The following is a 69642-nucleotide window of genomic DNA, read 5'->3' on the forward strand; positions in this document are numbered from 1 at the left end:
TTTTATTTGCACACGGGCCCAAATTGGTGTAGTTGCGGCACTGACTACCTATGTAATATTTAATCAATGATATTAGCATAGGTTAAATATATATATATATATATATATATGATATATAAATACGAATATTAATTAATCTATGATACTAGGAACTAATTTTATTGAACGTGTTGCGGACATACATAAATGTAGGTCCTTACGACTCATACGGCATGGATGGGACCACATAGATCATAATTAGTAGAGTTCGGGGAAATGTAGAAATATACATGTAGATACAATAAAATGCAAATGTGTGTGCTATGTGTGATTTATGACATGAAGAAATACCATGGGAAAAGTTGCGACAAACATGGAACATGTGCGAATGAGGTCTACTAGATGATAAAAAACGGGCTAGTAGCAAATTATTTAATATAGTTGAAAACAATTATCGCCAGCGCGGCACGTTTAATCTTCACCAAACCTAAGTATATAAGGGGGTTGGAAACAGACCCATATTCAGATGTGGTTTACATGTACAGTCGCAAGCACCTTCACGCCACATTATTTCTCAAATTAATGTTTTGTACTTAGAAAATTTATTGAATAAACAGTTTAAATTACAATTAAGTATTTTTATTGAAGTATTATCCTTAAAAACTTAACCATCAATACGATTGAGCGACGGCACGCAACAAACGAATTACTTAATTATAACAACATCTTTATTGTTCCCATCACACTACCAACTACTTAGGGTTTAAACTAACAGCAATTTTTTCATGTAAATATCTCAATTAATACAAGTTCTAGATAACTTACCTCTCGATTATCTAAATCAGTTGATTTTTCCCATAGCTAGTACATGCGTCACTGTATCATCCTGGGACATTTAATGAGAGAATACTGCCCTATCAAAGTAATAATAGTTTAAACATAAATATTTAATTATATTCAACTATTAACCTTCAAATAGATATTTAGAAGTACTTACGTATCATGCCTGTTGTTTTCTATTAGCTTCTATGATACACACCTTATTGAATAGGAGAATTGAAAGCGTACCAAGTTGAACCATGATTAGTTTCATTACCACAAAATACCATACATGAATTAACTCGATCATAGACAGACGATTACAGAATGATCCAAAACCCGATGTCGGTGAAATAACACCACGATATAGATTAACAGGTATAATAAAACATAATTATGAAGTAAATATCAGATAGAAATAGTCTGAAATGGTCAAAATTAAAGTTTATTTAGATAAATTTTACTTCCGCGGAGTAGCGAATGATGAATAAAGTCAATTGCCGAAGAGCATTCGTAAGGTCTGAGTAGATGATGTCGATTCGTTCGTTAAATTTACCATACATTTTTTAGGTTATGTAGACACAACAACGTGCATCAAATAACAAGGAGTATAGTAAAGTACAGCAAACGAAATGTAAGGTGTGTCTGTTCGCATGATTAGTGTCTACGTCATACTGGTTATGAAAACTTATCAGTAATAATTACTGGATCCAAAAATTTTATACTGATTAGGTGTACAATACAAATATGTTTTTTTTAAATACTCGTAAGTAAATTTCGATGTTAAATACTTTTATTACTTAATATCATGGCTGGAAATGATTGGTTGTCAATAAGTTCTATATCTAAGTTTTTTAAAGACAATACAAAGCAACTAAAAATAGGTGAAATTGAATATAAAGATAATCATGTTCTGAAGTTTATAAGCAATCATAAATTTATAGGCATGGTATCTGGCGAAATATGTTACAGAAAAGTCCTCTAAAGTGACTTTTGTAATTTCGTTTTGGTCAGATGGCAACGTTGATGAACTCTGTAAAAAATTACCCTCAAAATATTCAATACCTAGTGTAAGAAACTTGGTACATAGGATTATAAAAAATGTCTATTTCTTTAGAATAGTGGTTTCAAACTCAAATTACCAACAAGCTATATATATATTTACGTTAAAGGTTCGCAGGCAAACATTTTTTTTTTTTACTCATTTTAATATTAAATCTAAAATAAACAAAATAAATTAAAACAAAATTTTGTAATTTGTAATTTCTACAATCCTACATAATTAATAATAATATTGTTATCTAATAAATGTGACGGATGACGGTGGAATATTGGGGTGGTGTTTGGTCATAATTTATGTAAAACATATTACATAGAAGTAGGTACATGATTTTTAATAATATAGTATGGTAATAATATTTTATGATTGTTTTTATTTCAATTAATAATTATTGTTCTGTATGCGGCAATGGAGGGTATGGGGGCGAAGCCCCTCATAGCTCACATTGACTATATTTATTTGTAGGGCTTCAGCTCCCCCCCCCCCAATATTTTAGACCTAGTTGCGCTAATGATATTTATACAAAAAAACTCAAAAACTATTATGTTTTTCTATACATAATGAGTAATGAGTATTTAAATGTAAATTAACATAAACACATTTGGGGATGCTAAGCACACCCAAGCCCCCCCAAATTGCGCCTATGGTTTTTAATAAGACATTTAGAAAGTGTTCATGGTATTAAATCACCACAAGAATTCATAGAAAAGAGATAATTAATAAAATATATTTTTAATTATCTATTCAAATAAATGTTAATTTTCTTAAATACTTGATGTCCTAAATATTGATCTCGATGTATGCAAATATAAAATAATTAAATTCTGCTCAGATATTATATATGCAATATAGTAATATTATTTAGGCTTGATAAAATCACATCAAATCGCGCTATAGCCGTATGATAATTTATTAATAAACCATTTTCACGGTCAACGACAACTGTACACACACATTCATAACACATAATATTTTTTTACATTATCTATTTGCTTAAATTTGTTTCATGAAGTTTTATGTATATTAATTAACATTAAATTATTTACGTCATAATTTAAAACATTAGTTATTAGCAGGGTGAGACTAGCTTTATAGCTCGGCCCGGGCAAAATAATTTTGAACGGCCTCAATGGAACTTTATAAGTAGGTAGGTACCTGATCAAATTATTGTTTAGCTGAAAATGTATCTTCGTAACTCAAAAAACAATATTCACACAAGTACATTTGAATATTTTCAGATTTAATGTTATACCTTAAATAAATCTAGTTTACGCATAATGTATCTTATCTATAATATTTATTTAATGACCTACCTATTAAGATAAATAATTACATCATAAAAAATGATTTGATTTAAATATGTTCATACATTTAATTTTAACTGAGTTAGAACAGTGGGGTCGGCAACTAATGTCTCTTTTATACGGCCCACAGTTAATTTCAAAACTAGCAAATGTCATTGAATATCATATACATTTTTTATATTTTCTGGCTCTAGAACCATTTTTAATTAGTGAATGTGGCCCAAAGGTCCATTAAGATTGGAAACTAGTAACAGACTTGTTATTGACTGAACGTCAAAACTATTAAAATGTTTTTGAATAAAAGTCTAATAAATCTTATAAAAATTATTACTATCGAAAAACAATTTCGTTAACGCATATCTTGCTTGACAATGTCTACCCATACCATGGTCTTAGAAAATTAATCTTCTAAGACCATAACCCATACCAACATTTTATTTTAATAATTGTTTGAACAAACGCGAACGGTACTTCGTATCATTAACATATTGTACACATCTTTTGTATTCAAGTTTCCTACAATTTTTCTATTTATAAATATTCTGATGATATCATTGTTATCAATTGCTCTTCGCGACATTAAAAATGTTAAATTTTCAAACTCCGAGTTACCTAATCCTGTGTCATCGCATCCATAAGTAATGTCATGTTACAAGACGATATTTTTTATTTTATTTTACGAATAGAAGATAGACGCATTAAATTAAAAACAAAAAAATCTAAGTAATTTTATTTAACCAAAATTACAGCAGCCCACCGGGGCATGCCCCAGTGCCCCGGTGGCCTAGTCCAACCTTGGTTATTAATATTATTTACTAAACGTACCTAAACAGTTGTACTTAATATTAGGCCTAGTTTATCCATAGTCATTACATACGAGAACCGATAGCGCGGACGTGATTATGTAAATTCACGTATTCACGTTATTATATAAATTTACGGATTCACGTGAATAAAATTATAAATACACATGAAATTTTAAGCAACGGATTTTATGAATTAAACCTTAATTTCACGTGAACACGTGAAATAGGGAGCTCTAGTATAGATAAATGCTATTTGTTGACCGTAGTAGTTATCATGTTCATTGATAACAAGGCATATGTTTTGTTATCATGCGTATAAATTTTTGGATGAATTGGAGACGACTCTATTGTAAACGACGACCGAAACTTGGGTAAAATTCTTAGCCCGTACAAATGTTTCAATAGTTCAAGCCCCGTTTATTTTTATATGTTTTACTTACAAAAAAATGTGACTTCGAGTTAAAATTTATTTTACTCAATATCAAATAATCCCCGTTTACCTGGATATAAGAGATAAAAATTGCATGAAAAAAAAATTAAAAATCACGCTTATAACCAAATATACGGGTTTGTAAACAAATTCAAAACTTCAACACGATATAAAACCTTAAGATTTCTTTTAGATCTCACTAACGAAAAATTGTAATGGCTGCAGATGCTTTACGTGTATTAAGGTAATATATTAATGTTATACAATACAACAACCAAAACAACATAGGTACAGTACTTAATCATTTTTTTTGTGATGTTTAGAAAAAGATCTTTGGAAGAATATGATGATGATTATAAGCCATTATCAAAGCGAATGCACAGCATGTATTTAAAGGATGGTCCACTAAATGGTGAAAATCTTTTGGCTGATACTAATGTCTATGGCGTATGTATTTTTATATTAATTGTGACACTGTATTGAAATATCTTTATGGTTCATTTAATGTGTTTGTGAAAATAATGTTAGTTTAAAGAAAAAAAATGTTGGTTAAGTATTGATAATCATTTTCTTCTTAATATTGGTTAAAGCTACTGTTGTAGTTTAAGTTTTAACAAAGAATATTTCAAGGTTAATTCAAAACAATTTTAAACTATAACATTATGTTGCTTAGTTATTTATTTTTTCAAGGAATTTTTCTGTCAAATGTACAAGTTATTTGATCATAATTGATTTACCATTTTCAAATTATAAGTTAGTATTATACAAAATGTATAGCAAGGTGTATATATTCAAAATAAATAATTTTATAAATTGTACTTATATCTTTATTTAAAATTTGAAATTATAGACAACTGATAATATTTTTGTCTTTTAACTTCATAATTATGTAATTAATTCTTATATTAAAAATTATACATTAATTTTGATTTAAATTGAATATAAACTTTCAATTTTTTGTTTTTCAAAAGGTGTAAAAAAATACTTTTAATAATTTTACAGTAATTATAAACAATTTTGTTATTTTGTAATGTGGTTATATTAAGTAGGTATTGATAATATGTTATTACTGGTAAATAATTAACAATTTACTGAGATTAATTTTCAATATATAATAAAAGCAGGCCAGGTGCATTTATTTAAAAATACTAATCATATACTTAAAGATGGATCTAATCTTATTTTGGGGGAGGCCCTTTCAAAAGAACAACCAACTAAAATATACGAAATGTAAATTTTAAATGTATCGAATAAAAATTACTACTTTTAAAAGTGATGATTTAAATTGTAGCACACCATCATGCATTTAAATTACCGTGCTTGGCATAATCATTTTAATTTGTGATTCAAAATATTCTTTAAAACAAATTACCGTTTTGCAGAACCATTAAAAAACATAATAACTTCCTTCAATATTTTGATAGTATTTCTGACAGAAGCTACTTTAAATAAATAAGAATAAGAAATATTTAACACATTATTGAAACATGGAAATTGTACAGTTATTGGACATTCTTTTAAAATAATAATTACGACACATGAAGTCATAAAACAGCATCTATCAGTTCCTATGTCTATACAAAATTTCAAATTTATTTCAATGTCTTTTAAAATATCTAATACAATATGACCAATAGCAAGTTCTGTTAGTTTTGACTCTCCAGGTATAACATTATTCACATTAATGCAGTGGTGTAGCCAAGGGAGGGGTCTCAGGGGTCTATAGTCCTCCCCTCATGGGATGTGTTTATATGCATGTACTATACTAATACACTGTAATTTAAATATTTTATAATTTTAGAACTTTTTTTATAAATTTAGAAATGAAATGTTTACAAATAACGGGTTTTGTCTTTGATACTTAGGCGTATAACTTCTATGTGAATATCATTATCTTTTTAGTAGTTATCATGAAGATTGTTGGCAACTCCTCATCTAACACTATCATTTTACGAGTATAATGACTATAGTTTTTATATTGTTTATATATATAATATTAACAATATTTTATATCAAATATTCAAATTATATATTAAACTTTTCTTTCATACAACATTATCTATCTACCCAATTTTAGTCATGAAGCAGTTGCTTCAATAAAACCAGCATTTTGCCGCTAATAGTTAAAACCAACCACTAACAAGACTTCTTACCAATAATAAATTGTTCTACAATGATATAGACTAATACACCCTAATAACTAAGTTCCAAATAGCACAAAAACATGGATGACATGATAGCTACATGATGACCTTAAAAATAAAATATATAAACTCATTACTGTTTATTTATTCATTGTGAAATATTATCTATGTTTTGATAAAAACCACTATTTTTTTAATAGTTTTAATCTGGTTTTAAATGTTATTATATTTTGCAGAATGCGTCTACATCAGCTCAACATAACCAACAATCAACAACTAGTTATAACTATCCAAATGTAAATAATCAACAAAGTATTAGTGAAGAAGATTCACAACATTTACATTACGATCCAGATCTAACTTCTGATCAAAATCCATACTACTATGAAAGTAACAGATTGTTATTTGATCTCTATGTAGAAAGAGTACACCGTCATGGACAATAATAATTTAGTTCACACTTCAAATTTAAGTTCTTAATCTAAATATTTTAATTTACTGCCAGTTGTCTATTTAGGCATCACCATATACTTTGTGAATAAGTCAGTTGCTTTGGCTATATTTTAAACTGAAATTAATGTTAATTATTTATGATAATTGTTTTATAAGATTTAAATTATTTAGAAATGAACATTTAGTTTTAAGAAATTGTTGACCCAATGTTTCCTATTTAGCCATTTTTAGGTTGAACAATTAATATCTCAACTTTAAGAAACATAATAGTGTTTTATACATCAGCAAGTAAATGCTGATTGCTAATACGTAAAATGTTATTACTCTATATAAATCAATTTAGGAATTAAAATAGTTTACTTAGTCCACTAAGTTAATTGCAATTTGATTTTGTATTCTTCATTATTTGTATTCATTCTCAGGGGCCAATTATTTAATTCAAAATTGTATTGTTGTGTGATTCATTAATATTAAGTTAATGTTTGATTTTTTTTTTCGTTGCTCATTTTTTCTTTATTTAAAAAACATATACATTTTTTTTTTGCACATTTCTCATAATTATGAATTATTTAAATATATTTAAATCCATTATAATCAACCATGTTTATTAAAGTACATTACACAATAATTTATAACCGTATGTTGATTTACATATTTTGTTTCATCAAATAATTAAGAAAAATATCAATTTTTAAATATCTAATACATATTAAATAATATTACAGTAATGAAAATTCCAGATTTAAATATTAAATATATATATATATATATATATATTATTTTTATTTTCATATAAGTTTATAAATAGTGTTGCTAAATTTTAAAATTTTAAAAATGTGTACAATCACAGATATTAATTACAAGTAATACATTTCAAACAAGATTACAAGAAAAATAAATAACATTTATATCATAAGCATTTGAGTGAAATTTATTATTAACTTACACTGAATATACATTAATATTTTATGAAATTAATAAAGAATATGTTAAAGTCTATAGCTAAAGTACTTTGTTAAAAGATTGTTAATATTATTGATCTGATAAAAAATATGCTTGAAAATCATGTATGACAAATTGAAGAGATTAAATATACATACATATATTCTAATTAGTGTTTCCATTATTTTGACTCTGAATAAAAGTTGTGATATGACTAGTATAATTTCACAATGTATTATTGATGCAAACTATATAGAGACATAAATGGATTAATGTAGTGTAGTTATTAAACATATAATTAATACATTTAAAATACCACTAATACCATTGATTATAGAATATAATATTAGTTTAATAGGTTATAACCAATGATAGTATCTATGATGATTATTTTAATTCTACAGGTTATAATCTAAACCTCAAAAAATTATTTTTATTCCTGGAAAAAATAATTTAATCTTACTTGGATTGTAAGAAAATATTTGTGGTCTTGTACTTCCTTAAAAACCTTAAATTTTGTTATAATTTATGTAAACGCAAACAATTTATTGTTAAAGACAATTTGTAATTTTAATGTAATTAAAATTAATTGTAATTTTAGAAGAAGAAAAAACATGTAATGGTGTATTAAATTAAAAAAATTTTCTATTTTTAAAATTATGAATGTTTTTATATTTTCACTTACACATTGATTTATTCCACTAAGTAAAACATAGAGGCTATTATAAACTATTTTATAAATTATTATTTTTAACAGAAAATAATTAAAATTGAAAATTACCTACATATGTAATGACTTGCAAAATACGTATGCATGTGAAAAGACTTATGAATAAGTATATACTGCATAGTATTAAGTTAGGTATTATAAGTTATAAATAATAATTCATAATAAAGTTCAAACATTGAAAAATAAATAGAAAAGGCCATAGAGTAGGAGCGCAATTTCAATTAAAAAACAGGGGCTGCTGGAACCCTTCTATTTTTTTCATGTTTCTTAATTGTCATAAATGTTCGCAACCTGTACAATTCAATATTTTTTAAATATTTTATAAATATTTGAATATTTCTAAATTTAAATTGTTCACTTTGATTTTATATTTTTATTACACGTATAAATTGTTATAAATGTTTCACTACATATTTAGTTTTGGATTTTAAATGAAGCAAAGGATCTGAAGATTTTACAATGATGCTTATTTTTTTTTTTATGTTAACACTTTTTCGGATAGAAATACTGGTCCAAAATTCTCATTAGATTTTCCTGACACGAGAAAAGACTGCCAAAAAATGGTAAAAGTGCGCTGTAAATGATACTTTCACTTTTCAGATTTTAATAATTAAGTCAAAAGTAAACTGGCTAGAAACTTGAAACTATTACTATATATCAAAGACATATTTTATCATATTTGACAACATTTTTAAAAATTTAAGTATAGAAATTTAATAATTCCTACCTTTTTAAAAGTTTTTATGTAATAAAATTTTTAATTTTGAATACTAGAACTTGAAAATGTAATATAACCTTACTCATATACTTACCTTACAATACTGAACAATTTTAAAAAAACTTTTATTAGGATTTTATTTTAAAAGTGTTTAAGTAAATTATTACCTTTATGATTTTTACGGAATTTACCTACGTATTTACATTAATTGTAATCATTAAATGTTTATTAAAAGAAAAATTGTTCATTCTAATCATAATGAAATTTTGAATATAGATAAAACAACATATTTTAAATATTTGGTTAAAAACAATTTCTTCTTCGTCAAACAAGAAAACTTAAAACAGATTGATATAGCCTGTATAACAGTATATAATGAAAGAAACAATAGATTGTAAAATATACAAATTTTAAAGTAGTATAACTTAAAAACTAATGATTTCCTAACTTTTTTTTTTCACTATAATTTTTAAAATGTTGATTTACCTAGGGTCCGGGAAAAAAAATTGCAAAAAAAAAGGATGTCTAGTAAAATAGAAAAGTTCCAAAACGTTTAAGTACACTAATACTATCATTAATACTAAAATAGGTTAAGCATTTTTGGAAGGGGTTAAACTCTCAATCCTCTAAAGTACGTTATTGAGTGAGGTGGGTTGAAAGTTGTAAATTCGGTGGCTATAATCCAGATCATACATTTTGTTCGATGCCACTGGGCTAAACCGACCCCGTTTAAGACCTAAGTTTTTTAATTATACCTAGTTATATAATGTATATAATATTTATTAAATAAAACAATTATATTATATACCTAATAAATAAATAAATGGGATGGTAAAAATAAATTTTTTTTTACTATTCCATTTATTTTGTTTAAATATTATTAATTTTTTTTTCTATTTAAGTATTTTGTATTATTGGACATTGTATTCGTAGGGGTAAAAAAAATAAATTATGTTCTTTGCATTAGCCGTCGAGGGATCCGTTCACTTACCAGTTATATCGTTGATAATTTAACGGATGTTTTTCCTTATCAACGCACTGTGCAGTACGTTATCATTTTTTTGTAATCAGCACCCAGAAGATTTAATAGTGGGTATACGAATTATTCTCATTTGTTGTGTTATGTTCTTTTTTTGATTATAAATACATTTTCAATCTATTTTCCTCGAAGATTGTCCTTTTCACCTCGCATCCCTCCACAAGCCCAGTGGGTTCTTTAGCCGTGTCAAAAAACAGGTGAGCTAATGTGCACGACATTTTTTAGTCATATGTACGTATGCTATTTGTTATTTATTTTGTCTTCATTCGTTGATATCCATTGTTAAGGAATTTAGAACACTTCACGACGCTGAGGATGGATGATCACGTATATGACACGAATTTTACTGAAGAAATCAGCAACAAAATGCAAGTGCCTAAAAGCATTAGGGTGAATGGTGATGTTTCCGATTACCGGCCAACGAGTTTTTATGCCGATGATAACAGTCGCTTTGGTGACAATTTCGATATGAGAGTTCCAGAAAAAATTGTACTCATGGGTAAAAATAACGATATTGCCTTCATTACATTCTTCTCTAATTATTTTTTTACAAAATTTGTTATGTTGTAAAAACAACTGCAATGTATAATACTCAGTTTTTTGTTACAATTTATTTAATTTGTTTCTTCATAACTATTAGTAGGTACGTAATAAAAAATGTTTCTTTGTGTTTGTAGTTTTATAGAAATTCTTTTGTAGTTGTTCTTTTTTTATTTTATTTTATAGCATTACTAATATATTTTTAGGAGCATATTATAAAAAAATTAAAAACAAGTTGTATTGAGGAGTTTATACTTTACATCGATACAAAAACACATTTTAAAGTATACTAATATGTGAATTTGTATATACATCTATACTAAATAATAAATATATTTTTTAGTTAAATCTTTATTGATTCTTCTAAAATTAATTCAATTTTATGTCATTTAAAAAAATTAGTTATTTTTTTACTTTTTTTTATTAAGGTTACTTTAGATTACTTTTAGTACATTTAAAACTATTTTGTAATTTTAAAATTTTTATAATTTAATGTTTACTATTCCTCAGTAGTATGAATACATTTGATATATATATATATATATATATATATATATATATATAGATTGATTCAGAATATGTATGAAGGGCCGAGAACTAGTGTAAAAAGTTTATGTGGAACAACAGTAGATTTTAATGTTGGAATCGGTGTGTATCAATGGTCGACTTAAAGCCCTTATTACTTCTCTGTGGTAATGGAAGAAGTTATGAAAGACATACAAGGTGAGATACCATAGTATATGTTATTTGCTGATGATATAGTTTTGGTAGGAAAATATCTGGAAGAACTTAATTATAGGTTGGATGAGTGGAGATTAGCCCTTGAAGGAAAGGGATTGAGAATTAGTAGAAATAAAATATTATATAGAGTATAATAGAGTGTGTAGAGTATGATATTGCCTTTAAATATTATGGATTATTTGTAAAAAAAGACGTGGGCTTTGGCATGGATGTAAAACAGGATTAAGTGTGGTTGGATGAAATTGAGAGAAGTATCAGCCGTCTCATGTGAAGAGAAAATTCCAATGAGTCTGAAAGGTAAATTTTACAGGAAGGTAATGAGACCAACTATGCTATATGGTTCAGGGTGTTGGGTGGTTGACAGGAGAATAGAACAGAGTATGAGTGTTGCAAAAATCAGAATGCTTTGATAGATGAGTGAAGTGACACGAGAAGATAGAATAAGTAACGAATATGTGAATGGTATAGATGGTAAGTATTAATGTTTCGTCAATAGTGGACAAAATGAGAAAAAATAGACTGAGATGGTTTGGGAATGTTCTGAGACGAAAGGAAACGAAAACAGTAAGATTGGTATGAAAATGAACAAAGTGAAGGAAAAAGAAGAAGAGGAAAACCAAAAAAGAGATGAATATATATGATTGAGAATTATATGAAATCTGTTAGTGTGGAAGTAGGGGATGTAGAAAATCGAGACAAGTGGTGGTTTAGAACAAAGGTGGCCGACTTTAAATAGTTGAGAGAAAGGCGAAGAAGAAGATTTAATGTTTACTAGTTGTTTACTAATGTTAAACTACATATAGTCAATTTTGTAATTATAAAAATGAAAATAAATTTATTTTTATTAAGTATGAAGAATATTTTGAAAACTTGTTTTGTATAATCTAATAAATAATTGTAGTATTCATTTTATATTTTAGGATTTGAGATAAAAATATAGTTATTAAATTGATGTTTTAATTTTGATGATTATTTTTTAAAATAAATATCAATGTTGTACAATAAAAATAAAAATAATATTACTAATAATAATTGATTTATAGGTAATAATCAGCACAAAGGATCATCATCAAAGCCCAGAGAGTTTGCGATTGACGATTTAATTATTCCTCAGCCACCTCCAGAAGAACTTATACGTGTTCAAGTAACAATATATTTATAATACTTAGAAAAATAATAGCTTTAATTTATCAAATACATATGTTGTAGACTCCACCACAAAAAATTACAATGTCAAGACACTACTTTCCATCTGTCCTAGATGACTTTGAAAAACAATCTGTAGTGTCTGAGGAAAACTTGTCAGCTGATTTAAATAATGTTGAAGCCGTGACAAAAACGGTGAAGCCTACAACAAATCACAAGTATTACCTATATATAATGTTATAGTTGAGATAAAATGATATAGAGAAAGCTATACCACCATTTATTGTCTCAATCTCTAACAGACAATATTGAAAACTTTTTTTTCCAATACTACGGGCTTAAGGATATATTAAGATTAAAATACTGGTTACCTATTTAAGTAAAGATAATTTATTTTTAATTTTATATATTTCAGCTTTTTATTTCAAAACTAAATTTTTATTGAAATATATAAACATAAAATAATCAAAGTATTCTATTCTAAATTGTATTTTAGAATACAAATATTAATATACTAGGAACAATAAAAAAATAAATTTTCTTTTGTATTAATATACAGTATTACTATTGATTTTATAATATATTATAAAATCAATGGTACTACTAAAAATTGTTGGATGCACCAAACTTCTGATGTTAAAGAGACCTGATGCACAATGTTTTTTAAAATATTTTGAATTAATAGTTTAGAAATATACTTGAATTAAATTTTAATTTCATGTATCTGTTATTTACAGTTTATTTTATTGTATGTGTGAGGTATATGAATATTATGTTACACTTATGAATTATTTATGAGTATGATAAACAATGACTTCTAACAAATTAATTTTTTTATTAAATCAAGTAATAACTAAGTATGAGATTCTGATACAAATAATTTTTTTTCTAAGTGATGTAAAACATTCTTTTTTAAGCACAATATTTGCTTTATATATTAATACATTTTAAGCACTTTTATTTTGTAGTTTTTATTTTAAAGAATTATTTGTTATAATTATGAATTCTTTTAACTTTTAACAATATTCTACTAGCAGTGATGTACAAATGGGGGAGGTATAGGACTAAAAAGGATTGAAAATCTAGCTTTTGATCCAAAATTGGAATTTATGTCTTTTGTTATAAGAAAATGTAGTCTAAGACTGTGGCATATAAAATTTATTTTCTATATTGTCTGTTAATATTTTTTTGTGTTAGGAATTATATAATAGTTTATAAGTTTTAGTGACATCCAAAATGTTAACCTTAACAATAAACATATTTGAAAAACTGTTTTTTTGTATATTAATATTCCATTTTTGGTTTTGTTTTTCTAGTGCGAGCTTTTTCAATACTAGTGTTGGTGAACCAATGACAATGTCTGAAGAAGTAGCTCACTTGCGTCAGCAGATGGGTCGTGTATCGCGAAGAGTTATTGAACTTGAACATACAGTTTCTCTTCCTTTCTATATTAGGGAGAAAAGATTAATTTTCACATTAGTATGTGGCTATTTGGTTTTAAAATTTACTTCGTGGTTGACCAAGCGTTAGTAGCATTTATTTCACAACACATATACTTATAATTGCCATACTGATTTTATGTGTTATTTTTATTATTTATACATTATTATTAATGCATACTCAAATATTTTTAAATATTTGTGTTTTTTAAATCTATTGGATCTTTTTAAGTATATTACTGTTTATGCCCAATGTACGAAATGCTATAGAAGTTTTTTAACAATTCAGTACTATGCATGTTACATTTTCTAACATGTTGAAGAGAATGAAAAAAAAATTGATTTAATGATGTTGGTCATATTAATCAAAGATACATTTTCCTGCTTTTAATTATTTGTAGCCATTCTCATAATTATTGATGCATATGTAATTATAATATACACTTATAAATGAGTAAATATATTAATATCAAATACATATAAATATATTTTATTACATATATGTAATTATAAGTATTTGATATAAAAAAAAAAAAAAATAATGACAACAATGTCAAATGAAGATATTTTAGTGTATAAATACAAATCATAATTAGTCTGTATATTTTTGATTTGTATATATTAAATAAAAAAATTATTGCATTGTTATTGAGTGGTTTTTTGATATGTGCGAATATGAGTTGCCTTATTTTTGTTGCTATATGATTTAATATTTTATAACTTATCTTGACGAACACAATTTTTCCATATTATAATTTATTGAAAATAAAACTATTCAAATATGAATATTTAATTATTATAGTTTCAGTGGTCGTTGATGAAGATGCTAATGTGTCATATGGTAGTAAAAAGATATAATCTTACATTTTCTATGTACCAATTTATGTGTATGGTATGTATACCAACCTCTTCAATTGAAAATTATTCTAAATATTTTGTACTTCAAATTTTCAATGAAAAGATAGTTAGATGAGCAACTGTTACAATTTGAATGTAAAATACAATATATGTATGATCTTGACAATTTGATAGTCATTAATGCAGTGGATGGAGCAATATAACTTCCATTAATCCTATTGTTATGTATTTGGAATACATATAGGTCCCTTGTGGTCCATTATAAATAATGTATGAAAATTGTATAAGCTTGAGATGCATTAATATTACTTGTGATGTATATTTTGTATTTTTTCATGTACATTTTCTGCTGTATGATATAACTATTAATGTTGACACTTTAGATATAGATCTAGTATATGTATAATTTTTCTAATTTATAACATGTCAATGGCTTAATAAAAGCATTATTTTGATTATCTTCCGGCATTGAAATAGCTAAACTCTAGTCTACCAATTGCATAAGTTGTCCTCCCACACAAATGACGCCATTTCTCAAGCACCCCATACAATTATAATTATAATTATATAAATTATAATTAATTAAAAAATTATTTATTATCACAATATATTTTTAAGATCTTGATTTCACCCATTGCAAATTAATATATTAACATATGTTGCATTTGTGCAACTAGTTATAAAATATTAGGGTGCCTGAAGCCCCACTTATAAATTTAGCCAATATGAGCCATAATATTATTACCATACTATACTTGTACGCGAAACCTCAATGGTCGAACAGAGGTATTCCGACGGCCTCGCCAACCCGAAATAAGCTCGACTATAACGTCAGTCAAAAAAAGGGGGGTGAGGGATAGAGGTAACCCAGATTTAGTATATACCATAAATAATCGTACCTTTAACTTATATTAAAATAAATAACTTATGATAATAATATACAATTAACGGGCGCCCGGATTTTAAAATACTCATGAGAATATAAATTAATAATAATAATAATAATAACAAAAGGTATAATAATGATATTGATAAAAAAAAATGACAATGATTATAATAATAAATTCTGAACAATAAAATAATCCAGACCACGCTACGCGTCACCGGTTGCAATCGTGAATACCTCGAACGGTCTTGGGGTCTGTGTGGTTGCGTCCACGCGACCGTGCACATAGCACGTGCGACACCCACCATGACCGGCAGATGTCGAAGACTCCGGAACCGCACACTGGACGCGATCAATCCCGACGACAGTGACACTACCGATCATCCTGAATGGCGAATGTGGATAGTACAAGTCACGCGCACGAAATGGTTGAACACGGCCCAATCGAACACTTGTGACAAAAACGTGGGAGACGGTACGGTGTTTGCACAGTTACGCGGTGATAGTCTTTAACAGGAAGAAAACAAACACGCACAAAATAAAGGTCGGCCCAGACGATCTACACAACCCGCTTGCTTGGTTGCAGGTGCCGTCTCCGAGAGTGATTCCAGCGCGATGAAGTGCGCCGACGGAAAATTCGAGAAAATTCCGTTATCGGGGGGAACCGGTTGTCGTGGCCAGATACAAATATAATAACTCGTTCGAACAAAACTAATAATGAATGATGTACTTGTACATAAAATATAACATGGATTATAATTTACAGATTAAGAAAATGTATTATATTCTTCTATTCTTATTGTTAGAAAATATTAAAACAGTATCACCGTCTATGACATTGATTAAATCTCTATGCGTAATAATGTTAAATTTGAAAAATGGTCTTGTGATATTGTTGAACATAGTCAATTTCTTACCCACCGCGTAGCAGAGAATTTCATAGTATAATTATTTCACATTTTAAGCTATGCATGGATGTTTATAATAAAATGTAGGAGAAAAAACAATTTTTATTGTCCATCGAGTAGCCACTTGCATTATAAGGGGACCAACGATTCACTTAGCCAACTTACCCGTTAGTTGTGTTACTGGATCCACTTATCCTCATCCTTCACAGCTACTTCACTGTAATAGATTCTATCGCATTGGCGGGAAACGAAACCAGCATGACGGTAATTTTTTTACGGTTAACAACAGTTATACTATCGATAAAGATTTTTATGGTGCAAATCCAAAAATAAAACATGAAAAATAAGTATAGGTATTTCAATATATTTTTGGAAACAAAAGTCTGTAAAATGTACGAGGTGTTTGAATACGTATATATGTAACAATATGTTTATAACTCAAAGGCGGTCGTCCCACAACATAATTAATAATAATAATGTAAAACGTATGGGTACTGTGTATAAAATAAAAAACTGTTTTTTTTCTTCTTATTCTTAAATCGCTTGCAAATAATTCTGTGCTCTGAAAATGTCGTATACGTTCGTTTTAACAGTATAGGTAGGGTCCACAAGTGAAGAGGATGGCGGCGTAAACAGCGCGTCGAAGCTGCAGGAGTCGTTGGAATCGTGGAGCCCTGCAGTACGTTGCACGTATATACGACACATGTAGCCAAGAGATTAATTGCAGTGTACTCAACTAAATAATACGGTTCGTTACGGTTACCGAGTAATATCGGTTGAAGTCGATCCTCATCGCTAGTGTTCCCAGACCTATCGTGGTCCCACTGTTCGCCAGTCTCGACAGTAAAGCACCGAGTTCCGCCTAAAAGAATAGACCGAAGAAATAAAGAAAAATCATGTCAAATTATTTTATCGCAACGAGAACCTATTTACCTAAACTTGGGTGTAAGCATATTTAGTAGTCATAAATATACTGCGCTGGAGGATTTTATTTTTTATACGCGCACAAAGATCTACATTATGCCACCGTATACGAGAGTACCCGCCACTGCAGAATAGAACATTATACATCAACACGAGTACAGAATACTATACCAACGGGGTGGCAAACCATTTTTGGGTCAAGTGCCAAATTTTTTCAACCAAATTTTTGAAAATCGTTCACGTGCCCAAAGGGAATGATATTTTATATTAATTAATTAATTAATTATATTAAATCAATCATTATTTTATTATATAAAAATTAAATTACAGATTTATTACATTAGTTTTTTTTAGATAGGTACATATTTTTTTGAAATTAGGTACATATTTTTTAATAAAAGATGTTTTATTAAAAATCCTTAAATTTGGTGTTATAAATTTAATTATTTTATGCTGTTTCTTATATAGATAAAGTAGATAAAGTTTTGATGTTAGGAATGTACTTTGTCATTTTTAGTGTAACGCAAGCACCAATTATTTCTTCGATCAAAGCATTTCTTTTCTTAGATTTAATTAAATTCGTTATGGAGATAAAACTTTCACAAGCATAAGAGAACGAAAAAATTGAAAATATAAGGAATACTATCATTTTTAAATTGTATATAATTTGTTTCTTCGAATTTTCCATAATTAAGATTTTATAAATAACATAGATGTTTTTATGTAAAATTTTTAATAATTTGAATTTTTTGGCGAATATTGAAATTTGGTCAACACCAGTGACGTATTTATGGGGGGGGAGGTTTCTTATTTCTCTGATGGTGTAAAGGCAGTCAAGAAGTCATCTAGTGTTCAAGTAATTATTGTCGTAATAGTGTGCTTCCTCCATCCCTTCCCCTCAAAAATCAAATACATGATTGGCTCCTTCCGAAATGAAAAATCTATGTACGCCACTGGTCAATACGAGTGCCATAAGTTAGCCACCTTTGCTATATAATATATTTGCATACACACTTTGTACTATACAGTATATTATTTGTAGGGATGACTTATACATTCATGGTACGGCGATTTTATACATGAACGAAAATAAAACGTGCCTAAGAATGGCCAGTCTTTGATACACGCTACACACAATGACCCGGACTTAAAGCGGGGAAGAAGAGGATTCAGTTCCTTAACAGTTATACCTTTCAGAGCATTTAAAAACATCCCCTTAAAATTTTTCAAAAAAGTTCATCACGAATATATTTTCAAAAAGCATAGGAAATTAGATTGTTTCTTCATAATTACACATACAAATTATTGGGGTTTAATAAAACTAAATCTAACTTCTAAGTTTTTTGGTAATATTTTATATTTATGATATTTATATTTAAGAAAAAACCTAGTAGTATATAGTTATATATTATGGTTATTATATAATAAATATTATAGTGTAGTTTCTAGTTATATTATGATTGGATTACCTACTACTAAATTATACGAATATCTATACAATTTATAATAGTTATAACTACACTTTTGCAGTAATCCAAATATATTATAAATAATTATGTTCTTTAAAGAGTTTAAGGTTTTTTGGAAGTGATATTGACCTTACAGATTTTATTAAAAAATGTACTTCCTCTCTGAAGCAAATTCCTAATCATGCCACAAATACATTTACGCAGGGATGGCTAACTCAAAGTAACTAGAGCGTCAATTTTTAGTACTGTAAAATCTGGTGGGCTATAGAAAAGAAATCAAAAAATTAAAAAAAAGTTATTAAAATTGATCATTAGCATTTATTTAAATAATTTAATTTTACGACTGAACCAATACTATAGTAATAACACCTACAGCTATGTTATGCCGATATTGATATATATATATTATTATTAGACATTAAACTTAAACGATTTAGCTGGAGTTCAATGCTAGAGAAATAAAATATCTACATTTTACAATTAACGTGATAAAATGAAATAGTGATAAACGTTAAAATGTTATGAAGTGATTTGAAAATGTAACACAGTCCAGATAAAAAAAAGTACGCTTTTATAGTAGTATATAGTAGTATTAATAGTACGCTAAACCATGGACCGTCCATCTTTGCCTTTGTATATAAATGAAACTAATTAATAAATATATCAAGAATACAATTTTTTAGTGATATAGGACTATACTTCTAGTTAATTTGTCCTATTTTTCGCTTACACATACATTAAATTTGATTTATTTATTTATTTTTCTTAAATGTTTTAATACATAAATATTATTATTTAATAAATTAAAATTTTTTAAATTGTTAACAGAAAAAAAATGAAAACATTTTTTAAAGAGCTTATTTTTTTCTTTTTTTATACTTTTATATTTATAGCGCTTTCCTATTTTATGATTTTTCCAATCATAAAATAACACCTATTCTAAAATATGTTTTAGTACTATAAAATCAAAGCCCTGTTAAAAATATTATAAGTGTGTGTGTGTGTGTGTGTGTGTATGCTTAAGCACGAGATTTAAAAATAACTTTTACCAATCTGTCCCAGTTTTAACAATACAGATATTCCGCATTAATTATGATGCTCTATTTTTTCCGCTAATTTAATCAATTTGGGGTTTATTGTATACGTATATAGGTATTGTAAAGTCCAATGTATTAGCGCGTAAATCAATTTCTAATGGTCAGTATTTCATTGTAATTATTTAAAGTTTCGCTTAGCTTTACAACTATCTAACAATTAATTATATTTCATTATTTTATGACGCCTACTATTCTCACCAAAAATATTGAGTGCCGTTTGCATCATACCTGCCAACAAATTCGACATAATTGGAAACTATTCTACCCCAAAATAAATGGTGACAATTATTTCTTTAATTATTTTAACCATCTGGGGTTATTAACCATTACCAATATACCAATATAATTGAATTAAATATAATTTATAGGTACTTTAGTATGGTCCATAGGTTTCGATTGTTTCAAAACTGTAAGCTTAAAGATGTCATTCAGATATTTTTTTATCCAAGAAAAATTATCATGAGTATATTTCCGTAGGATAAACTAGTTTGTTAACGTTTTAAAAATAATATTTTTAAAATATTAAAATTCAGGATTCTAATTATTATATCTGTTAAATAATTTTTAATGCTAACAAATCGTAGTCTCGTAAAACCTGTATTTAAATTAATTTTTTTACCTAAAGTCAAAAAACATAATTTTCCCATAAATTTAACAATTTTTTTTCCAGATTCTTATTCACGAAAATTTTTTTTGTAGCCGTTACGATGAAGTATACATTTTATAATACAAAAAAATTATATAGGTGATTTAGTTTACATAGTCGTGCACTGTTGCCACAGTCTGAACATGTAAATACGAGTAGACATATTAAAACTATCAATTCGACATTTGTAAAACCATCTGTCGCATGTATTTTAAACGGATTATGAATATTGAACTATTATAATTGGTGTGAATCGTACGTAATAGTTGTTTGAAAATAGCTGAGTACATTTTAAACACGTACCTGTAGTAATCAATAGCACAATCGCTTTTGGATTATCCATATGATGATTTGTACTAACGGCCCCCGTGAGTGATTCAATTCGGAATAATAAATAGAAGTCAACGAAACGTAAATATTTGACAACAAATAATAATGCAACAGCGTAAATTGTTGAACATTCGTCGCGATTCTTATAACCGTACCACGCATATATTATTTATAAAAAATATGAGTACCTATTAAACTGGGGGAGGTGTCAAATGATTTACTACAATTGTTTTGAATTATTTCGAACAGATTGCATAGTAAAGTATATGGTTTGTGTTGTACATTGATATGTTGTAGTCAGTGGTCGAAATTGCTCAAGATAAGTAGAGGGATGCCTTACAATTCAAATGTCCTGATATCATCATAACATTCTTCACACCTTGTGTAGGTACCTATGATATATATTTTTTTTTTTTATAGTTCACATAAGGTATATTATCTTAGTCCGTGGCTCTGAATACGGGTATAATACGGGTTGCGAAACGGATTATACCAAACAACATGATGAGCCGGGCGCCTGGACTTGAATGTTAAAAACAATTATTTTCACCGAAAAAAAAAAATTTTTTCATGTATAAATATAAAAATGATAATAAGTATATCATTTTAAAATACAAGTCTTAGGAGGAATGCATTATTCTAGACAAAACAAGTAGAGGGATGAAAACTGTAAATACAAAAAAGTAGAGGGATTCCATCCCTCCGTATCCCCCTCGCTTCGAGCACTGGTTGTAGTTCTTTATCAAGCGTACTGAACGAAAACAATACGGGGTTAGCAAACTGAAGTGAAAAAAAATATACATATACAACACTGTGTTTCTTTTTTCGATAAACCAACTACCAGGTTTCAAAATAGTGTTGTTAAAATGAGTAATGGGATAAAAAAAAAATAATTTTTGGTAAATTGATTCTAAAATATTACAAAAACCTAGAGATTAGTCCACATGATTAGCTAATTAGATGTATCCGCAGACATGTAGTTGCAATATATTTAACGGTTGCCCTACTATTATAAATTTTTCAAAATTAAAAAGATCAATGAAGAACTTTTATAATTAATTTTTTTGGATTTATGTTGTTAGATAAATATTTTTAATTTAGCGGATTCAGTATTAGTTGGTTTGGAACTTGGCTCGCTATACACATGGGCGCAACCAGTGACACATTTAGACATTTTGCGCCCAGGTGCAAAAAAAAAAAAATGGTGTCCTTCTAAGGGGCCTACCCACGGAAAATATAGAAGATAGATCCTCGTGAACTTTTTAGATATTCTAAAATCAATGCTATTTTTGTGTAGTAGGCACGCCACCGTACGCCGAACGCGATGAACTTATACGCCGTATTATTATAAAAAACTTATGTTTATTGACATTATCCAAGAAAATTGGGAACTAATATTAAGTATATTAATAATAATCTGGATCACTGATAGCTATATTGCTATAAATATATTAGTTCATAGTTGTTTGATTCCAAATAGGATAATACATTAACATTAATTTATGATACTGTTATTAAAAACAAAAAAAAAATAATAATTTCAAAATAATTTTAAAAGTTCAATAATTCACAAGTGAGCAAAATCCCGACCACAACATTTTGGTGCCCCAAAAAACTGTCGTCCGGGGTAGTTGTAGAGAGTGCCCCCCCTAAATGCGGCCCTGGGCGTAACTAGAGCTCAAATATTGGGGGTGCTGAACTTTCTGAAAATAAAATTATGTTTAACTGTAATTACTATAGATTATATAGATCTGAAAAAAAACAGAAATGCTACACTTGAACTAAGGGATGCTAAAAACTCTATTGCGTCCCTCTACTAGTTGCTATAGAATAGTTTAAATCACTTAAACTCAATTTAGTGATTAATGATACGCATCATGCACATACAGTGCACGACAAAAAGATAAAGGCACAATATTTAACCAAATAGAATTGTATACATGACGTGAAACTAGTTATTATTATACAAAGATAATTAATATATTCTATGTACTGATAAATTTCGGGAAAAACCAAAATGATAGTAATTTAATCTTATTTTTTTAATTACAAGCTAATAAAAAAAGATTTATTGATGAATTTATTAGATTTTGTCGCGACAAAATTATAAAGGCAGTCAGTTTCGTTACGTATTTAGCAATTATATGATCAAATTATCCTTATTTTATACTTCTGCTATACTTAATACAATCTAACATTATATACTGTATTAGCATAATTTGTATAATATTGTAATTAATTATTAAATAATTTACTATGGGAAGAGCAAAACCATTATCAAATGAAAAACGAGGAAAAATTACAGCATTTAAGGAATGTGGTCTTTCAAATCGTGAAATATCGCGTAGACTAAATAGGAGTTCCACGGTTATAGATAATTTTATAAAAATTGGTCAAAATTACAATTTCAAGAAGTCTACAGGTCGACCGAAAGTATTAACTGATCGTGAAAAAAGAGCAATTTTAAGAGTTGCATCAAATTCTGCTTTATCTGCACGTTGTATTCTTGATCAATGTGGTGTGAAAACTGGTATTCGTAACGTACAAAGACTAATAAAACGCACGCTTACACTCATTCGAAAAAAATTATTACGAAAACCACCATTAAACAAACTTAATAAAAATGTAAGATTGAACTTTTCAAGAAACAAAATGAATTGGTCAAAAAAATGGAGACAAATAATTTTTTCAGATGAAAAAAAATTTAATTTGGATGAACCTGATGGATTTTCGTATTACTATCACGATTTAAGAAAAGATGAACGTATAATGTTAAGACGTCAAATGGAAGGAGGATCTGTAATGATTTGGTATGCAATTGGTTATAAAGGACGAAGTAGAGTTGTTTTTTTAGATGGTAGAATAAATGCTATGAAGTATAAAGATCTCCTTAATACCCAAAAGTCATGTTTTAGGAAAATAGCAGGAAGAAATTTTATATTTCAACAGGATATTGCGCCAATCCATTTGGCTCGAATCATAAAATTATGCTTTGAAACAAATTCTATACCAATATTAGATTGGCCTGTACGATTTCCGGGTCTAAATATCATTGAAAATGTTTGGGGATTACTTACCAAAGAAGTTTATAAAGATGCCAAACAATATACTTCAGTCTGTGAGTTGAAAAAATCAATTTTAGAAGCTTGGACACTAATTTCCCATGATGTTATAAAAAAGTTGTATGATACAATTCCAAATAGAATTTTTGACACTATTCGTGCTAATGGAGGTTTCACTAAATATTAATATATTAAAATAGATATAAATATTAATAAATATAATAAATGTTGTTATATCGATTAGTTTGTTAATATAAATATTTGCCTTTATAATTTTGTCACGAAAATTTCTATTAACATTTTTTTATTAATATTATTATAATTACACAGAACTTTAAAATGTATAATAAAATTAAAATAATATATGAGGAACTACTGATTAAATCACTTAATTATAATTACCATAATAATAACATAATTTGTACACACTTTTGTGGTATATAGTATATTATAACTAAATATATTCGGGTGCTTTCATCTTTTTGTCGCGCACTGTACATATGTATAGGTTTGGGAACCAATTTAATATCTGATGTGATAATAATAATACCCATTTTATCACCTCGTATGATTTTTTTATCGCTCCGAGATCAGCCATAAACTTGTTTATCAGTTGGTCTTGTTCACTATACGATAAGGTGCTGGTGTGGGTCTTCAGTTCTGAATTGGACGACGACAGTCCTTGCATATCATTCACGAAACACTCGAAGACGTCGGCGAATATTTCGACGATTTTTTCCAACCATATGACGAAATTACATAGAGACTGAAAACCATAATGAATATTATACTTTTATGCCACAAGCATTCGACAGTCATAAATAAATGTTATGGTATTTATCAATTTAAGACGAAGGTTGTTGATTTAACATAATCGTACATCCAGTAACGCAACAACCGGGGTGGATGACATTGTCTAACATCAGGGCCCCAAAGCTCAAAAAGGGCCTCATTGTAGACGTTAGCTTGTAAGGTACTTTTAACGCAGAATAATTGATTAGCGTATTAAATTATAAGTAGGTAGTCTTTATTGAAAAAAAAAAAATAATTTGCCAACGCTTAAATAGTTATAGGGCTCCAAACTTATTTTATCATTGGGGCCTCAAGATCCTAGTTGCGCCCAGGCGTATATCGACTAATATGAAATTATGTGGACTAGCAAATCTTCACATAGATCGAGAAATACAAATTACAGAATCCGAAATATATCAGTTCTTTCCGGGAAGGGAAACTTAAATTTTAAACTAATACGTCATATTTAGTTATAAATATTACTGTAAAATATAAAAGTAAAGAAAATATGAAAAATTTAAGAGCCCTCCCCCCCCCTCAAACAAAAATCCTTGAAAGTGGGTAATTGTTTTTAAACCGTGTTTTTGTATTTATTAGTTTAAATCATAAAATTAGTTTTCTCAACAGATAAATAAAAACTTTTTTATAAATATACAAAAGTTAAATGATTATTCCTTTACTTTGGGATAAAAGATAAGTTGACCGAAATGTTTATATAGAAATGTTGATAAGAATAGAAAGGTCGGACAGCTTTATCAATTTTGTAGACAGAAATGTAAAAATTAAAACTGGCATAAAAAATTGAATCAATGTAGTATATACATTATTTCAATCTATAGATAGGTAGATACACTAACATGTATTGGATTTCGCATTTATTAATGAGAAAAATTTAATTTAAAATTACAAATGCTTTGCATTGCTTAAAGTAGTAACAACTTTAATAAATAATATAAAGTGGACTGCTCACCGTATGAGTTGCTAATTTGACAAAGTTTAGTAATCAGTACAGTGTACTCGTATAGGTATAGAGTTATTCATTAGATTATATGTATAAAATCATGTTAAATAGAAAAAAAATCATAATGTAAAGAAGGGCATATACAAATTTAAGATAACATTATATGTAAATTAAGGTGCTTATGTATATATCATGGGTTTACCGTTATAAATCGAAGTTAAGAATATAGATGTATTGGATTATTTTTAATGTGTTCTTTAACACCGTTAGATACATTTCTACCAAACGATACTTAGGAATTCCATACATTTTAAAGAAATTTAAGTTTATAGATTTTCTAGTTTATTATACAATTACAATTCGGCAAATGTGTCTGAAAATTACTGGAATAATATAATTGATTGGGGTTTCATGGTTTTTGAAATGTTTACACTGTATAGTTTAATTCAATTTATAACGCAAATAAAAGCAATACAAATTGTTTTTCTTTTGAAGTTGTAATGGAAAATATTACTTATCGTCGAATTTATCGAAACAGCAATATTTTACCTTTTTTGACATTTTTGCATATTATAAACTACAAATATCAGACAATATTATTTATAGTAAACACAGCAAGTATTTTTTTTTATAAATACAAAACTAAAATAACTATACAAAATACTGAAGTAAAAAAAAAAAAAAAATTAACGAAAATAGGTGAAATAATTAAAAATATAATAATACACGATAAAGTTGTCATATTATTTTAGAAAAAGTTGGGTATTTCGATAGACGCACATGTAAATATAGATTTTTATTTTAAATCATCACTTTAATTAACTTAAAGTGTCGTTTACGTCATCGAACACAAAATAAAGTAGTGGTCTTGGTTAATTTTGATAATATTATTCAATGAATATGTTTTAAGTTTGCAAATAAAAAATAATGCCATTTTATTGTTGTGATTAAAAAGTTTTCATAACAGTATATTATATTTGTGTAACTTACTACAGTTGATTCGTCAGTATATTTAGTAATTGATTCTAAGAACGACATATGAGCATCCGTAACCGTTTTAATGTCAGTGACACTAGACGTTTCATTTCTGAACTGTTTCCATTCATCGTTGATCGTTTCGAATATGCAATTTTGAATGTCGTTTATGCAGCCTAGCATGTTTGACAATAATGCTCTTGTGTTTCTCAAGACCGGTCTCAAATCTACTTGTCAAAGTACGTGTGTATTTAGTGTTTAAAATTAAAATTGGCAAAATGTGCTATGACGTCAGTTTAAAATGTTCAATATCATAACAATATACATGTCGTGAAGAATCAGATAATTTAGCCTATACCGGTTATCATTTCGTATTTATGATGTAATATTATATGCACAACTTCATATACATACACATACTTGAAGCATACTAATATGAAAAGATAAATAAATGCATTCAAAGTTTTACAATTTGTAAAATGTACAAGAACCATATTCAGTGCGGTACTCCTCTCGCCCAAAAATGACCTTCCTATTTTTGCCCACGTTCTCTTTTCGACCAAAAATGAAAAAACAGTTTCCTCTTTTCGTCCATGGTTTCACGTTTTACATTTTGGAAACCACTGTCTCAAAATTATTAATTTTTAAAAAAATCATATAATAATCAAATAAAAAAATAGAAAAATATATAATTATTAATAATAATTAATAATAATTTAATAAGTGTTAAAAATAAGTATTTAAAATAGTGTTATCGATGTAAAATAACTAATAAGTAATTTGATCAGGTTACTACTTAAATAAATAGTTTGTTTTGTTGTTGTAAAATAATACAAATGTTCATATTAATTATGACTTTTAAGTAATTATAACGTTTATTAAAGTGTTTTAAACTATATATTTCGATAGAAGAGTCGGCACCTTTATACAATTTTCTCGACTGACTATATTAATAACAATCAAAAACGTGATTTTATCGAATATCAAATATGATTTTTTAAAAATTATTAATTTTGAGAAAGTGGTTTCCAAAATGTAAAACGTGAAACCATGGGCGAAAAGAATACAATTATTTTTGGGCGAAAAGAGGAAACTGTTTTTTCATTTTTGGTCTAAAAAAGGACGTGGGCAAAAAGAGGAAGGTCATTTTTGGGCGAAAAGAGTTCCGCCCCATATTCAATACTCATGAAAAATTTTAATATAATAATAAGTTAAAATAATACGTTATTATTTGCATTGCAGTTAGTATAGTAAAATTTTATTATTGAGACAATTTATTTAATTATTTATTAATATTTATATGATTATGTACATAGGTAATAGGGCAGTATAGTTTTTAATGTTTTACTGTTATACTGTACATTTGTTAGTTTATGTTTTATCAGTTATCAAATAATTGTCAGAAAATTAGACTCTATATAATAGATCAAAAAATTCGATAATCATTCAAACATAGTTGATAATACTGCATTTTTATTTTTTATAATATACTTTAATAGTTATGAATAAAAACGGTAAAATTAAAAACCATTCATATTGAATAATATACGTAAATTATGTGTGTACATATGTAATAAATTATTATTACATATGTATTACATTATTTTTAATTATTTATTGTAAATAAATATTACATATTATGTCGTATGTGGGATTCTTAAACGATGAGCTGCACGGAATATTTTTATAATTTATTATTTATATTATTAAATCTAAAGAATGGTTTGCATTGATGTAGTACGCTAAATATGTAAAATGCATTATTAAAAATTATTTTTTATTATTATGATATAGATCTTATATTTTTAGTTATTTTTATTTTAATTATAATTGCGGATAGTAATTAAAATTTGTATAAATATTGCATAGAATAAAATATAATTTTTAGTTTTAGTTACAAAATAATATATTATAGTTATGAGTATTGAAAGCCATTTCATGCATTGATAATTATTAATTGTACCACATTTTTATAATATTAAATAACATATACTTAGTTTACCAAGTATATTACAAGATATTTTTATGAAATAGGTCAGTCTATGCCACATTTTGATTGCAGTCCAATCAGCTTTTCTCAGATGCCATAAAAATTTAAATAAGTTGGCGTAGTGATTACAGCAAGGACCGAACACCTATATACAAGTTACCGTGATTGGTTTAGAAACAATATTGTATTTGACGTAGTAATTACTGTAATTAAAATGAGCTTTACCTGACTCAATGGTTTGTCTATCACGTACTCGAATTTGAAACTATCCCAGTTTACCTCACCCGTCCAATCCACCTTGTATTTAAAACGATCAAACGATTTATCATTATCGTTTCTAGCGGAGGTTAAATTGCGCGCGGATTCCACGATTTCTTTCAATTGATAATTGTGCATCCTTTTGTTCCCAAAATACGGTCTAAAAAATAAAACATGACATGTGTCTACACTTAATAATCTGCTCGGTTTCCTGGGGGGGTTTTTTGAACCAAAATCCTACTCCAATTTGAATATGATGTAAGTGTAAAAGTCACCACGACCGAACAACATGTAATTTCGAAGCCCTTCGAAGTGCAGGAACATATCGTATTTGTCTATTAACAATCGCACTATCAGCGCAGACGATTGATCAACCGCGTCTGATATCATTGTTGACGCTCTGCTGTATTTGTCGGCCAACTCGATTAGAAGTCCATCTAAAAACACAAAAGAAATTCGTTTTACATTCTATTTCTTGCCAATCTAATCGATTAGGATCACCTTCATTGACTAATTTAATGATATTTTCTCTAAGTTTCTCAATCTTCGTGTCCACGTTCAAACCAAGAACGTTTAATAAGAAATTCATGTTTTTGCCCGTTTCATAAATATCATTCAATTGTTGTTTGTTCAGAAATTCCAACTTGTTCGCAGAACTATGTCAAAATCAATATTGAATATAATATTAGAACTATTAGAACTATAAAAGTTATATTACACAGAGAGAAATATTTTAGTAATTTGCTTGGCATATTTACATATTATGTATTGTTACCTTAATTCGTGGCTATCATACCAATAATTTTCAGATAAAGTTTTCACTATAAAAAATTCACCATGCTCATCTTCTAATTCACCGTCGGTCATCCAGCGAATAATCATCGCTTGCATTGGTTTCGTTATCTAAAAATTAAATTGTTTTATTATTTTTCGTCGAAATATTTGCTAAAATAATAGATGCCGGTTTTTACCTCATTTAAAATCGTATTTTGCATCTCGCAAATTTTCGAAAAAACGATCACAGAAATTAAATTACAACCATGCTTGTTTTTACAATTTTTCACGGTCTCCGCTAAATACCTAAACCTCAATAAAACTTTGTGGTCAAAAGGAACGAATGTGTATAAGCCATCTTTGGAGTGTTCCAGTACCTCAAAGTTGTGACGTAGCTGAAAATATAAAACCTTAGCTTATGTATTGACAACAAAAACCGTTCATACTAGTATAATATAATACAACTGTTAATTATTTTTAAATTTAAAAAATTGAAAACACTTAAAATCAAAAGTAATGGAAAATCCTGGATAATTTTTCAAGTTTAATACATCGGTCCTATTTAAAATTTTACGTAGGTTCCAAGTTAATAATAACTGAGAAAGAAATCATAGACAACTATACTAGAAATAATTGTTACTAAGTTATTTTTAATTAAAACTAGTAATCCGAAAATTTTGATTTTGCAAATTTCTCCAGTAAGTACCGCCAATAAATGTGACGAATCACCCAAACAAGCCCCTATCTATATACGTAGCTATATTACTTACCCATGAATTTATGTAAGCGTAATATGAATGGATTTCCTTTTCCAAAGCACTCTTTAAGGCTTCGACTATGCATCCATAACACTTACTGTCGACATCATTCATGTAGTCTTTGATGATGCTGAGTAAATTTCCGAGCTCGGTGACAGGACCCACCATGAACTCTAAACCCGGAATCGTTTCATACGCGTTTGCGTCTGTTTCGATCAATTTCACGCCTTGACTGCATTGTATAAGGTTGAAAAGCATACGACTACGTATACCTTCCGTCTTGTTGACCGTCCATGGTAAAACAGTAATAATCTGATCGTTATATGCTCCGCAAATCGTATTCGACGATGGTGACAACGGTCCGATATTATTCTGATCATATCTGAAGTCATCCGGGCGTAGTCGTTGTTCATTACTGAGTCCGTTCGAATCAGTAGTAATCTATGGAATATAGTTAATTAACTAAATGAATATCGTAATTGATGTGCATGAAATGTGGATATTACTCGATCGGGATGTAGAATCGACATGCTACTCGATTTGTTTTGTTCCAGCAACGTATGGCAGACGCGGAGTATGGAATTCGTGTCCAGAGGTTCCTAAAAACGAACAATACAAGAACCGTTGTTATTACACGTTACACCGCAATACATATGTGCACGGGAATAAATGAAAAATACGACATTTTTAATTTTTAAATCGACAAACAGAGCCGTGAACTGTTCTTTCTGCGGTGATTCCAATCGTCCCGTAATCAAATTGTCGTGATGCTTTGTTAAGTCGCGCGAAACCTCCGAACGGTCTTTTAATATTCCTGCATATATCGCATTATACAAATCATCCGTGAAAGCGTTTCCGTTACGTTCTGAAATAATAAATACGCCATACAGATGGATATGTGCGAGTTTGTGATTGATTGTAAATATATAATTGATTGCTATTCACGGTAAATATTAATTAATAGTCATACTTACTGTCTAAGTTAATCATTTCGAAGAATAATTTTACAAAATGATGCGTTATTGTAAAATTATTACTGGAATAACTATGCGATAAATTTTTAAGCAAATTGATGACTCATTTTTTTCAGTTCCACAGATATCAAAGATTTCATTATATAGTTAAATAAATTACATAGACATATTTTACTAAAAGTTTTAGTTCAACGGAATAATATAATGTGTTTGTAATCCATGTAATCGATTAAAAATGATCCATGTCGTTACAAGATAAAACTATATTTAAAACACGGCTATAGATAATATTATCTATGGCCGTGATTTAAAATTATTTGTAACGTCACTTCAGTACATTAATAATAATACATTAATATCTAATGTTTAATTAGGAATTAATTTATAAATTTAATTTTTGTATAATTGGAAGAAAAAATATTATTACATACTACCAAATATCAGTATAATAAACAAGTAATATATTTAAATAATATTTATTAATTTTTCTAAGACACGTGTATAAAAAATAATATTTTTTTTATTACAAATAATATGACATTAAATTATATAGATTAATTCTTAATAATTTGGTGTTTTTTTCTTTTTATTTTTCCTGGTTAATCATATATTGAAATCAGTCATTGATAATTGAAATCATACATTCAAATATATTCCCTGCCACTTTCTTAAAAATTTGGTTAAAAAGATTAATCACATTAATTTCAGTATTTATCAATATTTATGATAATTAACAATAACAGTCTAATAATAGTAATTAGTCAAGGTAGGTACTCAACAGTCTAGGTGATAGTAAGTATATTTATATTTATTATTTAAGTATTAAGTGGTTATAATTTAACTGATCATAAATTGTGAAAAGTAGTAAAAAATTAATAACGATCAATCTAATGTGTTATTATCAGTCACAGTGTCATTTACATATTGTTTTGCTTAAATTACTACTATTAAATTATTTTGAGTTTAGTCACATTATGTATTTAGTCCATATTATATACGAAATTATTTAATATCCATATTGTTATTCATCGTTTATAGTTTTTGTTATATTTACTAGCAGTAGCATAACAAAATAAATATTTGGAGGAGTTACATTTTCAATTCACTCCTACATAAGTACCAACTTTTTAATTTTAATAAATCGATTAAACATAAATTAAAATATGAAATGTGTTATTATTTAATTTATTGAAACTCAATTAACACAGTCTACAAAAAAATATACATATTTATATATACATATACATGAACATAAAAGTAACTTATATTTAAAATTAATATTTAATCTTCTTGAATGTTTAGCAAGTTATTTCAACACGTCATTAGTCTTAATAATAATATCACGATGGATGAATAATAGGTAATGCCAAATTATACCTATGCCTTAAAATTATTGTATATTTTACAAAAAAAAAGACATTTTGGAGGGAGTGTAACCCGTTAACCCCCTGTCTATGCCACTATTTACTAGTAAATTTGTCAAAAAGTCGTGATTTTATTTTTTCTTATTTAATTACGATTTTATTGACTTTTTATATATCTATCGAATTTTTAATTCGAAACCGATTGTACTTTATAAATATAATAATAATTCAGGATACATTTTTATTTGTTTATTTATTTATAAAATAATTGTATAGACACCCTGAATAATAGTTTCTCAATCTACTTTGAATTTATAAATATTTTCAAATATAATTTAATATCTAGCAATGAATTTTCTGCTATAGCCTTATAACAACAACGTCTCATTAATATTGAATAGTATGATGTTTATAAAAAAAAAAAAACTACTAACTAATACAATCGTCAGATCCTGGTTTGAAACATATGTCAATAGTCATATCGTATATGTATGAATTCACAATTGATCAATAAAACATGAATGATAATTTATAAACTATAGTTTATGTTCGATTAATCAAACACGATAATTAATATTTTTATCACTGTATGGCTTTACATATATTAGTATATATAAACAGTATCAATGTTTAAAACAGAACAATGTTAACACTCATTACATAACATATATAATTTATATATACTTGTAATTTTATTAATATTCAATTATAGTTGATTAATAAACAACGTTAACAATAGTAATTTGTACCTATATGACTATTTAACTAAAAAATGAAACTTAAAAATAAAAAATTTTTTTTTTATAAAAAGTATTTATATATAAAGATATATTATGCATAGAGTTGTTATGTTAAAAATAAATTTTTTCAATTAAAATGTTTAAAACTGTTTTAAACAATTTAATTGAAACATCATAAACATTGTTTAAAACGTTTAAAATATGTTCTTTATTTAAGTGTTTTAACTAATTTTTAAATAATTTAGTGTTAATTTTAAAATTATGGGATGTGTATGTATTACATATTTAAGAACTTAATAATTAAAATAAAGTAAATACTAATAAAATAATATAAAATTATTTCAAATATTTTAAATTATGAGCAGTAGCGGAGCTAGGAAGAGGAAAATTTTTAGATTGTGTAATTTTTGTAGTATATAATTTATCATTGACTATTAATTGATATTATCCACTTTTTAATGATAATGTGTTTAAAACTCAATAAGTATTATAGTATACTAATTATTAAAAAACTTTGTAGGGAAGGGTATTTAATTCTTGGTCTGTGAAACAGCGTAATTTCAACACTTTCCTCGGGCGCAAAAATTCCTAATTCCGTTTCTGTATACGAGTTATTACCAAGTAATTATATACACGACAAATGAGACATGAATAACTATAACTGCTAGTAGTTGTTAAAAAATCCTTAACTGATAAAGTAATAGTTGTAAATGATAATTTTTGACCGTGTAGATCAGAGATGGCTTGATCATGCATTTTTGTGGTTCCACCAAAAACTTTGGGGTGGGTGTCATTTTATTAGTTGGGTCTTGGTAATAGGTAGGTAATATGAAAATAGTAATTTGATGGCCTAGTCATTGTTATTAACTAGTCAATGGATACTATTATAAACGTAGACCTCTTCCGTTAATTCACTACCTACTACTATTTTTATTTTGTTTTTCCGTTTTTTTTTTTTTTTTAGATTATTATACATTTTTATATTATTTTGATTCTGGAGGTATGAAGTGTGCAATATGTTGTAGTATTGTATCAAATAAATTAGGACCGTAACGCTTACGCTACATGTACTCGACCAAGTAGCTGTTCAGCAATTGGTCAGTAGGTACCTACCTCACTGTTTTTATTTCAAGATATTATTTTGCTCCAAGAACTCTCAACAGTATTAGTGTGAACTTAAGTATTAGATTTTATAAAATTAATGAAACGATTCACGGTCATGTGTTGAACAGTTATATCAAGCCTTTGGTAGGAACGCCACTTATCAGTAATTATTGTCGTATCTGCAGCAACTTATTCAATAATAATCGGTAACAATATACGTGCTGATCTGTCGGAAACAGGAACTTAGAGTTTCTTTGGTTTCCCTACAAATGCCACCTAAATCCCATTGATTTGATAACAACCTTCCTATGTTATATTTACGTTTACTGAAACAGCTTTCATCGATCTCACCAGCCGTATTAATACCACATATTTTAGCACTATTGTTTGTGTATTCACATACTTCACGCATGTACATTTTCCAGTCCACTGTTGTGTTGTCGTTCATGTTTAGTTCATCCTCACAAAACATAATTGAAGTGTACGCCATACTCCAACAACAAATAAACATCACTATTGTTTTGTAGTCGAGATGAGAACCAGCCAAAAAATTATCCGCACGCAATGGCGCGTATTGTCGACACTCTCGTTTTGAACAACACCAACGATTTTATTTGTCAGCGAGTTGCAAAGCTTTCAAGTTTATTTTTATATAATATCGGATTATGAAAAATGACACGGGTTTGTAAAAATCTCACTGCATTATTATTATTTGTATCGCATTCGCTATCTAGAGTAAGCAAATGCATGATTGCCTACGCAAATCCAATCATTGATTGACCACCGAATGCGCTGTTCATCCGTGTGTTCTTTCAAAGCAATAACATAAGGCAATAACAGAAGATACAGTTTTAGAATTAACGGAAAACCCCAAAAAAAAAAGTAGTGGTAGTGAAAAAGGTCACGAACGTTAATAATGAAGTATTACCATATAAAGTTATTTATAGCTTAAAAGCATAATGTGACGTTATTTTATGAGTTTAAAATGATACTTTTTTTTTCTATTGAATAAAGAAAATTACAATCTGTGAGATGTTCACAATAATTAATTTTTATAATAAAGAGGATAGCAGTGACATGAAAACTTGAATAGGAAGAGGTCCATTGACCACACCTATAATAAATGACACTCAACAGTTATTATCGTGACCGTTTTCCGCCATAAGTTATATTCGATTTCCGCAATCAATTCTATTTTAAAATTATAAACCATTATAATATCATTATTATTGAACTTATTTTCAATGTGGGACATTGTAGGCATAGGTGAATTCTGAAAATTATTTTATTTATAATCACTTAAATTAATATAAATTAATATAAAATTAAAATCTATAACTTTTTTTGGGGTAGCAAAAAGATACCTTCACTACCCCACAAAAATTTCTGGGGAAGCAAAGATACCCCTCAATACCCCTTAGTAATGCCTATGCACTCATTAATACACTAACACTTTGTCAATTTTTCAACTAAAAGTCACTTTTATAAAATTTGATAGATAGTTTCCTTAAAATCCGTGTTTTATAGATATATTATGTTTGATAATTTTTATTTTTTATATCGCTTATTTCAAACTAAGGTATTTTATAAATGTATTATTGTCAATCACGATATAATGTCTTAAATCGTGTTGCCAATCAACAATAGTTGTAGATAATGGAAGATAAATTAATGATAAGACATTTAACAAGTAACCACAAAGTACATTGTTATCTTGACAACAGCGGTATATTGTTATCAAATATCACTTTTTATATGTATTTATTATATTATACTTAACAATGAGTAAGTGTAAATTTCAACATTCGTGGCTTCAAAAAGTTGATTCATTGGGATGTAAAATATCTGAGTGGTGCAAAAAGAAAGATGATGATTATGGTTATTGTTATTATTATTATTATTTCAACTGCGATTTATATCTAGTGTCGAAACCAATACTGGATTAACTACAAATATCATAGAAAATAATATATCAATGTACAGGGTGTTTGATTCAACAGCAAAATTTAAATTATTTTGAACAATAAAATTACTCTGCGTATTCAGCAGATGGAGTTTCAAAAATATTTCAGGCTATATTTCCATAAAATTTTCCAAAGTTATTCTCTTTGTCACGCACTAAATTAAGTTACTTGACTACCGAAGTTAACCTTATACCCTAAGACCATACTTCAAGGACATCATGAAAAGATGCTCATAAGTCTATTCTATTCTTTTTGATAAAACTATAAATGCTGAAAACGAAAAAGAACTTCAAATTTGTATGTTGGTCTGAAAAAGAAAAAGAAATTACAGTTAAACATTTAGAAACACTTTTTTTAGGATGTGCAACAGGAGAGATATTGTCTGAATATATTTTTAAAGCATTAATTAATGCTAATATATCTTTGATAAATATGTTAATGATTAGCAGTGATGGCCCTAATATTAACAAAACAGTAAAACGAATAATAAATAAAGAATTTTTAAGTGCTACCAAGTATAATTTGTTGGGTATAGGTAGTTGTAATATACATACAGTAATGCGTTCCTAAAGGGATTAGAAAAGTTTGGAGAAGAGTCATCTAATCTCTGTATAATCATTTTTCACTTCTTTGATGGATTTCTAAGTAGAGTGGAAGATTATGTAAATATTCAAGTTAAATTAAATGTTCTTGAGAAAAAGTTTATAAAACATTTACCGTCTAGATGGTTAACATCAGTGACTCACGCAGGGGGGGATAAGGAGTTGTAATCCCCCCCCAACATTTTCTCCGATGCCTAGGTTAAAATTTACAAATTTTACAAGTTTGAAGAGCTAGTATTGAATACCTAGTATCATTGATTATAGAATAGTCTATTCTATTATCAATGCTATTATTTAAGTCAAAATATATTAAGGATTTGCATAATTTTGTCAATTGTAAAATGTGTTATATATTTACCTTGACCCCCCCCAAAAAAAAAATCCTGTGTGCGCCACTGGTTAACACTAAAGGATTCTTGTAATAGGTTATATGGACGATCTGCAGCTGTGGAAGAATATTTCTTAAAATTTGTTCCAATGAAACGTCCATCTCAGGCTAAGACATCATCTTAATAAAAATTGCTCGAGCACTTCCATTTGATGTACCAATTTATTACCTTTTAAATAAATGGAGATTAATTCAGTTAGAGCTCATGAAAAATTTAGTTAAAACATCTAGAATTGATTTTCATTGGAGGCAATTTATATATATTGAAGATAATTCAAAAAATTTAAAATATCCTATCATTGCTAAAGTTATAAAACCATTACTTTCTTTAACACATGGAAATGCTGACGTCGAATGTGGGTTTTTCAACTCTGGTAAAGTTCTAACTGAAGTCAAAACTTGCATATCATTAAGAATGTTAAATGCTCGATTATACGTTAAAGATTCATTAAAATTTTATTCTAATAAACCTGAATTAGAGCCTTTTACAAATGAATTTTTATCACTGGTAAAGGTAGCAAATTCTTCTCATAAATATTATTTAGAAAAAAAAAAAACTTTGAAAAAGAAACTAAAAAAAATGAATATGAAAATAAGTTGAGGCTAGAAAAGGAAATACGAGTACAATTTAACAATAAGAATAAAAAAGAAATTTGGAAGAAACGGAAAAGAATTTAAAGTTACATAAAAAAGCATATAGAGAAAAAAGGATGGAAATGACAAATTGAATGAAGAGGCTTTAGAGCGAATGAAAAAAAGTATTTAAAAAGGAGATTTAAAAGAAATAAAAATATCACAGTCTTTCCAAGAACAAATTTTATCCCTAAAAAAAAAACTGAAGAAGAAAAATCAAAAGAAATTAATAGTCGTCAAAGAGAGGTAGATCATTTTAAACACAAGCTACTTACAACATTGTTGAAACAAAAATAAATATTGTTAAATTATTATTTTATTTTTATTAATTATTTTAGTAAATTACCAGAAATATTGTAAATATATCCAGTTTATTTTGTTATGTTTTAATAATTTTATTATGTTAAAAATAAATATTTTTTTGTATTCATTTTGTTAAGCTTACATTTTAATTACTATTTATTCCTATTTATATGTGATGCAACAAATTAAAAAAAAGACTGTTACTTAGAATAAGATTGATTCATAAATATAAAATATGTTGTTTGTTTGTTACGTATACTTTTTAAGAATAAATTGTAAATATCTCAGTTGAACAATAATTTAAATTACTATTTGTTCCAATTCATATATGATGCAACAATTTAAAAAAAGACTGTTACTAAGAATAAGTATAAAATATGTTATTTGTTTGTCATGTAAACTATTTAAGAATAAATTATAAATATTTTAGTTGAAAAATATGTTGTCTTATCGTCTTTTTTTAGGTTACATAAATATTTTATTAGTGCGTATACATATAAATATATTTACTAATACATCACTGGCCTGGGAATTCTCACCTGCTCTAATAAATGATATCAAAACTTAAATACTAATTTAAATATATAAATTAAATATAAATTGAAATAATAAACAATTATAATTAAAAAATAATGGTCACTTTTTTTTATTTTATAGTCACTTTTTCAACTATTTTAAATTTAAAATCTTATTCTAATTCTTATGGGGGTGGTCCAAAATTTTTATTTTATCTCTAATTATAATTATAGTTTAACTCATTACCAAAAATTGATTATTATTAGTGTACTATAGTATGGTTAATACATTATGGGTATATTATATAAATTATAAACTTTGTATATTGAGGATAATGGGAAATTAAAATACACTATAAACTATTATTATACTATTTACTATTAAATCTTTGAGTATATAGAAATTTCAATGGGGAGATCCGGACCCGAACACTCTCCCCCTTGGGTATACCCTTGCATTGCTTGAATTTAGCAGTTATTGATTGCTGTGAAATGGTAGTTAGTCACTATCAAGTCAAGCGCTGGTCAAGGGGAAGTGTCGCAACGAGTAGCCTAAGCTCACCTCGGCCGGATACGTCACTCCCCAACGAGTCGCCGACACCCGTACCGTAAGAATCCCCAGGCGTCCTGTGTTCGCCCGGTGATATCCAGCGATTCCGTAAGCCCCGTCGAAGCTAACTGCATTGACAAGTGAAAGGGCACAGCCGACGGACGTGTAAATACGCGTTACCTGACGTACCATCGTGTAAGCATCATGGTAGGACATGCGTCGACGATAAGTAGTCATCGAACCATCTACCGTGTATTAATACAGGATTCGCTTACTCGCCGCCGTAACCGCTCCAGGTTCGTCATTACCGCATTTTGACCACGGGATGAGACAGCAGTCCCGAGGCTGAAGTGAGATGTGACAGGCCGCTCAGGCCCCGTGAAAATGGGGACCCGATTTCGGGGGATGGTATTTAATCGTTAACAATTGAGTTTTCGAAGTACCTATCGTAACACCTCATACAGTACCTCGTATAGTGCCAACTAATACTGTAAACGTTACAGTGTTTTATGTATTTCAGTTATTATGAGACAGTTGTGACGTATGAAATAAAAAAAAAAAAAAAAAAAAAACACTACTGTAAAAGTTAGGATGCTATATCGTGCGCAAGAATGAATTTTTAAAAAAAATTAACAAAAAAAAATTGAATTTGAACATATCAATTTTTATTTCGAATCAATTGATTCATTGTTGCGTATACGTATGATATAGCAAATTAATTCGTCGAAATCATAACCGATCGATATCGCATCGTCGGTTGTAGGTCAATATTAGAGTTCGTCTACCTGTTATCAAAAGTATATATTAGACGAGATAAAACGGTAGCAGCAGTAGTAGCGATTCGACCGACGTTTTTGAAGTGCGTTCAAAAGGTTAGACACGTCTCGGGGAGTAACCGGACACAGGAAACAATAATATTTTACGTCCGGTCGGTCGGACATGAGCGTTTCCGGTCGACTCGAAACACCGTTCTGCCAACCGTCGCGGTCACCGCCGTTTTGATGGGGAAGGTCGTACTTATCCCGCGAAATGACACATGACCGGTAATATGAGTATGATATAATTTAATTGCAGCAGCCAGCTGTAAGCAGTGTTGTGCTTAGATAAAAAAAAATTATCTAGTTATAGATAGATACTGTAGAAATTAAATTTATCTAGATATAGATAGATAAAATCATTTTTATCTAGATATAGATAGATAAAATAATTGTTATCTAGATATTTATATAAGGCATCAACATTTTCATCCGTTTGTAGGCGAACTCTTTTGGTCTTGGGTAATGATTTTGTTATGTAACGATCAATTTCAATATATAAAATATTTCACCAATAAAATAAAATTGAAAGTCATAGACAAAATTATGAAAAATATGAAGACGATCTGACGATAAACACTGAACAAGTTGTGGATGAGAGTGCGCTGCGTACAGTACATGTTTTTAATAAAAAACTTACGTTTCATGCCTAATATTTATTTTATTGTACAATAATATTATGTAGACACATCAAAGTACAAATTCATAGAATTGGGGTCCGGTAATGACAATTATTTAGAGCACATGATTACATGAACAATGGACATAATTTATATATAAATATTGAATTTAAGGTGGTCGAATGATGATAGAAAACGATCAATTTGTATGTAAGTACAGCGTAATGCGTATTATTGTTATTTTCTTATTGTCATTTATTTCTGTATTTTAGTATTTATTAACTAAAATAAACCGCACAGCTTCAATAATAGCTAGTTTAGATCTATGGTGCGTTATCTCTGGTTCTAATATTCTTGTAAATGCTTTTTCGGCGTTCGTAATACCACAGAACAATAGTATTACGGGCATGAGACTTCCCCGTATAGGCCATTCTATGAAATTATTAATAATTCTCACCTCTTATGCAGGAGCAGATCCATAGTTGGAGAACTGTGGGTCAGGCTATTTCAGACCATTTATAAGGTCTAAAACTGAATTATAAGTATATACCTTGTTATAAAAAAAACATACTATAGCAATATAATATGGGTTTTCAAATTTATTCATAGTTATCATTGAAAAAATTAACATGTATTATATTTTGTGGAGTCTTACATAAGGTGCGGCATATAAGTGATTTACTGTATTATGCAATTAAACAAGTGACGTTATTTAGGGGAAAGGGTGGAAACTGGGGCATTCGGCCCAGTATGGTATTAACTTCAGCCAATTCACTTAAAAAATATGAGAAATCTTCAAGAGGCCAATTTTATCGACAACTATTAACTGTGAGTCAGCTGACCTCCTGAACCCACCCCTAGATCCGCCCCTGTTCCCATGCATATTATGTAGGTAATTTATGTCTATATGCATAATAAATTGTCATTGTTCATAATTAATAGAAATGCTATGTAAAACTATTTTAGAACCAATTTTTGCAAGTAAATATACAAATTAAATTTCTTATTCAGTTATTTATTTTATATTGGACGATAAATTGTAGATTAGTTATTACTAATGATTAGGTACAGATTTTGTGAATTATCTAGATAAATTTATCTAGATGGCTATGATTTTTATCTAGATGAAAATTAGATGTCAATTTTATTTTTTATCTAGATAAGATAACGATATGAAGTTTTTATCTAAATAAATTTAGATAAAGTACAACATTGGCTGTAAGTGGCATATTTTCAATATTTTTTAGTAGATGATGCAAACATAAATTTTAACCATTCATCTACTCCTACATATAAACCTTCGAAAATTTCTATTTAGCTCCAAGGTTCATGTTCATACGTTATATATTTTTATATGTTCATGTATATTAAGTTGGTACCTACTACATAATACCTACTGGCTACTAAGTGTCAGTTTTTCAAAATTATATTTTGCGCTTGTATTATTACTTTATTTACGTTACTATATTAAATAGTACCCCCCCCCCCTTCAAATATAGGTGGTGCAAATGCACGACCTTCAGTACGTATTCGGCACCACTCCATGTTTTGGTACTACATAAGAAATTTAGATTATTTTTCACAATTTATATTTTCGTTCACTGTTATAAGTATTGTTAACTGAACAAAAAACGTTTAAATTATGTTTTTAAAATTGTTGACTGATGTATAACGTAAAGATAATATTTTAAAAATTAGCCGGAAATGGCGAAAACTACTTACGGATTTTGCAAATTTGTATTCCAATAAATTACCTAATGGTAGACAAATATTACCACGAAAATATTAATTTTTACTTAAAAATACAGGCAAGTAAGCAAGTAAGTATAGCGACGCGACGGGATACTCCTTGAATTGAGTAAAATGGTTACGTCCAATCTATATACGTTAAAGGTTTTTCGATATTTAAACGTATATGCATATGAATTTTATTTTAATTTTGCTGTGTCAAATAAATCTACTATACTGTACATCATGTATCTACTCGTATATGTAAATATTTGAATAAGTTTTAATCTTTTTTTGTATTTGCATGTTTTTTTTAAACGCTCTACAAAATGCATATTTGTAATATTTAATGATACGTACGTGTACGTATTTTATACTTAATTGATATGTACGATTTTCGAATTTTTAATTTCTTATACATTTTTAAATATTTTTGATTTTCAACAAAAACGTGTTACAAATATAAAATATTCATTATTCATAATACGACATTACTAATTTCACTCATGTAAGTGAACTATTTTCTATTTTTGCTCTATTCTGAAGACGTGTCGTAGCGAATTCAACAATTTTCAGAGGCAAGTATATTTTATTGACACCCACCCACAAGGCCGTATCTGTGGGGGGAGGGGGTCCAGGGTGTCTGGACCCCCCCCGAAATTTCTTTAATATTTTACGAATGTTTAATACCAACATAAATATTTTCAGTCAAAAATGACTTAAGCTCCAGTTAATCATTGACTGCTTTAAATTTTATATCATAATATCATATTAAAATATGATATTAATTTTAATAAAAGAAGATTAAATCTTTTTCTGTCTTATTTTTAACCAAATATCAAAAGTTAAAATCTTAATTCAATAAATTTACAATATACATGTTTTAAACCCCTCCTGAAAAAAATTTTTAGATACGACCTTGCCCACCCACCCCCCAAAAAACTGTGAGGCGGCCGCCTCACGATTACCCATATCACCACGCTACTGTTCTGAAGCATATACAGTTCATTACCTACTTTATTAAATTTAATATTTTTTTTTCTCGTGGCCGTCAAAAAAAGATTTCATATTTTTTTAAATGTTTTGATTTAATCGTGATAATCATAGTGTGATATGACCCCTTATTCGTTATAGTTATTGTTGAAGATGAAATTATGATTATGATGAAATTTAGAATACAATATATTATGAGGTATAATATAATCAGTGATAGTTGTATAGTGGTTGTGAAGGAGGGTAAACTCACCAAGAAAAAAATTAATACCCACCGAAATTATTTTCTCTTTTGTATAATGAGTTTATCAACATTTTTTCCACATACCTTGAAAATGTATGATACCTCCTCTCTTCTTACGATAAAATGTTTAAAACAACGGGTATAATGATTGTCTATCATCTGAATATAGAGCTAAATCTACAAAAAATATCAAACGTAGACAAAAATATTTTTCTTTTAGTACGTGTTCTCCGTAATAAAAAAATTGTATAATCAATTAAGTTCCATATAATCCAACATTACAGTTATTAAATTTTTACCGATTATTTTAAAAATAAGTATTTATACTCGCATAACGTATGTGTTATTATAATGGAATGTCGATACCGGTCTCGTCACATTTGCTGCACGCTATGCGCTCATTGAGTCAAAACATCAGCTGTATATAATTTACGACGTGAAAAAATTATTGTATCCTGTCCATACAACATAAAAGAGCAATCGATAGCAAGGATAGAACAATTAAACGAAATGACATGAACTCCGAAACGAAAGTTTTCGGATTTTCTAAAAATTATTTTGGCTAACACAACCGAGTAGGTACTTATTCAGTATTACTATACTACGTCCTTGTACCTCATTCTACCGTAGTTTTGAGACTTTTTGTCCGTTTTTGTGGTTTTAAGTTTTTCCATTGCAGCATTATTATTTACGGAAATGTTCCAGACGAATAAAATACTAATATTATTCGTTTGTTCGATGTCATATTTGTATATAGTAATTAATAGTAATTATACGAACTATACGAGTATGCGTGTTTTACATACGTCGAACGTTATTGCGACGTCATTGTATTTAAAGGACGAATTGAATATTTGCGGCGAGAAACAACACAACTATAAGGTACTGTTTAAATTTAAAACTTTATTAGGTCGGTAAACTCGGGAAGTGAAGAAAAAATTCTTATTCCTTTTTTTTTCCATGTTTCATTAAAGTTGTCTTTATAACATAACGAGTACCATTACAGAATAATATAATGGTACTATAATATATAATAATAATATTATGATCATATTTAGATACAATACTACTACTTTGATAATTTTTGCTTGGGAACATATTATTTAGGTTTTCTACAACAGTTCTAAATCGGTCATCCGGTCCCGATAACTGTTATAAAAGCGATATCATTGTCTGTATTCAAAGTTGCCCGTTGGTGTCTCACTGTTTTACTTACTATTCGTTTATTTGGTTATATTTGACATTTGTATTCTATTATATTTGTTTTATTTTAATTTGATATCATTCCAAGATGTCTAAACATTCCATTATGGTAAGATATTTTTAAAATTTAATTTTTAGTATACTTAAGTGATTAAACAGAAAATATTCTAATATCTAATATTTATGTTCCTATATTAGTTCCTAGTTCCTAAATTGTTATTATTATTATTATTATTTATTATTATAGGTAAATTCTCTAACAAATAAGAAGACTAGAAAAAATTATTTTTTTTTACCTGAGTTAGAAAAACTAATGTTAACCAGACTTAAAAAATACCGAGATCAATACAAATATTAGTCAAAATAATAGTAATAAGATTAAATATATATCAATTTACTGATCCCCCATAAAAAAGTACCGGGTTACGCCACTGTAGCTTTGTAATATAATTTTACATGGACGTATTTACGTTAAGGGTGGGTGGAGGGATCAAAAACCATCGACCACCATCAGTTGCGTTGGAACTTTTTTCTAAACAATGTAACACATCAAAGACCGCCGTAAACCGTTATCTGCAGTTCATCTATTTTTATGTTATAGCAGTGGCGGCTCGTGAAGTTCACATAAAGTGGTGCATAAATAATTTGTAAGATATCTATGTAGGTGGGTAAAAAAAATATTAATTGCATTACAGGTATGCATTGTAACCCATGGGCATAAATAACGTACTTATTAACATATAATTTTCTCAAGTTTCCTAAGTTCTTGGTCATTATAAAATAAAAATGAATTGGAAAAAAGTGTAACTTATGATGTATGAGACATAAAAAAAAAAAAAAAAAATAATAAATAAATAATGTTTATTATGTACGAGACATAAACACAAAATCTTGTTTTCACGATCGACGCGGTACGCGGAACGATAAAAATTAGTCTGGTGCACATATCGATTGTGCTCCAAACGAACAACTATACGACGTATCTGTGCTTGTAGCTAACTTTTGTACGGCCGCACAACGAACGTGTGCTCCGGTTATTATTTAATCGCTAATAGACACACTTTTACGAAAAGCAGCGAAAACTTTTTTAATTTTAAAATTTTTTTTTATATTTGTCATATAAACACGAATAAAAATAATTTTAAAAAGTTATAATAATATATTAATATGTACATTGTATGATGCGTACCTATAGGCTATAGTAACAATATAACAATTATTATTACAATTTGAAAATATTTCATTTGTAATAAAATAATTACAGTTATTTACTAATTATTAATAACTTATTAGTACCTATGTACTTGTTGGGAACATCCGATTATCCGAGTATAGGTATTTTCATATCTGGCTATTTATATTTCCGTTATGTGACTGTATAAGCCAATGGTTCTCAACCGGGGTGACATGTCACCCAAGGGTGACATGGACACAGTGTAGGGGTGACACGAAATCTCCACAGGAAAAGGAAAAAAATTAGAAAAAAATTAATTTTAATAAAACCATATTATTACCACAACAGTCATGTAAATAGCATACCTTTAAGTTTACATCTTTATATTATTTAGATCCAATGAATACGTGCAGTATTGTTATTAACGCAAAATCGATGTATTATCGATTTTTTATCGATTTAACCGGGGTCGTTAGTTATTTTACAGTCGTTAGATATGTAGTATTATTATATACAAATAAAATAAATAACAAGTATAAAAATCTTTAAAAAATTTTCTCTTTTTTTTTTTTAATTTTAAGTATAAACTTTATAATATCAATGTTTATTGAACAATGCATCTCAATAAATTGTAGGTGTTCTACTGTTTTCTTCTGTTATTATTCTTCTGTTTTTATTGTTTTTGTTATTTCAAGAATTATTCTAAAATACACAGTTAAGATTATTTATTATTTTGATGTTAGGGTGACGCGGTGTTTAATTCTAGTGGCTAAAGGTGACATGAATAAAAAAAGGATAAGAATCACTGGTATAAGCATTGTTTATTTATACTGGTAATAATGGTATCTGAAGTAAAATAATAGACATGAAATATTTTATTTATTTATTTTTTTTTTTTTTATATAAAACTGAATAGAGTTTGAAGAGAAGGGTTTAGACCAAACATTGTTGGTTCCTTAGTAGAGTGATAGGGGGGGGGAGGCAGAGTGTTTAACCCTAGGGGCGCCAAAACGCTAAATCCGCCACTGTTTTAGTGCAATCAGACATCTATCACAATAGGTATCTACGAGTTATTCATCTAAATAAAAAATGTTCTTTAAAAAAGTAATAGATAAAGTAGTTAGATCAGGTATTGAAATTAACCACAGTTCATCGAAAGTTCATTTACGATTTTAAGCCTATCTTGTATTCTTTCTTGTATTCAATTTATGTGTTATGGCTATTCGACGATAAGTTAAATATTAAGAGAATAAATAGTTAATAACTAACACGTTTTTAAAAAGTGTCCTGCAAAAAATAAAAACACATAGTTGGCAAAAATTCCATTAAAATATCTCAAACTAATACCATACAATTTGGTCGAAAATTTGTAAAGCTGATCTCTAATAAATTTTTATTTTCTAATTTCTAGAATGATAAGATGATTGGAATGTGAAGCATTAAGTAAGTAAATTATATTTTTCATAAATAACAAAAGTTTGATAAGTATTAAAAATTTATTAAATAGGTTTAATAGGTAAATATTAAATATTCATTTGTCCAAATAGTATGTAAACAGTTTATATATGTTTTAAATGTGTATAAATATATATATTTTTTTCACATAATTAACTAAAACAATTTACAAATGTAATATACGAATGACTAATAATCGTTTAAATGTATTAATACAAAATATAATTATAAATAATTTATAATAAAATTTATAATTTTATTTATTAATACAACAAATACAGCAAGAAGGATATTAATTTATTTCATACGAAGACAACTATCAAATGTTATGCCCAGAAAAAAAAACAACAATATACATGTAGGAATGCAATATTAATGTAACAATACCGGGAATCTTCCCGATGGGCCGATCATTGTTTGGGCCACTCTATATTATTATATAATCACCAAAAAAAAGGTTTATTTTGTAAAATAAATAAAAATTATTAAAAAAATAAATATATATTTAAAGATGCATTAAGATCAAACTTCAAGTTCAAATTGGAACTGATTAATCATGTGACTTACCCAAAACTATTATAGCAATAATTATAGTAAAGTTATTGTGGATTTAGGGGTGAAACTAAACAAATTTTGAAATTGATGCAAAATAAAGCATTTTTTTTTTTTTTTTTTAGAGGGAGGAGGGGTAAAATAGTTTAATTTGCAGTTCATGGGCCGGTTTGTTTCATATTTCTTGGGCCGAAAATAATTGCTAATCCGCCCCTGTTTACACTTGAATGTAATTTGTACACGACTAACATGGTTATATATGTGTATTGTCGTATCTCGTGTATCACCGTGTTTCGATTAAGTGTGATAATTATTACAAAATGTAAAAACCAATAAGTTATATATATATATATATATAGATATAAAAGGTACCTATTGCCAAAATGATAAAATTCGATAAGATTTGATATTATGATACGATACCATTAGTATATTATATTAGTATATTACCATATTATGAACATAAAATATCAATGGTTTTATAACTTATAAATAAATATATATATATATTTTTTTTTTGACGTCCATCTGTCTCCACGTCCAAACGGCTACGTCCATTTGTCCCTATTCGTAATATTCAGGAGCGTACACAGGAATTTTTTATGGGGGTGATCCAAAATTTTTGTTTTATCTATTCTCTAATTATAATTATAGTTTAACTCAATACCAACAAATTACTGTTAATATACTATAGTATGGTTAATACATTATGAGTATATTATAAAATCTATAAACTTTGTACATTGAAGATAATGGAAATTAAAATACACTATATACTATTATTATACTACTCGTATTTACTATTTAACCGTTGAGTACGTAGAAGTTTTAATGAGAGGTGTCCGGACCCAGAATCCCCCCCCCCCCCTTGGATACGCCCTTGATACTATTGTAATTACGCATTGTATAAATATTGCGGTATTATATATGTTTAAGCGCGAGCTGAAACGAATCTTGACATGCTTAGGTTTACCCTGTTAACACATCTATATAGTTTGTATCAAAAAAGTTAATTTTGTCACGTACAGTTTTGATAAATACAAATATAATTACGTATAGTTACCTATATAAATATGTTATTTCCAAAAATAACAAAATGTTTCATTATTCGTTGCCGGTCTTAACCACTGTAGCCACTGTAAGAAAACAAAAATATATAAAGATATGTATTCAACCTCAATAAGCGCTATTCAAACGCCACGAATACGAATTGTATTTGTGTTGTTATTTTTTTATTCGTCACTGTTGTTGCCTGTGTTGCGTGCGCAAGAAAACCACATAAGTGTTCGAATTTGTCGATGTTAAATGTTAAATGTGGTGTGACATGCTCGTTGACCTGAATATACACATAAGGAGTCCGTACAGCATCAAAAAGTCTATCGAGATGCTTCATTCAATATTATAATAACAATCCGCGTGTGTACATGCGTGTTGTACATTTATTTTCCCCAATGAAAAGTAATGCTTTCATTCATATATTCATGTACATCGCACTTTAAGGTCATCCACGATCTTTTTAATTAGTGTAAACGCTCGGAATATAAGTATGATGACGATGATACGCTGAAGTGTGTCGATAAGGGAATTGCAGTTTAACACGATTCCAAGGACAACAATTATATCGCGTACAGAAAACTTTATGCGAATATCATGAAACGCTCAATTGACGATCTCTAGCTGTTTTCTAGAAACACTGAAGTCGATACGATATGACGAAATTCACAAGGTTCGTGATTATTATGCATACGACATAACTGTACAGATATGTGTGTAAATTAAACACATATTGCGATTATACTAGATATTATGTACCATATAAAATGTGTCCTATTATATATTATATTATATGTCAGTGTAATAATGAATGTAAAATTAACTCGTATGATCTACATGCACAATTAAAACAAATGCATATTCCGACGATATTGCCATTATATGAGACAATATTAAGATAATAAAAGTGAATTGTAAGAAACTAATGGATGCTTCGAGTAAAGTCGGTTTTATAATAAATTACGAAAATACAGAGTATATGAAACTCAACAGAAGAAACAGGACGTATCAACATAAAGAGAGTATAAATGTAGATGGACATATCTTCCACAGGGTACCACAATTTAAATACTTAGGTGTCCTCTTAACTTTGGACAATGAATTAAAGGTAGAGATACCAAAAGGAATACAATCGGCAAAAAACTGCTATTTTGGTACGGGAACTAAAATCCAGATCAATATCCCTAAATTTAAAAATTAAAACGTACAAGACATTAATACGCCCCATCATCTTATGTGGGTCAGAAATATGAGCATCAAGAAAGATAGAGGAAATAAGATTGGACACATTTGAAAGAAAAGTTCTAAGACGAATTTATGGACTTGGTCTCGACTCTAGAAACGGAGAATAGAGAATTCGAACCAATAAGGAATTTCGAAATATGTTCCAAAGACCAAGCATATTAAGGGAAGTCGCAAAAAGAAGATTGATGTGGACCGGTCATATTTTTGTGATCTTTAGCTTTTTTCCAATTATCAAACTTTTCTACAACTAATTTTTCCGTAAACTGATGAATACCTTTGCTTATTCCATCTGAAGGAGGAAATAAAATATATGTTAGATAAAAAGCACTATCATGTAGTTTTGAATAACGAATCCAGGGAAATGCATAGGTCCATGTTATCTGAAATTTTAGATTATTTTTTCCACTCCTTGGAAATTCATAATTTTTATGAAAGAACCTATTTCTATAAATATAAAATAATATTATAAATATTAAAAATTCAAAAAACAAACACTTTTGTTCGATAATTGTCGTAGTATACTGCAGTATAAGTCATGTATGTGCAATGTGTATTATGACCTATAAAATATATAAAATGGTCGAAATTATTTGGGGGGGAGGGTTGTAACCCCCTAACCCCTTTCTGAATGCACCACTGATTCGAATTTAGAACCTATCATAAACACGGGACCGAGTAGTACAAACAGCATATAGGTACGAATAAAAAAAAAAAATAGTTTAAAAATTGGATATGACAAGTCTAACATACGACAACCTATAAAAGTTAAAATTGAACAACTTGAATTAGGGTCTTAGCACAGACGTGGAATTAGTAGCATAATAAAAACAAAAGCATAAACGAATAATAAAAAAAATTAACTACTCAGAATAGCTTGGCTGGGGAAATGGACTTTTACATATCTATTATTTAAGTGAAAAATTATCTCGTAACCCTATGAACAGTAATTATATTTTAACTCAGTTTATATATACATAAATGTTGATAATAATATGTGCATTGTGAATAATTAATCATCACAGAGAAACGTGTATAAAACTATTTTCGTGGTTGTGTTGCCAATTTTGTTTCCAGAGACTACACTGAATAAAATTAGTATAACTATTAGCTATTTGACAATTTCTAAAAACAATGTTTATGGACACATTAAGCATAAATAATTAGAATTCGGTGGACACATAAGAACCGACACCTATAATAGCAAATCGTGTTATTTATATTAAATCACTAAAAAATTTAATTTTGAGATTTCCGAAGAAATCAGTTTTTGGTAAGTCCATTATTAATTATTATTTTATTTATTATTTTTTTCAATTGTCTTATATTATTATTTGGTTATACTTACCCACGTCGTTTGTTTACAATGGTATCAAATCATAAAAGACATTCAAGTTTAGTTTAGTTTGAAAATACTGAAGTATTAATTACGTTTACTACAAATTAGCTTGTCGTTATATTAACTTTATACAGTTATAATTTTTATCGATGATCAAATATTAGATGATTTGATATCAAATCATTAATTATGAACTATTTTACTAGCTTTTCTAATTTGCCTCTTTTAAAACAAATTACATATAAAAGAAAAAGAATAACATTTAACCAAAAAATTGGATTTATATAAAACGTTACAATTTATATATTTAACGTATACCAACTAATGGACGTATGTGCTTATGTATTTTAATTTTCGAGGTATGTATTTATTTATATCACATTAGGTTGACGTAATAAGCTTCCAATTAGTGTCGTTCACAGGAATTTTCACTGGGGAGGTTTGATAAAAAAAATCAATAAGTAATCACTATCATTTATCGGTAAATTATTATCAATCATTTTTTTTTTTGGCATAGCAAATATATTTATATTGTAATTTTAAATATAAATTATACAATGAAGTAATGCATTTTCATATGTTTTACACATATAATAAGAATTGATGGTAAAAAAAAAAAAGGTCAATGAGATTTAAACCTGACCACATAATTATATTTACCCATATACCCATATACACGCGATCATATGGGTAAGTATAATCATGCAGTGTAAGTATACGAGTAAGTAACGCATACACTGCGTAATATTATTAATATGATAAACGGTTTATAAATATGTATTTAATGTTAAATGATAAAACAGACAAACAATGAAATTACAACTATTATGAAGCTATTTCATTCAATAATATATTGGTATAAATTGTCGAGTGCGGTTAATCACCTTCTAAATATTAAAACCGTCGAAAATCCAACAAACTATTATAAACTAAATATCTTAATAGCGTTTTGTATTGGACTATCCTACGGACATTAGTGAATAACCTTGAATTTAATATTAACGCTTTTTTATAATAACTCGAATAGATATAAATAGCACAATAAAAAATAAAAATAAAACTATTGTTTGAAAGTTAAAAAAAAAGTTTGAAAGTTGTTTGAAAACTAAGAAAAAATTTACGTACCAGTTTTCTTTGTAACGTACAAATACTTCCTACATTACACATTTGCGTACGTATTCGAATTCTTTTATGATTTTTTTCTTTCAATTTTCACTTATTACTAGTTGATGTTGGAAGAGGATGTCAAGTGGGTATAATATGTTGAATCAGAAACAGATGATAAAATTAAGTATTTTAGTTATCATTTTTACGATGAAACATAATTTACACAAAGTATTTTATAGTTAGTTCCTATATTATGTACACCTGTAGCCCGTTCGGCTCAATTTTAATGGATGATTATGATCCCATTATGAATTTTATAATATTGAATGAACATTTTTAATATTAAGTAAGTATAAAAAAAACTAGTAAAATATAGTAAATCAGTAAGGTATTAAACAAATTATTATTGTTTTTTTAAATTACAATATTCATTATTTAGTAGATTTAAGTGTTATATAAATATTTTTAAAACAGAGTTGTAAGTTGTAATAGTTAGAAATAAATCCAATGAAAAAAATGAAAACAACATTTATCAAACATTTTTATAAAAAATCATAGTTAATTAAATTGTATTGTGTTTATTAAGAAACATAAAATGAATGTGAAGCCATATAAGTATATTAATATTTAATAACGAATTAAAATTTTGGAATTTTTTTACTCTTAACTCCATTAATTCTTAATTAAAATTAGTGATAAGTTTTTTTGGTCCGTAAAATGGAAAATATTTCCACGTAATTAAGAACAAAACTATATAAAAATTATATATATATTATATATTTTAACTTTTTTTCAACATTTAAATCAAATAGAATGAAGAAATTATGAAAACATAATTTGAAAATAAGAATGTGTTTCCTTTATTTCAGAATATTCTTAAGAAAATAATTTTAAAAATTATTACCTACGAATGTAAAAATATAATTATTATTCAGTCAGAAATGAATGAGGTTTATATTTTTAATCTATTCAGAATCTTCAATATTTTGAACATATGAAATGTAATTTTTATATTCTAATGTTGAAATTATTACAAATTTAAATAAAATAAAAAGAGTAAAATTTGATGTTATTATTTTTTTTATGAAAAACTCGAGTTGGGCCCTAGATTTCGAAAAAAGCATGAATTGGGACTCAATTAATGGGATGTATTTTATGGAGTATATCAGTTGGGTCCCGGTATATTTAATGAAGTACATTAGTTGGATCCCCGTTTATTTTATGGAGTACATGAGTTGCCTATTAACGTTACCCAAGAAACACCACGTGGAGATTGACTAGAATATTTCCTAAAAATTTTGTTTTTTGTTACGTTAAGTTAACGGTCTGATGTAAAAACGACTAAAATATTGTGTTTTTTCTTTTTATTGTAAATATTTGTATTATTTTAACAAAGCATCTATTCTCTTAAATATTTTCTTTTTCTGCTGTTTTTTCAATTGGTTAAGTTTCGGAGTGATACCGAAATTTCACTTTGATTCCAAGTCTATTATAACAAAAATATTGAGGTGAGCTGCACTGATACTAGCATTTAATTTTGCATAAAAACTTTAAATAATATATAAAATACAGTGGAACCTCGATAACTCGAACTTCTACAAGTCGAATTTTCGATAATTCGAAGGAATGCCTTGGTCCCGGCCTTACAATATATGATATGTGTGATAAGTTTTCTCGATATTTCGAATTTCGCTAACTCGAATTTCTCTATAAGTCGAAATATTTTTAGTCGAATTTTGGCTTATAACTCGAATTTATATAATAATATATATATAATACGTACATACCTTGATAACTCGAAGGTAAAATAACCAAGTGTATTTTTATAAATAACGGTAACTATAATCGAAAACTGATTAATATTATCAATCTAATCTTTATCTTTACAAACGCCTTACATGGGGTCCACACTTAAAAAACAAGCGTAAAGCTCTCAATTCAAGACTCCACTTTCTCACTCCCTTACTCCGCTCAAAGCTTTCATTAAAAACAAAAAGAACAATATACATGGCTCTTCTAAGACCCATGTGGTACTATGGCATACAACTATGGGGTTCAGCCAAACCCTCAAATACTAGAACAATTCAGGCATTTCAGTCTATTTGTCTACGTCTAATCTCAGATGCCCCTTGGTATATTACCAATGAATCACTTCATAAAGACATCAGCATTCCAACCTTAAACAGCCTTGCTAAAATCACCTATAAAAAAACACACAAAACATTCAGTACTCACTCAAATCTTATAATCACTCAACTATCATCCAATCAAATTCCAGGTAATCCACCCAGGCGTCTGAAAAGGAACTGGTGTAGGGACCTACTCTCTCCTTAAATAGCTTCCTATGGGGTGTCGCCAATGGGCAACTTCCCCCCTCCTGTAAATCAATCCCCATCACATTTACTTATTGTATAACTTGTAAATACAGATTGTAAATATTACGTTTTGTTTAATAAAAAAAAAAAAAAATCTTTACCTAATGCTTAAAAGGTACAGTTATAAATTCAACGATATAATACGATTTAATGTCTATATTTCCTATAAGTTACGTTTATCTACTAAATTTATTGTACATTTATTATTCGTAAAATTATACGTAGATTGAACTACGAAATGTATACGTCGATATTTAATATAATGCTGTTACAGCAAATGTTCAATTTATCTTGTGATTTTGTGAAGTCAAGATGGAAAAACGTTGTTTAAAGTCTCTAACTGTCGGTGATAAAATTAAAATTATTGACGAAGTCAAAAAAGGAGTGAAATGAAAGATATCGCGAGTGAATTCAGTATTCCTGCTAATATTTTATCGACTATATTGAAGGATAAAGACAAAATTATCAAAGCAATTGAAGAAGCCTCATGTTTACCACGCTGGAAGAGATTTAAAGCATCAAGTTTTCCAGAAATTGAGCATGCTATGACGGAATGGATGAAGCGAGTAAGAGATTATAATTAACCCATTTTAGGACCGTTCAAGAAAAAGCAGCAGAGTTTGCAAAGAATTTAGGCCTCACATTTCAAGTTAGTTCGGGTTGGCTGGGAAAATTTAAATCAAGGAACGGATTTGTAGAAAAAATCATATCAGGTGAGAATGCCGCGATGTCTGAAGTTAACTGTGAACATTACCGAACAAATGTACTGCCGAGTTTGTTAAAAGAATACGACTCTAAAGACATTCTAAATGCAGATGAATTCGGTCTTTTTTCATGAGTACACCTGATAGAACTTTGATATTCAAAGGAGATACTTGTCACGGAGGGAAGAAGAGTAAAGAATGTGTAACAGTAATGGTAGGAGCTAATATGACTGGAACAGAAAAATTAAAACTACTCATGATTGAAAAGTAAAAACAATCAAGATGCTTCAAGAAAAAGAACGTGGCATCTTTACCAGTCACATACGCGTATAACTAAAAAGTATGGATGTTATCCACCATCTATGAATCTTGGATATTCGACTTGGATAAAACATTTTTCAATTAAAATTATCAGATTTCTTTAAAAAATAGTTCTACTTTAATCATTACATTTTCTTTATAACTTAAAAATTATACATATACATATTCATTACTTTATATTTTTTTAAAAATTTTAATACAATATACATACCTACATACATTATACATTTATTAGTAAATATACAAATAAATAAAATTATAAAATTAATTCTTTGTGTTTTAAATAAAAAATATTTTCGGTAACTCGAATTTTTTTTTGCCGATTCGAGTTATCGAGGTTTTCCAAAAGTCGAATTTTCGCTAACTCGAATTTTTTTTTTTGTTCCCAACAGATTCGAGTTATCGAGATTCCACTGTAATAATATTACCGCGGACCGAATTCGAGTGGGTATTATCAAATAACATCGCGGATCCAATTCGAGTGTTGACGAATAACACCGCGGATCCAACTCGTGTTTATTTTAAGCGATCAAATATCTCGGGACCCAACTTGAATTTGCCCTTTTTTATCAGGATCTACAAATTCCCATAACCCAATAGTTCTTACAATTTTACAATTGTAATAAAACAAATATTGTTACCAAAATTTGGTGGAATACCTACCTATTAGTTTGAAAGTTTCGCCATTTTGACATTTGATTATTTTACGACGTACTCTAGTTTAGATTTTTTATAACAAATAAGAAGATATTTTTGAATTTATTCCAGTAAAAGTTCACTGATGAAGGAGACTTTAAATTCAAGACCGTAATTTTTCTAAATTGTAAAACGTTCATAATAGACTAATTTATATCTTTTTTTTATCATACATTAAAATATGACTTATGATGGTTTTGGAGAATTTTACTAAACTTATTTTTTACCCTGAATTAATGCATTTTTGATTCATACTAAAATAGTGAATCAGTTCTTCGTTTTTGATGTTATTATATCAATCTCGACCTTAAGTTCACATAATTCTAAATCTAATACACTATTTTTAATAAAATCTTTATTTCCATCACATGGATCTTTTTAATTTCCCTTTTCAATTTTTTTATTCTATCTCCTAACTAGAATTTTTACTTTCATTACTTGACTTTTAGGGTACTTTTTTTAAAGCCAAATATAAGCTTTTTTTTCCAATTTTTCATGATGACGAACCAAACCATAACATAAAAATAATTTTTTTAAATGTAATATACTATTTTTAAATTAAAAGTTTGTATTTATTATGGATGTAATCCTTTACCTAAAGTATATATTTTTGTTACTAGATCAAAACATATTTCAAATAAAGTACCAACTATAATACCAAACGATTGAAAAAGTTCCGATGAGATTACCTAAAAAAAAGAAGATACCTATATAAAACCATTGCTATATAAAGCATTTAAATATCAAAATAATTAAAAAAATAGTTAAATATACGTTTATTTATTTACAATAATTTTATTTTTTATAAAATAAACAATAATAAAAATTCATAAAATAGTCATTAAATGTATACGTAAAAACTATGTGGAAAAAAAACCAATAACATAACTTATAAAAATGACACGCTAAAATTTATTCCTGTAGATAATTTGTTTTTAACTACAGTAGTAATATATAATATAATAACTTAAATTAAACAATTTAGATCAATAAGAGTTGGATAAAAGAATTTGAACATCATATAATGTACGGGAACTTTACAACATTAATATATAAATAATACCAAAAAACAAATCAGTGTGTGATGTACATGAAAAAAAAAACACCTGATATTTTATAAATCATTTTATAATTACGTTTGTGGCCAATAACCTATGTTGTTGAAGTTCATATATATATATAAAGATTATTTGACAAAAAAAAATTTAACTATTTAACAAACAATATGGAAAAAGCATTACCTTTTACGGACACTAAAAAAAAAAAAAAAAAAACATTTAATCGACTAATTAATTACTAAAAGTAAAATGTATTTATTAAAAAGTTAAGCCTAGAGATACATGTTTATAAGTGTACTAAGTTTCCCCTGTTATTTTGGCACTTATCCAATGACCTTAATTGGCGACCGAGATAATATTATGAAACGGATCTTCCAAACTACTCGCTCACAAAAAAAAATCTTCTCCTTTACTTTATCATGTACATTTTAAGAATTATTAATTTTTGTGAGCTTAATTTGATTTATTCGCTCGTTCACGCTAACCTTTTAACTAATCAAATGATTATGTTGTCTTAAGAATTAATGACGATTTATTAGCTGTAATACAAATGCCTGATATTCATTTTTTTATCTACGTGTGCTATATGACTATGTACGTTTAAACTACGGTTAAATATTCATCTAAGATTAAATAAAAAGTAGTTATAATTTTTTCGAAAATAATTAAACGCTTTTCTTCAGTATTCTTGTCAGTGTTGCATAGGTGTATTATTTTATTACAATTGTTGTGTTTTGAATTTTCCGTGTAAAGCTATTCCGTAATATACTACAATTTTATCTCAAGATTTAATTATTTTATACTCTTATAGTTTTTTTAAAAAAAATTACATTTGTTACTTAACGGTAATTTCGCGTTGTTATGTATTATTTGACTTTATTCGGCGAGTATTATTACATTTCTAGACCACCGTGAAATAATAATAATAAGAATAGACATCCTGAGATATTCTCCAAGGGCAAAACGGAACGGAACATGAATTATACTAAATGCGATAACTATAATTTAAAATATATACACACGTTTAAAATTTTACATTATGTCTGATTCACCATAACCTGAAAGGCACAATTCACCAATTTAATTACTTATTATATAGAATCGTTATTAATAGTCGGTGTATCAATTAGTCGAAAATTAATGTTCCTATGTATAATATTTTTAATTTTTGAACTGATAGTGAATAGAGAAAAATAGTGAATATATTTAGAGTTTAAATCAATTTTAAACTTCCCACTTAATTTGATATAATTAGTTTTTATTTTTGTATGCACAAAGAAGAAGAAGTATGAAAAAATAAAATAATCGATAAAAACAGTAAATAAATTAAACAGGAATGAAATATTTTTAAGATTCGAAAATATTTTATAAATACTACAAATAAAATCGATACACTTTTTTAGTTCTAAATCTTAAGTGCTTCATAAAAGGTAACGATATTTATATTGTTTATATTTTTAGTGTACCTATCACTTGCTAAATGCTATTACTGAAGCTCACCGTGTAGCAACAATAAATTTCACGCAAATTCCAATTACTGAAATTTCCTAATAACAATTATCATAATAATAGATGAAAATATAAAATGAAAACTAAATTTTGAATTAAATTCATACACTATATCATACATTTCATACATTTTGGGAAACGTTTAGTAATTATGTTTTCCAGAAAATGATCAAAATTTAATTATTTTAGTTTCAATCAGTTAACAATGTAATTCAAATTTTAGCAGTCTTAGAAGGACCAAAAGTCTCCCTTTATCTGTACCGGAATCACAAAACACGAGTTAACCATGTTTTTGTTGTAATTTCCATGGTTACATTTTTATGGAGTTGTCAATAAATTATTGTTTACAAGAGTCATAGGTCATCTGACAACGTTAGGCATAACACATGCAATGACAATAGTAAATATTATAAGTAATAGTAGTAATAATGTCATGAATGATTAAAATTAAAATTAAAATATATGAAATAACGGACTATATTTTATAAAAGAAAATCAAGCATAAATTCTTAGAAACATGTGATTCTTCACAATATTATTTATTGAATAAAAAACTCCTTATGATCTGATATGATATGAATCTTTGTCAGATTCATCATATGTAATATGTGTTTATAGTGTATACTTATTTAGGTAAGTACATAAAGAATAAGTAATATTTATTAAAGGGGTTTTTTTTTTTTTTGTTGATAATATTACACTAAATATTTTAAAAGTAGGTACTTTACTGTTTACGGATTTACTGAATAAGTTTATTTTTATAGTAGGTAAAAAAAAATGCAATAAACAAAGCCCAACATAAAAAAAAAAAGAATTAATTTTAAATAATTATCTGACTATGTTAAGTTTAAGGATGAAAGGTTATTGTTTTATTTATCATAAACTGGATACGCAAACCATTTATACGTTATTTACACACAAACAATAAAGAAATCGATAACCTTATATTAATATTGTATTTTATGGTATTTAACGGGATAGTTAATTTAACTATTGAAATTAATTGCATTATTTTTTTAAACAGAATAATTTATAATTTTAAGTTTTCACAGAAAAAAAAAATCGTCTAGTACCTTTTAAGAAGATATTAAAAAACAGATGAATTTTGATTTAACTGAATAATTTCAAAACATTATCCCAAAAATTACTCTAATTTGAAATATTTTTAATAATATAAGTTTAATTAATTTCTACTAAAATATTAATAGAATAGTAATTAATGTTATGGTACTAAATTTATATTATAGAAATTATTTACTTATGAGTTTTGTAATTTTCTTAAACATGTATTATTAATTAAAATATTAAATTATTGAATTATTAATATTAAATTATTATTGAAAATTCTATCATATGTTTTCCATTTTTCAACAAATTTAGTATCTAGTATACATAATAATTTATATGTATTATTGAATTAGAAGAAATATTATTATTTTCAGACTCTTCTTAAGCAAAAATCAACTAATACAAATTCGAAAACTAAAATTATTTAAACAATAAAATTGCTATTTGTAAATAGCATATTTTTTTAAAAGGTTGATTAGAATGCCAATGAATTGATTTTACAATAAACAATTTACAGAAAGATATGTAAATAAGTTTAATTTTAAAATAAATAAAATAATATTATATTAGATATAGTCACATATATGTAGTTTACATATTAACTCACTATAATAATAAGTTATATACACATATCAATTAAAAATAATACCAATGTTAAGTTTTTAAAGCAGTAAATAATTGAAAATATTCGTTGATAAATATAGGTATAAAATGGATTGATATTATCGATATTAAGCTGAATGTACACGGTGACATACTGTCATGTTAGTACTGTCATTTGATTATACTGTTTTATACTTATAATTTATACAGTACTGAATGTTGTGGAATATAGTATTTTTTTTTTTTTTTTTGTAAACTTATATGACAATTTCAATTTTCCAAATCTTAAAATCATGCATGAAAAAGTAATCAATTCGATTATTAGAGTTATTGGTGGAATAATAGTTTTGAAACAAAAAAAGCATACAGTGAAAAATAGAAAAGAATGAGTCAGAAAATGAATTTAGAGATCAAATTGGTTTATAAAGTATATTAATTCATGAACTAAATTAATGAACAGATTTTAATGTATTTGACAGTGGGGTAGTAGCTGATTCCACGATAGCAGTTTATGGCAGTTGCTGTCACACTGTCAAGTATTTACTGTCAACTATCTAGCCGAACTCGATAGTTCGACAGTTGACAGAATGGCAGTTCTTATGTTTACACGGTGGTAGTTCCTTGACAGTTACTATCGTGACTGTGACTGTTGAGTGTTACTGTTATCGTGTAGATGGGCCTTTAGTACTACGAGACATATATTTTATGTGATGTATGTAATGCGTACCTTGTATGGTAATATCAACAGTTGGTTAAAGTTGATTAGTGAGCCATTTGGGATGCTTATCAGTTTAGTTAACTTTGGTGCACACAAATCGGTGAAGAACGATCAATCGTTGATCATTGAAAATAATTGACTAATAATAAATGTTAGCAATTATTATCCCAAGGTTAGAAAACGTAGCATGATTGAAACTTCTAGACAATCCAATCACTCAAAATTCAACTGAGAAAATAGAAACATAAATTTTGAGAGAAAATTAGTAATAATAATAATATAGTTAATATTATAATTATATATTGTTATATAATATTATATAATTATATTATATATTATTATTATATAAATAATAATATAGTTCAAAATTGAAATTGGCAATATCGCAGTTTTTTTATGCTCAATCGTCTAGGTTTATTTTGTACCTATTTCTATATACCGACAAATTTGCTCAACCGTGTCGTAAAAAGGGCATTTTATTCTCAATTGTGCTACAGCCACACGAATTGCGTCCAGAAATCCTTTTTCTGTATAAATTGTGTACCGGGTTTTCTAAACAAGTACATGAATTACGCCCCAAAGCAAAAACATTATTTTGCTTCTCATTTTATACAGACTTGGGAAAGTCAATCGCAAATTATTTTTAACAGTAGGTCGAAAATACTTGTTTTTTTCCGTTGTTATGCAATTAAAAGTATGTCAATTAAATTATACTGAAAAATTACATGACTGAAGAAAACTTGAAGATATCTTTTTAATAAAATCGAGACGAGTTAATTGGATATTTCCATATTTCTCATATAATCATTTAGATAAAGCCGGACGCAATTCATGTAGTCGCCTAGAAAACCCGGAACGAAATTCGTGTACTTATTTATCGATTTTTTATTTCGGGACGTGATTTGTGAGCAGTTGTTCTCTTTAAATGGTACTTAATAATTTTGGTATTTGGCTAAAATTACAATTGTAGTTTTTCTTATCAGAAATTTATGATATAATAATAAAAACTCTTTGTTAGTGTATTATTTATGGTTTCAAGATTATTTGTTTACTTAAGATTTAAACCATGAAACACCTTTAATATTAATAATTAAGCTATTTTATATTTTGTTCTTTGAAAATGTATATATTAATTATATGACTTAAGAAAATGAAAAACAATTATACAAGTACACCCGAAAATTTCGAATTTTAATTTTGTCTTACTACAATTAGCAAATATCTTTATATAACAAAAAACCAAAAATATTTTAACGTTAAAATTCTGTTGTAATATTCACACATGTGTTTACTTATTTATATCAAATAACTAAAGAACGTCTTAATCAGCAAAATCATATCATAATCTAAACAAATTTTTATTATATGTTTTATTGATCTAAAATTAAATACTTGACTATAAATTATATCATTAAAAATGTATTGTGTAAATAAAATTTAAGTTAAAAGAAGAAATTATATAATAACAAGACTTCTAGGTGTTCCATATTAGTATTAAGAATGTAAAACAAATAAAGAATGATGTGATAAACATTATCAATTTGTTTAAAATATCCATTTTCCTTTTATCTACGCATTCATTTGAAAAATAAGTATTCTGACTCAGGTTATAAAATATAATGCCAAATAGATGTTTTATTGTTATGTACCATTTACTGTCCACTGATGATTGTTATTGTTGTTGTTATCAATGTAAGCTAAGGATCCGTGACACAAGTATTTCGATCTGCAGGTCATTGTTCTGATAAAAATGATAAAATATTTTAACATTCCTTAGTTTATTTAACTTGTACATTTACAACTGTATACGCACAAAACACTTCAAATACAATAAAAAAACTTCAAATTCTATAGTTCTATGTTCACGGTGAGTCATAGAACGTTTAAAAAAATATTTTATTTTATTTTTATTTATTAACTCTTATTTTTTACTCAAGAGTATTGCAACAATATAATATATATTTTTGTATTTGTTAAAGAGATAGATGGTTTTCATTAAGTTCGATAACAATACTAAATGGAGTAATGGAGTAAATTGGGAAGAGAGCTTGGGGAAGTTAAATTTCCAAACAATCTTATAACCCTCTGAAAAGTAATATTAATAATAATATGAATTACATAATAATTATTTCTAAAAAAGATAACCATCCGCGCGGAGACTTTTAAGAACAGAAGAGATTAAGTTAATATTAAAATTTAATAATCTATTCTGTGGTTCAATAAGGTTCATGTATATAAGTAATATAAGTTCCTTACCTTGTTATAGTGCCCTCATTGTATCTTCAAAGTTCCGAGAATTTAAAAACCTGATATTGTAGGTGATAATACTAGTTCCGTTTGCCATATTTGGTTTTCAACGACTGTTGAAATTATATGTCGTCGCAACAACTACCCTAAAACAGATTCAATACTACTCATAATTTTATACTCACCATTACATTAATTAATTAATTATATCATGAAAAAAATAAAGCCGGTAAATGGTTAGGGTACGGAAGTACTATAGGTACATTCAATTTAAATGTAAGTAATAAGCATACACATTTAATTTAAGATGACTTACAGGTGTTCAGTTTATTTATTTACCAGTAGTTACTTTGTAATCTAAACTCTAAGATATTAGGATATATCCAGTACATATTATACATACGTATGGTTATAGTTGCATAATTTATAGCGTATATAACCCATGGACTATGTGATTGAGATACTGATTAATCATTTTTGTATAATGTATTAGAAAACGGAATGATCCCCCAATATATTATTAATTAATGTAAAGTTACCAATTTTAATTTTTAATTTTGTCAATCGTCAAACTGATTCGGATGGTATTTGGAAATGGAGTCATCATTATAACGGTGTAGGACATTTTTTCAGTGAACCGTTGGAGATTGTATCCAATTTTTGTCCGTATATTTCTAGTAAGTTGGAAGAATATGGTATAAAAATCTATTTAATGAAATGTCGTTTTTATGCTAAGCAAAAGTACATTAGGGAAATCAAGGATCGCATATCTAAATTGTTAAACTAAATAATTGATTAACTAATAAAAATAGAACTTTACAGGTATACCATAGCACGTTAGTCATAATTTTATCCTATTTCTTATGTAATATGACGTGAAATGTCGTAAAACTCAACAAAATTACCATCAAAATATTACATTCCTAATTGACTGCAACCCTGATTGGAATGCAAATTGTGATTATGAACAATTGAGTTCGAGACATTTCACGTCTGAATTGTTATTTTACCGCACTGATTCTGAATATATAAAATATTATGAAATGTCTGGTTGAACCAGAATATACACACGAGCGGGTTTAAGGGGGTGGCTAAGGAGGCATTAGCCCCTTCCTTGGGACTAAGCTACCTATTTTACAAAGCAAAGTGTTATTATATATTAATAATTATAATAAAGTATCGTCAATGATCATTGATGAATATGGTACCTATTTTATATATATTTTTTATAAATAAATAGCTCATTTTTGTTGTTAATTATATGTATTTACCTATATTTTAAAATGGTTTCAGATTAAAATTGATACCAATAATGTAACTTATTAACTATTTAAACTTTGTCATAATTGTGAAAAAAATTACTAACTTATGAGGGACTCAAAAACATATTCTGTAATTTAAAATTGTATATAGATTTAAATAACCAACTAATTAAATTCTTAAACCTCCATTAGCTCTTCCCTTGATTAGTAATAAAACCTACCCCTGAATATACATAGGTACTCGTATATGTTTATAATGTGGTCGAACATAATAGTGGCTATAGAAAACGATCGACAACCACTTAAGGGTTTTTTGGTTTTCGATGAATCTCAATACATAAAAAATTAGGATTATTTTCGAAACAGAGGCGGATATACGAGGGGACATGCAGAGGCAGAGTGAGAGTACTTCGGCCTGGGTGAAAAAGATTTGAGCAGCCCACATTTTTTTCAAATAAATAAAAAAAAAACTGGAGGACATTGATAGTCGTCTCCTCGTGGTATTCTCTGGGTAATGCTATATGATTATCATAAAAATAATATTTCTATTAGGCGCAATTTACTATACAGAAATTTATACCTAAAAAATACCGGGCGCAATTTACGTTTGCCCCAATAGATGTATATCTATAAATTATACCTTTTTTATACTGGCGTAATAGATGTATACCTTTTTTCCATCCCATATTTTTTCTTTCTTTACATGCGATTTTCGGCGCAATTGATATAAAGCCAGGAAAAACTCCCGTAAAACCAAGTAAAAACGGTAAAAGTGTGCTGTATACGCATTTTCACTTTTCAGATTTTAATTATTTAGTCATAACTTCAAAAATAATATATTAAAAACTTAAAAATGTCACTCTATATTCAGTAGTGTATTCATATACAGTCACTAAAGGCACGTGCATACAGCAAAACATTTGAAGAATGTATTTTGTTATTAATTATTAATAACAATTATTTAAATCTTAAGAAATTATGTTTTAGTATATAAATAACCTTTGTTTTGCATACTTACCTAAATAATACATATTTTATCGTAAGAAATTAAATGATAATTCAGTTAACATATTAATCAGTGGTATATTATTCTAATTATTTAGACCAGCAATTTTCCACTGACCTACACGAGGGAAACATGTGAATACGCTTGGGCCTATTTCAAAGAAATTTTTTTCATCTTTGATAGAAAACTTCCAAAAAAAAGTAAAGCTTTTGGTTTAAGTATAGAACTTTTAAAATACCTCAAATTTTAATAGTTATTATGTAAAAACATTTTTATTTCTGAATATTAAGACTTACTCAAGTATTTATCTGACAATACTGAAAACATTTCAAAATTCGTTAGTCAGAATTTTTTTTTTTTTTATAAGCGCTTAAGTAAATTATTGTATGATTTTTACGGAATTTACTATTTTTACATTAGTTTTAATAAGTTACTCTAAATATTTAAAATTATAAAAAAAAATTGGTACATTCAATCATAATGATACTGTTGATACAGATAGAACATAATATTTTAAATGTTTGGTTAAAAAAATTTTTACTTCAACAAAAAAGAAAATGTTAAACATGTTATTAGGGACGGTGCGAGGGGGTGGGCAATAGGAGCAGTTTCCCAGGGCTCCACGCCTTAAATTATAATTAAGGCCCCGCGGTTTTGATTTAACTGAACTTGAAATATTTTATTAATATAAATTATAAGACCCAATGTTTATTTTTCCCAGGGCCTCGCAAACTCTAGCACCGTCACTGCATGTTGTAAAAAAAAACTTACTGACAGTCGACTAAAAATAGTAAAATATATAAACAGTGTATTTTTATACTGAAGCTTTTCTTAAAATAGTTTGATTCAAGAAATTATAAAATTTTTTTTAAAATTAAAAACTTTATACTCATTACCATTATCTAGTACCTATTTTATTATCATGAATATAAGGGACGATGAACGAATTTCCACCTACATTATTTTATAAGTATTTTTTTTTCATTGATATTTATTTATTTTGTATACATTTTTATAAGAATATTTCGCAAGCAAATTTACTATAATTTAATAAAACGTATCTATTATATTACGTAACAGGTTGACAAGTCCTTTTAGTCCTTTTAGGTATTTTAACCGATAGTTAGTGTCTTAACTTATTGTTAAAGTAGTGTATTTTCGTTAGCATAACCAGCTCTATCCTCTATCGGTTTGTTAGAATTTTAAATATTTTAAACAATTCAAAATGGATAAGAGTATTAATTAATATATTTAATAACTGAGACTTACTAGAATCATTTTTTTATAAAAATGATTAGAAAGGTTATGTAATGAAAATGAATATAAATTTCAAACTATTTAAAAGTGATTTAATTTTTCCTTGTCAATAGTTATTGAAGTAGAATAACTTGCAACAGCTCTTTGCCCACCCTCAATATGAAAACACATGGAGCAACAAACGCAATCATATACTTGTAGATATATTTTTATATAAACACATTATTCATATAAGTTAAATTTTTTTAATATGCAACTTTAAGCTTAAGTAGATATAAATTATTAAAACGAATTCTTAATTTTAGGGAATTTTAAGGAATTAATTCTATAAAACCTGACCAGAGCGTTCACTAATTAACTAAAAGTTATTTTCTGACTTGTAGCTTGTAGTTTATAATTTTTTATTTGTCTTTTTGATTAAAGATTAGTAAAAGATTTATGAAATTATATTTTATATCGAAAACTGTAAATAATTAAAATGTTTTAACAACAACAATAACAAATGACATTAAGAAAAATGGAATCAGGTAAATTTAGTTTAACCTATCCTACCTACCCTATGACCTTATAATTGATAACGTCTCGAAAAATTATTTAGAAAAGATAGTAAATCCAAATTAATTAAAACATTTCTTTCTTGTTTTGATGGTTCAATTTTTTTTCGTTTTACAAAATTTAATCATTAATAATCATTTTATGCATATTTCTGAAAACTATTAAGAATGATATGATTACTAATGAAGGGTACATTTTTATAAAGTTTGAATTGTAGGTATTAAAAATACTTATCTAAAGTATTGATGTGTATTGAAAATATTATTAGAATAGTGTTGAATTAGTGACATTTTTAAAATGATGAGAAAGTATAATAAACTGGTTAATTGCATATTGTTTCTTTTTTTGTGTTAAAAAATATTGAATAATTCTTTATTCTGTTTATTATAATTATGCTTAGTGTTTTGAATACTGTTATACCATTTATGATTTGATTTATATTTATTTCTTATAATTTATTATTTAGTACGAATATATTATTAAGTAGTGAAATACTTGAAGCTATTTTTATTAAAATTGTCGATAATATTTAATAAAGAGTTAAATAATCTTATATGGTTGGACTTTCTACATAACGCAAAATAAGGCACAAGAAAAAATATTTTTTTCTTAGTTAAATAAAT

General features: G+C 27.5%; 3 protein-coding genes across 5 annotated transcripts; 2 read left to right on the forward strand and 1 right to left on the reverse strand.

Annotated features, from left to right (window-relative positions):
• Positions 1-4278: 4278 nt before the first annotated feature.
• LOC112685163 lies at positions 4279-7448 on the forward strand. Of its 2 annotated transcripts, XM_025556955.1 has the most exons (4): positions 4279-4535; positions 4592-4642; positions 4722-4845; positions 6779-6988. In XM_025556955.1, the coding sequence occupies exons 2-4, from the start codon at positions 4614-4616 to the stop codon at positions 6986-6988; spliced, it is 363 nt and encodes a 120-aa protein (XP_025412740.1). In that variant the 5' UTR covers positions 4279-4535; positions 4592-4613. The 2 variants fall into 2 exon arrangements, with proteins under 2 accessions (XP_025412740.1, XP_025412739.1); XM_025556954.1 differs by having other exon boundaries at positions 4280-4642; positions 6779-7448.
• A 2997-nt stretch (positions 7449-10445) lies between these two features.
• LOC112685160 (transport and Golgi organization protein 11) lies at positions 10446-14425 on the forward strand. Of its 2 annotated transcripts, none has more exons than XM_025556949.1 (5): positions 10446-10621; positions 10720-10923; positions 12749-12849; positions 12915-13069; positions 14168-14425. In XM_025556949.1, the coding sequence occupies exons 2-5, from the start codon at positions 10740-10742 to the stop codon at positions 14379-14381; spliced, it is 654 nt and encodes a 217-aa protein (XP_025412734.1). In that variant the 5' UTR covers positions 10446-10621; positions 10720-10739; the 3' UTR covers positions 14382-14425. The 2 variants fall into 2 exon arrangements, with proteins under 2 accessions (XP_025412734.1, XP_025412733.1); XM_025556948.1 differs by having other exon boundaries at positions 10447-10621; positions 10712-10923.
• Positions 14426-17417: 2992 nt separating this feature from the next.
• Positions 17418-35650, reverse strand: LOC112685159 (gamma-tubulin complex component 3 homolog). The gene is made up of 13 exons (XM_025556947.1): positions 35404-35650; positions 31662-31843; positions 31485-31577; positions 30991-31419; positions 30418-30615; positions 30222-30349; positions 29948-30102; positions 29688-29883; positions 29414-29606; positions 29201-29333; positions 27214-27425; positions 25033-25236; positions 17418-17804 (listed from the first exon to the last, which is right to left on the reverse strand). Exons 1-13 carry the CDS (start codon positions 35648-35650, stop codon positions 17679-17681), a joined length of 2496 nt encoding a protein of 831 aa, XP_025412732.1. The 3' UTR covers positions 17418-17678.
• Between the last annotated feature and the right edge of the window lie 33992 nt (positions 35651-69642).

This window comes from Sipha flava, unplaced genomic scaffold, assembly GCF_003268045.1.
Source record: "Sipha flava isolate LNK unplaced genomic scaffold, YSA_version1 268_pilon_pilon, whole genome shotgun sequence".
In the NCBI taxonomy this organism is placed as follows: domain Eukaryota; kingdom Metazoa; phylum Arthropoda; class Insecta; order Hemiptera; family Aphididae; genus Sipha; species Sipha flava.

What these genes read in the sequence shown, in the direction of transcription:
- LOC112685163 (XM_025556955.1), top strand. Translation starts at nt 4,614, where the DNA reads ATGGCTGCAGATGCTTTACGTGTATTAAG. An exon ending in GATGCTTTACGTGTATTAAG is followed by an intron (nt 4,643 to 4,721) that starts GTAATATATTAA and finishes TGTGATGTTTAG; the next exon opens with AAAAAGATCTTTGGAAGAAT. An exon ending in CTGATACTAATGTCTATGGC is followed by an intron (nt 4,846 to 6,778) that starts GTATGTATTTTT and finishes TATATTTTGCAG; the next exon opens with AATGCGTCTACATCAGCTCA.
- LOC112685160 (XM_025556949.1), top strand. Translation starts at nt 10,740, where the DNA reads ATGGATGATCACGTATATGACACGAATTTTACTGAAGAAATCAGCAAC. An exon ending in AAGAACTTATACGTGTTCAA is followed by an intron (nt 12,850 to 12,914) that starts GTAACAATATAT and finishes CATATGTTGTAG; the next exon opens with ACTCCACCACAAAAAATTAC. An exon ending in AAGCCTACAACAAATCACAA is followed by an intron (nt 13,070 to 14,167) that starts GTATTACCTATA and finishes TTGTTTTTCTAG; the next exon opens with TGCGAGCTTTTTCAATACTA.
- LOC112685159 (XM_025556947.1), bottom strand. Translation starts at nt 35,650, where the DNA reads ATGGCGTACACTTCAATTATGTTTTGTGAGGATGAACTAAACATGAAC. An exon ending in ACGCTTACATAAATTCATGG is followed by an intron (nt 30,616 to 30,990) that starts GTAAGTAATATA and finishes TTATATTTTCAG; the next exon opens with CTACGTCACAACTTTGAGGT. An exon ending in TACATCATATTCAAATTGGA is followed by an intron (nt 29,607 to 29,687) that starts GTAGGATTTTGG and finishes TTTATTTTTTAG; the next exon opens with ACCGTATTTTGGGAACAAAA.